At 50.5% G+C, this 70,525-nt stretch overlaps 2 protein-coding genes across 5 annotated transcripts; one reads left to right on the top strand and one right to left on the bottom strand.

Annotated features, from left to right (window-relative positions):
• Positions 1 to 35,657: 35,657 nt before the first annotated feature.
• Positions 35,658 to 37,645, bottom strand: C16H8orf33 (chromosome 16 C8orf33 homolog). The gene is made up of 5 exons (XM_032315789.1): positions 37,460 to 37,645; positions 37,048 to 37,371; positions 36,807 to 36,891; positions 36,540 to 36,686; positions 35,658 to 36,054 (listed from the first exon to the last, which is right to left on the bottom strand). The coding sequence occupies exons 1-5, from the start codon at positions 37,463 to 37,465 to the stop codon at positions 35,915 to 35,917; spliced, it is 702 nt and encodes a 233-aa protein (XP_032171680.1). The 5' UTR covers positions 37,466 to 37,645; the 3' UTR covers positions 35,658 to 35,914.
• Positions 37,646 to 50,951: 13,306 nt separating this feature from the next.
• LOC116574871 (zinc finger protein 252-like) lies at positions 50,952 to 60,880 on the top strand. Of its 4 annotated transcripts, none has more exons than XM_032315785.1 (5): positions 50,952 to 51,112; positions 52,873 to 52,947; positions 53,271 to 53,397; positions 54,391 to 54,504; positions 58,107 to 60,880. In XM_032315785.1, the coding sequence occupies exons 2-5, from the start codon at positions 52,912 to 52,914 to the stop codon at positions 60,467 to 60,469; spliced, it is 2,640 nt and encodes an 879-aa protein (XP_032171676.1). In that variant the 5' UTR covers positions 50,952 to 51,112; positions 52,873 to 52,911; the 3' UTR covers positions 60,470 to 60,880. The 4 variants fall into 4 exon arrangements, with proteins under 4 accessions (XP_032171676.1, XP_032171677.1, XP_032171678.1 ...); XM_032315786.1 differs by having other exon boundaries at positions 50,955 to 51,063; XM_032315787.1 differs by lacking the exon at positions 50,952 to 51,112 and adding an exon at positions 51,120 to 52,108.
• The last annotated feature ends 9,645 nt before the right edge of the window (positions 60,881 to 70,525 follow it).

Genomic DNA, 70,525 nt, shown 5'->3' with positions numbered 1-70,525 from the left:
ACCTAACCTTGATTCTAAGACTAACCCTAACCCCAAGCCTAACCCTAACCCTGACACTAACCCTGTCTAACCCAACCTAACCCCGACCCTAACACTAACCATAACCCTAATCCCAAACCCTAAGCCTGACCCTGAACCTAAACCTAACACTGACCCTGCCCCTAAACTGGAACCTAAAGTGAATACTGACTCTGGCCCTCAGCTTAACCCTGGCCGTGACCTGAACCCTGACCCTGACCCTGACCCAGTCCCTAAACCTAACCCTGACCATAACCCTAACCCTTACCCTGACCCTAAACTGGAACCTAAACTGAATACTGACCCTGCCCCTCAGCTTAACCATGGCCGTGACCTGAACCCTGACCCTGACCCTGACCCAGTCCCTAAACCTAACCCTGACCCTAACCCTAACCCTGGCCCTGACCCTAAACTGGAACCTAAACTGAATCTTGACCCGGGCCTTCAGCCTAACCCTGGACCTGACCCTAACCCTAACCCTAACGCAAACCCCTAACTCAAACCCTAACCTTCCCTGTCCTCCTTCCCACCCACCGACTCAAGCCAGGGCTCTATCCAAGGACAGGCTGGACCTCTGTCCCAGGGAACAACCAGGAAGACCCAGCAGAGGGAGAGAGAAGTGGAAGGGGCCCACTGATCTCCCTGCCCTGATTTGGCCTCCACTGACGTCTCCAAGTCCTCTGGCTCAAGCCCGCATTGAGCAGGACCCTGGGACGGATTCTGAATTCCAGGCCAGCTGGGTGGGGGGTACTCGATGACCTTTGCATCCCCAGATGTCCAACCCGCCTGGCCTTGCACCCTGAGCCTTGCTTCCCAGGATAGGCACGGTTCCGGTGCTCAGCAGACTTTGGGGCCACAGAGGACTTGGCAGTGGTGAGGGAACATGGGGGACCAGTCAGGGACAGTGCCATGGTGGGTCCGCATCCACCACAAGGCTGAGTCAGTTCCCTCACCACTGCCAAGGATTGGCAGTGGTGAGGGAACATGGGGGACCAGTCGGGGACAGTGCCATGGTGGGTCCGCATCCACAACAAGGCTGGGTCACGGTACAGGGGCTGTGTGCAGGTCTCCTGGACACACCTGGCCCTCTCGGAATGGAGGTCTGTGTGCCTGGTGCACCTTTCCTCCACCTCCACCTACCCCTGGAGCAACGGCCAGGTTCAAGCATTTCCATGTCCAACCCTCAGGGACAGTTGGGAACCTGGGCTCAAGAGAGGCAGCGACTGGCCCAGGACAAAAATCGGGTACAGAGTCCAAGGAGCAGAGCTTCCCTCCAGTCCTAGGCAATTCCTGACCCTCCCATGAGGTTTGCTTTGAGGGTGAGAGCTCCTCAGATGCTTGGGGAGAGCTACCCACCCCATACCATGGGGGGACATGACCACGGGCATCCCCAGACAGCTAGAGGCATATGTGTTTGAGCGTGCGTGTGTGTGTGTGTGTGTGCGCATGCACAGACACCCCACTCTGCCCAGCTAGGGGTCAGAGGGGGAGACACCCTGGGAAAATGGTGGGTAACAAGGGGGAAAGAAGAAAGACATTGGAGACAGCTGGGCCATGGGGTCGGGGGCATCAGGACTCCTGGCAAGGACCGATTTCCAAAGCATGGGGAGGGGAGACAGGACAGGCTGATGGTCAAGGGGTCCCCAAGGGGCCCAGGGGCTTTGCCAGGGCACTGGGTGGGGACAGGGTCTGGGGCCTGGTGTCCATCACCACCCTGGACTACTGGAAGTAGGAAGAGGTACCCCCCAGTGTGGACAGGGCTACAACACCGAGGGCCTCCCCTTCCTCTTCTATCAGTGGGGCCATAGAGACAGGGTGTCCCCAGTCTCCCACAGGCTTGTAGAAGAGCCTGTTGTCCTTGAATCTCTGTCCCTGACCCACTGTGCTCCCAGTCTTGGGAAAATGCTTTGGACTCCCTCGAGATCCTTCTGAGCAGAAGACAGCCTGGGGGCTCGGGGGGCTGACCCTGTGGGCTTGCAGAATGTGGCAGAGCACTGGACCCCTGGTCTGGGGACCCAGGGCAGGACCCTCCTTGTTGCAGCCTCAGGGTCCCCACTGGGAAGAGGTTCCAGAGTCAGAGCTCTGCTCAGGGTGAGAAGGCCTTACTTAGCAAGGAACCAAGCACCAGCCCAGGAGAGGGAAACAGGGAAAAGGGAGACTTCGGAGGTTTCTCCCCTCAGCCCTGGAGCCCACAGATCCTGCTCCTGGGAGAGACACATGAACAGAGACAGACGCAGGCACAGAGACAAAGGCAAAGACAGAGACAGACACTGAACCCAGGAAAGAGGGAACCAGGAGAAGTCCCAGACTTTCCTCCATCGGCTGGGAAATGGCAGCCAAACATTGTGTCCCCTTCTCAGTCCCATGGGCCATCCACCCTGGGAGGACGGATTCGGGAATGCCCGGGGTCCCCTGTGGGGGCTGGCCAGCACATGGGCGCAGACAAGGCCTTTGGACCTCCACCTAATGGGAGCCCCGGGAAGCCTGTGTCACCAAAGTCAGAAGCCATGCACTGCAACCTTGCATGGGGGATGGGACACAGGCAGGGGGATGGCGGATTTGCCTGGATCCCAGAGCAGATCCAGGCCCCTCTGGGCTGTGTTCCATGCCCCCGCCCAGCCCCTGGCTCACCCGTGCCCGGCCAAGTGTGTGCACCAGCCTCCTGAGAGAGCGGGGATGGAACGTATGCAGGGGTCCTACCCCTGATGGCATCCCTAGAAGGAGAAGCCAGGACACCCCCAGTGTGCAGACGGGGAGACTGGGGAGGCCCTGAGAGCCACAGGGTGTGTGCGGGCTCACAGTCCTGGGCGGGAGCAGGAGCCCCGTCTGAACCCAGCTCTGGGCCCTCCCAGCGGGGACAACTGCTGCACCCAGGCCTCCCAGGGGCTGTGGGGAGGCTGTGTGGGGGTCACTGGATGGACAGGGCACGGGGTGGAGGGGGAGCCTTGAGCAGCTGGGGGAGGGGCGCCCTCAGGGAGCTCTGGTGGGAGCAGGAAGTCCGGTAAGGAGCCCCCAGGCAGTGGTGACCTCACTTCCCTGACGACAGAGCCCAACGGACTTGGAACCCACGTATCCAGGCACCCACATTCCAGAGAAAACCCCCCTGCCCAGCTCATTTCTGGGCAGATCCTGAAGGAAGCGCCATGTTCTGCTGCTGCCTACCGAAGCCCAGAGGATGCAGGCAGAGGAGAGCTCGCCCGCCAAACACGTCCCCTCACTGGGCAGGTCGTGTCAGGCTTCCCCGACGACTCTGGCCCTTTGGCAAAAAGAATCAAAAGGTGATACCGGGAAGCTCAGAGTCAGACAGCCCCACACCTTCTGACCGACCCGTGTAGGCCTACGTCTCCTCCCCGTGTGTGGATGTGTGTGTGTGTGTGTGTGTGTGTGTGTGTGTGTGTGTAAAGAGAGCTCATGGGGGGTGGAGACACCCCAAGCAGGAGCAGGCTGATGAGGGGTCAGATGCCTGGTGGGCAGGTCATGTCCACAACCCAGGTTAAGGCTGGCTACGTGGGACGGAGTGTTGGGGCTGCACCCTTCTGCCCAGGGTTGATCCTGAGACCCTGCAGGGACGGGTCACTGACCCAGGTGCGGGGCTGTGCACGCACAGGTCTGCGTGGGATCTGGGAGAAGCAGGGGCACTGGGCAGGAGCACGGTGGGTACGGCCGGGCAGGGCTCTGGCGCCTCCTGCACACTCCCCGTCTCTGCCTTGGCAGGCCACGGATGAACTAGGAAGGAGGCGGGAAGACCCGCACTCCTCCCCGACCCCGGAGTCCCCGGTCCTGGGAAGGCCCTCGCTACCTCCCAGACCACTGCCCGCGGTACTCCACTGGATTGTGGTCCTGGACACGGAGCCCACGGAGGCCAAGTCCAAGGGTGAGAAGGCTGGGGTGGGGTGCCTGTGGCTGTGTGGGGAGGGGTCGGTGCTGGGCCCCACAGGGAGAAGCCCGCACAGGCCGGTGTGGGGCCAGGAGCCACTACTTGGCTCGGAGCACCCAGGGGGTAGACTGCAGTCGGGGAGACGTCCCCGGGAGGGTTCCTTCGTGGCTGCGGCTTCTCTGGGAGGCCCCGGGCTGGGCTCTGTCTCTGCAAAGCCACAGGGAGAGGCAGGCCCGCGGGTGACCTTCTCTCCTCTCCCAGCTTCTCCAGCCAAGGAGCTAGACCCTCTCCCAACTTCAGCAACTCCGGAGGGGCACATGGTGTCTGGAGTCCGGGAGCCCACAGGTGCCCAGGCGCCTGCCCACGGAGATGCTGATGCTGTCCAGGGAGAGCTGGCTCCTGCTCCTGCCCCCACCCCTGCTCCTGCCGCTCCCCCTGCCCCTGCCCCTGCCAGAGCGACTCCCACTTCCCCTGCTCCTGCCTGGGCTCCTGTTCTGGCCCTTGACCCAGATCCTCCCTTGGTCCCACCCCTTCCCCAACCCCTCCCTGGGCCCCTGTTCCTGCCCCAGACCCAGCTCCAGCCCTTGACCTCGCCCAGGCCATCACCCCTGCACTTGCCCCAGCTCCTGCCCCTGCCCCTTCCCCCGCCCCTATCCCTTCGCCTTTCCCTGCCAGGGCCACTGCCCAGGCACCTGCCCCTGCACCTGCCCCAGACCCAGGTCCTGCCCCTGCACCTGCCCCTACACCTGCCCCAGACCCAAGTCCTAACCCTGTTCTTGCCCCTGCCCCTGCCCCTGCCCCTGCTCCTGCCCCTGCCAGGAAGGCCTCCACTTTCCCTACCTGTGCCCCTGTTCCTGCCCCAGACCCAGGCCCTGTCCCTGCGTCTTCCCCTTCAACTGCCGCCATCCCTTCCCCTGGCCCTGCCAGGAACACTGCCCCTTCCCCTGGCCCTGCCTAGGCCCCTGCTCCCGCCCCAGACCCAGCCCCTGCCCTTGATCCTGAGCCAGTCATCACCAATGCACTTGCCCCAGTTCCTGCCCCTTCCCCTGCCCCTGCCCCTTCGTCTGCCCCTGCCTCTGCCCCTGTCCTTTCTCCTTACCCTGCCAGGGCCACTGCCCCTGCACCTGCCCCAGACCCAGGTCCTAACCCCGGTCTTGCCCCTGCCCCTGCTCCTGCCACTGCCCCTGCCCCTGCCCCTGCCCCTGCCCCTGCCAGGAAGGCCTAAACTTTCCCTGCCTGCGCCCCTGTTCCTGCCCCAGACCCAGCCCCTGCCCCTGCGTCTTCGCCTTCAACTGCCGCCATCCCTTCCCCTGGCCCTGCCAGGACCACTGCCCCTTCCCCTGGCCCTGCCTAGGCCCCTGTTCCCGCCCCAGACCCAGTCCCTCTCATTTGCTCCTGCTCCTTTCCCTGACCTTGCCTGTGCTCCTGTTCCTGCCTCTGACCCAGCTCCTGCTCTGGATCCTGCACTGGCCACTACTGCTGACCCTGTCCCCGCCCCTAGCCCAACCCCTGCCCCAACACCTTCTCCTGCGGGACTCCCAGACCCGCATCCAGAGCCCACAACTCTGCGGGGAGATCTCCCCAGAAAAATGCCGTCAGTTCCATCCCCTGACCCCGACATCCCCCCAGAATCTCTCATCCCCTCCCCTTGTGTCCTTCCTCTCCTGTACGGAGTCACCGTTGTCGTCGCCGTCCATCTCCTCTATGCTGTGTATTATTTATTTTAAATAAAAGTTCTTGTTTTCCCTTGAACACGTCATGAGCATGAAGTGCATTCCCAACGCTGCGCCAACACGCCACACAACATCGTTGCAGGCTATCTCCTTCCCCAAACAAGACCCTGAGCCCAAGCCCTCCTGCCCGTTGTTCCCCCAGCCTGGCCCCTCGCAAGCCCTAAGCTGTTCCTGCACGTGTTCTGGAGGTTTCTGGAAGTGGAATCCCTCAATAGGTGCCTTTGTGTCTGCACCTATTTTCAAAGGGCCCTTGTTTGGGGTTTGGTTTGGTTTGGTTAGGTATGGTTTTTGTTTCTTCTCTCTGTTTGACATAGAATTTCCCTTCTTGGTTGTTGAGACGCCCAATGGATTACAGAGGAGAGGTCATCCTAGGGACCCCTTTAGGAATTTTGGGCACAATCTCGGGGCCAAGGCCCCTGTTCCTGCTGGGACACCACAGTCGGTCCCCAGACAGGACACGGCTGTTTCCTCCTGTGGACCACACAGAAACCAGGGAAATGCAGAAAGCTGGAAGACACACCGCGGAGGGCAAAAGCATCGCTCACAACCCTAGGCCAGAGAAAGGTCTCCCATGGGTCTGCTCCAATCCATGCTCCAAGTCACTGGGTCCCACAGGGACAGAGACAGGGACAGAGACTAGACACGTGCAAGTTCAAGGGGGAGGAGAGGCATACAGGCACTATGTGTCAGGAGATGCAGGAGCTCCCAGGGAAGGACTCAGGCAAAGGAAACCCTGGGAGGCAGTGCTGGTCACCCTCAGACTGGCAGGTGTCTGGTCTGGGGACCAGCAGCCCTGGAGAGAACGTGAGGAAGCAGAGGTCCGATGCAGGGCCCCTGGAGAGAAGGCGGACAGGCACCCCTGTCTGAGACAACAGTGAGCGGCACCCATCCCAGGCCACAGGTGCACCTGTCACCTAGCAGGGCTCAGCCTGGGACTCACCCCCAGAAACTCTGGCTCGGTAGGCCACGGATGTGTTTTCAGTAGGATTGGGCACAGCAGTGGTGAGACAGCAGGGAATGGAACAGTGTTCATGCCCAAGGAGATGGAGGGCATCCTCATCCCCGTCCTCCTGACACAATGTCCTGGGGCTCCTTTCTCAGTGTTGTCTGGGGCACAGGATCACGGCAGGCCCTCCTGAACCCCACTCCTGCCACCCTACTCCTGGGGACATTCATAATAGTTTAAGGAGGACATAGAGAGGATCCAGGATGACAGAGGGCCAAGGACAAGGAAGGTCAGCACTGGGAGGACAGATGGACCAGCCCCGAGCCACCATTCAGGGCCTAATCTTAACCCGAACCAGAACCCTAATACTAAGCCGAATGTGAACCGGAACCCGAACCCTAACCCATAACCCTAACACCGAACCTCAACGCGAACCCAAACCCTAACCTCAAATCCTAAACCTGAACCCAAACCCGAACCCGAACCCTAACCCTAACCCTGACCCGGACCTGTCTAACCCTACCCTAACCCTGACCCTAACACTAAACCCAACCCTAACCTCAAACCCTAAGCCTGACCCTGACCCTAACCCTGTCTAACCCTGCCCTAACCCAGACCCTAACACTACCCTAACCCGAACACAAACCCTAAGCCTGACCCTGAACCTAAACCTAACACTGACCCTGCCCCTAAACTGGAACCTAAACTGAATACTGACTCTGGCCCTCAGCTTAACCCTGGCCGTGACCTGAACCCTGACCCTGACCCTGACCCAGTCCCTAAACCTAACCCTGACCATAACCCTAACCCTGGCCCGGACCCTAAACTGGAACCTAAACTGAATCCTGACCCTGGCCCTCAGCCTAACCCTGGACGTGACCCGAACCCTGACCCTGACCCTGACCCAGTCCCTTCACCTAACCTTGATTCTAAGACTAACCCTAACCCCAAGCCTAACCCTAACCCTGACACTAACCCTGTCTAACCCAACCTAACCCCGACCCTAACACTAACCATAACCCTAATCCCAAACCCTAAGCCTGACCCTGAACCTAAACCTAACACTGACCCTGCCCCTAAACTGGAACCTAAACTGAATACTGACTCTAGCCCTCAGCTTAACCCTGGCCGTGACCTGAACCCTGACCCTGACCCTGACCCTGACCCAGTCCCTAAACCTAACCCTGACCATAACCCTAACCCTTACCCTGACCCTAAACTGGAACCTAAACTGAATACTGACCCTGCCCCTCAGCTTAACCATGGCCGTGACCTGAACCCTGACCCTGACCCTGACCCAGTCCCTAAACCTAACCCTGACCCTAACCCTAACCCTGGCCCTGACCCTAAACTGGAACCTAAACTGAATCTTGACCCTGGCCTTCAGCCTAACCCTGGACCTGACCCTAACCCTAACCCTAACGCAAACCCCTAACTCAAACCCTAACCTTCCCTGTCCTCCTTCCCACCCACCGACTCAAGCCAGGGCTCTATCCAAGGACAGGCTGGACCTCTGTCCCAGGGAACAACCAGGAAGACCCAGCAGAGGGAGAGAGAAGTGGAAGGGGCCCACTGATCTCCCTGCCCTGATTTGGCCTCCACTGACGTCTCCAAGTCCTCTGGCTCAAGCCCGCATTGAGCAGGACCCTGGGACGGATTCTGAATTCCAGGCCAGCTGGGTGGGGGGTACTCGATGACCTTTGCATCCCCAGATGTCCAACCCGCCTGGCCTTGCACCCTGAGCCTTGCTTCCCAGGATAGGCACGGTTCCGGTGCTCAGCAGACTTTGGGGCCACAGAGGACTTGGCAGTGGTGAGGGAACATGGGGGACCAGTCGGGGACAGTGCCATGGTGGGTCCGCATCCACCACAAGGCTGGGTCAGGGGACAGGTGCGTGTGCAGGTCTCCGGGGCACACCTGGCCCTCTCGGAATGGAGGTCTGTGTGCCTGGTGCACCTTTCCTCCACCTCCACCTACCCCTGGAGCAACGGCCAGGTTCAAGCATTTCCATGTCCAACCCTCAGGGACAGTTGGGAACCTGGGCTCAAGAGAGGCAGCGACTGGCCCAGGACAAAAATCGGGTACAGAGTCCAAGGAGCAGAGCTTCCCTCCAGTCCTAGGCAATTCCTGACCCTCCCATGAGGTTTGCTTTGAGGGTGAGAGCTCCTCAGATGCTTGGGGAGAGCTACCCACCCCATACCATGGGGGGACATGACCTCGGGCATCCCCAGACAGCTAGAGGCATATGTGTTTGAGCGTGCGTGTGTGTGTGTGTGTGTGCGCATGCACAGACACCCCACTCTGCCCAGCTAGGGGTCAGAGGGGGAGACACCCTGGGAAAATGGTGGGTAACAAGGGGGAAAGAAGAAAGACATTGGAGACAGCTGGGCCATGGGGTCGGGGGCATCAGGACTCCTGGCAAGGACCGATTTCCAAAGCATGGGGAGGGGAGACAGGACAGGCTGATGGTCAAGGGGTCCCCAAGGGGCCCAGGGGCTTTGCCAGGGCACTGGGTGGGGACAGGGTCTGGGGCCTGGTGTCCATCACCACCCTGGACTACTGGAAGTAGGAAGAGGTACCCCCCAGTGTGGACAGGGCTACAACACCGAGGGCCTCCCCTTCCTCTTCTATCAGTGGGGCCATAGAGACAGGGTGTCCCCAGTCTCCCACAGGCTTGTAGAAGAGCCTGTTGTCCTTGAATCTCTGTCCCTGACCCACTGTGCTCCCAGTCTTGGGAAAATGCTTTGGACTCCCTCGAGATCCTTCTGAGCAGAAGACAGCCTGGGGGCTCGGGGGGCTGACCCTGTGGGCTTGCAGAATGTGGCAGAGCACTGGACCCCTGGTCTGGGGACCCAGGGCAGGACCCTCCTTGTTGCAGCCTCAGGGTCCCCACTGGGAAGAGGTTCCAGAGTCAGAGCTCTGCTCAGGGTGAGAAGGCCTTACTTAGCAAGGAACCAAGCACCAGCCCAGGAGAGGGAAACAGGGACAAGGGAGACTTCGGAGGTTTCTCCCCTCAGCCCTGGAGCCCACAGATCCTGCTCCTGGGAGAGACACATGAACAGAGACAGACGCAGGCACAGAGACAAAGGCAAAGACAGAGACAGACACTGAACCCAGGAAAGAGGGAACCAGGAGAAGTCCCAGACTTTCCTCCATCGGCTGGGAAATGGCAGCCAAACATTGTGTCCCCTTCTCAGTCCCATGGGCCATCCACCCTGGGAGGACGGATTCGGGAATGCCCGGGGTCCCCTGTGGGGGCTGGCCAGCACATGGGCGCAGACAAGGCCTTTGGACCTCCACCTAATGGGAGCCCCGGGAAGCCTGTGTCACCAAAGTCAGAAGCCATGCACTGCAACCTTGCATGGGGGATGGGACACAGGCAGGGGGATGGCGGCTTTGCCTGGATCCCAGAGCAGATCCAGGCCCCTCTGGGCTGTGTTCCATGCCCCCGCCCAGCCCCTGGCTCACCCGTGCCCGGCCAAGTGTGTGCACCAGCCTCCTGAGAGAGCGGGGATGGAACGTATGCAGGGGTCCTACCCCTGATGGCATCCCTAGAAGGAGAAGCCAGGACACCCCCAGTGTGCAGACGGGGAGACTGGGGAGGCCCTGAGAGCCACAGGGTGTGTGCGGGCTCACAGTCCTGGGCGGGAGCAGGAGCCCCGTCTGAACCCAGCTCTGGGCCCTCCCAGCGGGGACAACTGCTGCACCCAGGCCTCCCAGGGGCTGTGGGGAGGCTGTGTGGGGGTCACTGGATGGACAGGGCACGGGGTGGAGGGGGAGCCTTGAGCAGCTGGGGGAGGGGCGCCCTCAGGGAGCTCTGGTGGGAGCAGGAAGTCCGGTAAGGAGCCCCCAGGCAGTGGTGACCTCACTTCCCTGACGACAGAGCCCAACGGACTTGGAACCCACGTATCCAGGCACCCACATTCCAGAGAAAACCCCCCTGCCCAGCTCATTTCTGGGCAGATCCTGAAGGAAGCGCCATGTTCTGCTGCTGCCTACCGAAGCCCAGAGGATGCAGGCAGAGGAGAGCTCGCCCGCCAAACACGTCCCCTCACTGGGCAGGTCGTGTCAGGCTTCCCCGACGACTCTGGCCCTTTGGCAAAAAGAATCAAAAGGTGATACCGGGAAGCTCAAGTCAGACATCCCCACACCTTCTGACCGACCGTGTAGGCCTATGTCTCCTACCCGTGTGTGGATGTGTGTGTGTGTGTGTGTGTGTGTGTGTGTGTGTGTAAAGAGAGCTCATGGGGGGTGGAGACGCCCCAAGCAGGAGCAGGCTGATGAGGGGTCAGATGCCTGGTGGGCAGGTCATGTCCACAACCCAGGTTAAGGCTGGCTACGTGGGACGGAGTGTGGGGGCTGCACCCTTCTGCCCAGGGTTGATCCTGAGACCCTGCAGGGACGGGTCACTGACCCAGGTGCGGGGCTGTGCACGCACAGGTCTGTGTGGGATCTGGGAGAAGCAGGGGCCCTGGGCAGGAGCACGGTGGGTACGGCCGGGCAGGGCTCTGGCGCCTCCTGCACACTCCCCGTCTCTGCCTTGGCAGGCCACGGATGAACTAGGAAGGAGGCGGGAAGACACGCACTCCTCCCCGACCCCGGAGTCCCCGGTCCTGGGAAGGCCCCCGCTACCTCCCAGACCACTGCCCGCGGTACTCCACTGGATTGTGGTCCTGGACACGGAGCCCACGGAGGCCAAGTCCAAGGGTGAGAAGGCTGGGGTGGGGTGCCTGTGGCTGTGTGGGGAGGGGTCGGTGCTGGGCCCCACAGGGAGAAGCCCGCACAGGCCGGTGTGGGGCCAGGAGCCACGACTTGGCTCGGAGCACCCAGGGGGTGGACTGCAGTCGGGGAGACGTCCCGGGGAGGGTTCCTTCATGGCTGCGGCTTCTCCGGGAGGCCCCGGGCTGGGCTCTGTCTCTGCAAAGCCACACGAGAGGCAGCCCATGGGTGACCTTCTCTCCTCTCTCAGCTTCTCCAGTGGAGGAGCTAGACCCACTCCCAACTTCAGCAACTCCGGAGGGGCACCTGGTGTCTGGAGTCACTTCGGCGGGAGACCGGGAGCCCACAGGTGCCCAGGCGCCTGCCCACGGAGATGCTGATGCTGTCCGGGGAGAGCTGGCTCCTGCTCCTGCCGCTCCCCCTTCCCCTGCCCCTGCCAGAGCGACTCCCACTTCCCCTGCCCCTGCCTGGGCTCCTGTTCTGGCCCTTGACCCAGGTCATCCCTTGGTCCCACCCCTTCCCCGACCCCTCCCTGGGCCCCTGTTCCTGCCCCAGACCCAGCTCCAGCCCTTGACCTCGCCCAGGCCATCACCCCTGCCCTTGCCCCAGCTCCTGCCCCTTCCCCTGCCCCTATCCCTTCCCCTTTCCCTGCCAGGGCCACTGCCCCGGCACCTGCCCCTGCACCTGCTCCAGACCCAGGTCCTGCCCCTGCACCTGCCCCTATACCTGCCCCAGACCCAAGTCCTAACCCTGTTCTTGCCCCTGCCCCTGCCCCTGCCCCTGCCCCTGCCCCTGCCAGGAAGGCCTCCACTTTCCCTGCCTGTGCCCCAGTTCCTGCCCCAGACCCAGGCCCTGTCCCTGCGTCTTCCCCTTCAACTGCCGCCATCCCTTCCCCTGGCCCTGCCTAGGCCCCTGTTCCCGCCCCAGACCCAGCCCCTGACCTTGATCCTGAACCAGTCATCACCAATGCACTTGCCCCAGTTCCTGCCCCTTCCCCTGCTCCTGCCCCTGCGTCTGCCCCTGCCTCTGCCCCTGTCCTTTCTCCTTACCCTGCCAGGGCCACTGCCCCTGCACCTGCCCCAGACCCAGGTCCTAACCCTGGTCTTGCCCCTGCCCCTGCTCCTGCCACTGCCCCTGCCCCTGCCCCTGCCAGGAAGGCCTCCACTTTCCCTGCCTGCACCCCTGTTCCCGCCCCAGACCCAGTCCCTCTCATTTGCTCCTGCTCCTTTCCCTGCCCTTGCCTGGGCTCCTGTTCCTGCCTCTGACCCAGCTCCTGCTCTGGATCCTGCACTGGCCACTACTGCTGACCCTGTCCCAACCCCTAGACCCACCCCTGCCCCTACACCTTCTCCTGCGGGACTCCCAGACCCGCATCCAGAGCCCACAACTCTGCGGGGAGATCTCCCCAGAAAAATGCCATCAGGTCCATCCCCTGACCCCGACATCCCCCCAGAATCTCTCATCCCCTCCCCTTGTGTCCTTCCTCTCCTGTATGGAGTCACCGTTGTCGTCGCCGTCCATCTCCTGTATGCCGTGTATTATTTATTTTAAATAAAAGTTCTTGTTTTTCCTTGAACACGTCATGAGCATGAAGTGCATCCCCAACGCTGTGCCACCACGCCCCAGAACATCGTTGCAGCCTATCTCCTTCCCCAAAGGAGGAGACCCTGAGCCCAAGCCCTCCTGCCCATTGTTCCCCCCAGCCTGACCCCTCGCAAGCTCTAAGCTGTTCCTGCACGTGTTCTGGAGGTTTCTGGAAGTGGAATCCCTCAATAGGTGCCTTTGTGTCTGCACCTATTTTCAAAGGGCGGGCACTTGTTTGGGGTTGGGTTGGGTTGGGTTTTTGTTTCTTCTGTCTGTTTGACATAGTATTTCCCTTTTGGATGTTGAGATGCTCCGTGGATTACAGAGGAGATGTCATCCTAGGGACCCCTTTAGAAATTTTGGGCACAATCTCGGGGCCAAGGCCCCTGTTCCTGCTGGGACACCACAGTCGGTCCCCAGACAGGACACGGCTGTTTCCTCCTGTGGACCACACAGAAACCAGGGAAATGCAGAAAGCTGGAAGACACTCTGCAGAGGGCAAAAGCACCGCTCACAACCCTAGGCCAGAGAAAGGTCTCCCATGGGTCTGCTCCAATCCATGCTCCAAGTCACTGGGTCCCACAGGGACAGAGACAGGGACAGAGTCTAAACACAAGGGGGAGGAGAGGCACACAGGGAGTATGTGTCACGAGATGCAGGAGCTCCTGGGGAAGGACTCAGGCAAAGGAAACCCTGGGGAAGCAGTGCTGGTCACCCTCAGACTGGCAGGTGTCTGGTCTGGGGACCAGCAGCCCTGGGGAGAACATGAGGAAGCAGAGGTCCGATGCAGGGCCCCTGGAGAGAAGGCGGACAGGCACCCCTGTCTGGTACAACAGTGAGCAGCGCCCATCCCAGGCCACAGGTGCACCTGTCACCTAGCAGGGCTCAGCCTGGGACTCACCCCCGGAAACTCTGGCTCGGTTGGCCACGGATGTGTTTTCAGTAGGATTGCGCACAGCAGTGGTGAGACAGCAGGGAATGGAACAGTGTTCGTGCCCAAGGAGATGGAGGGGATCCTCATCCCAGTCCTCATGACACAGTGTCCTGGGGCTCCTTTCCCAGTGTTGTCTGGGGCACAGGATCAAGGCAGCCCCTCTTAGACCCCACTCCTGCCACCCTGCTCCTTGGGGTGGAGAGGAACCAGGATGACAGCGGGCCAAGGAGAAGGAAGGTCAGCACTGGGAGGACAGAAGGACCAGCCCTGAGCCACCATGCAGGGCCTGAGCTGTGATTACGTCAGGTCTCGCTCAAAATAATGGCTCCTGATGTGTGGACCGACTTCTGGGGTTTCCCTCCCTCCCTGCCTCTTTTCTTCACTCCATCACTCACTGCCCCTCTCTCCTTCCCCTCCCCCCCTCCCTTCCCTCCCTGCCTCCTTCCTCCCCCCTCCCTGCCTCTCCATGCCTCCCTCCGTCACCCCCATCCTCCCTCATGCCCCCCCTCATTCAGCGGAGGACCTGGGGTCCCTGCTCTGTACTGAGCACTGGGGCTTCATCAGTGCGCCCCCCTCACCCATGGGGTCACCTCCACTGTAGGAGAGGACTCGCTGTGGTGATGAGCACCAGGAATCTGCTCCTGAAAACAGGAGGCCCATTTCACAAAGAAAAGAATGGAAAGACACATGCTTAGCATTTCTTCAAGAAAAATCTAGTCCTGAAAAATGATGAAAAGTAAATATATCCTAGACTTCATGCAGTGTGAGTTCTACTGGCTCATACACACTGATTCCTAGAAGCAACAAAGAGTAACTCATTCATTATTGACTGGGCGTTTGTGACACAACTTCTCTGATCAAATAACAGCATTTCAGCCCACATCTCCAGGGCCTCTGAGTTTACCCAAAGGTCTGTGTGAGCATCTGACTCTCCATCTACTTCCTGGGGAAGCTCAGTCCTGTTGCCTTCCTTGTCTCCTGCCTCTTCTGGGACACTTCCATGGACCCCTACCCCGACCAGGGCCTCCCCACCAGGACTCCCCATGCCCTGTGGCCTGGTGCCCAGGTCCTGCGCTGGGTCCCTTGAGCCTGGTGCTTTGTGCAAGGCCTGTGTGCTCCCTCTGGGGTCACTTGGCACCTCCCATGTAGTGCCCTGCATCTTCCTGCACTGGGTCTCCTCTGACGAATCTATGAGGCCAGCCTATGCCCATGTCATGGGCATGGAAGTACGAGTCCAGAAGGTCCAGATGACCTGCTCCCAATCCCAGCGTGTGGAGCCTGGGCCGAGAATGGTCCCTGAGCAGGGGACAGCTTGGGCCTAAGGAGCCTAAGGGAGAATGTGTAGTACACTGAGCCCACGGGAGAGTGAGCACGGTGGGGGCCTGGCACTTAAGCCAGCTGGAAGACCACACCACACCCGCACTGGCTCTGTCCCCAGGAATGGAGGTCATTGGGGTATCTACCCTCCCATGCTGCAGGCTGGCAGTGACTGGCAAGGGAGGAGGCACCACTGGAGCAGGAGAGAGCCCTCTGCAGAGAGGAGGGGGCCGGGGTTCTCCCAGCAGCAGGTGCACTTGGGTGGGCTGAGGGGGCATCAGGAGACAACAGTGTCTGCAGCTGGGGTCTCCACACAGACCCCCTCCTCAGGCTCAGCACAAACTTGTCTGGATGGCCTTTGTGCCCCAAACACAAAGTCTGACTCAGGACCTGCCCTCAAGCTCCACTCCCAATCCTTTGTATTCAGCTCAAGTGACAAGAAAGGGCAATAGTTTAGGTGGTGTTGGGTGCAGAAACATCCTCTCCACCTCCTGGCCCACACTGTAACACTGCTAGCATTTTAAAGATCTCAGGGCTTTGATTCAAAAATGATAGGATTCCTGGGACCATGGAAAGCTTTCTGAAACGTGCCTCTGTGCCTGCAGCCCTCCCAGCCCACCAGCTCTGCTTAAATCCCTCCAGGCCACAGACCCACAGTCTTGGGTCCTCAGACAGCCCCGACAATGTGCCTTCAAAAAGGTGGGGCAGCAGGACACACTGCGGATTCCAGCAAATCCCCCGCCCGGAAAGTGCAGGTACCACTGGACGAACTGTCTGAGAACAGCCAGGTCAGGGTTCTGGGAAGACCCCAGAGGCACAGGAGTAACTGAGGAGCACCTGAAGGCAGCCACCTCACTACTGGGAGAGCTGGTGGCCAGCGAGAAGTCACAGAGGACTCCAAAGGTCTGGACTTGGTGTTTCCCTCTCCTGAGCTGGGGACACCTGTGGGAGGAGCAGGTCGCCAGCTGGTGGGTAGTGCAGGCGCCTGACATGGGCAGATGGGGTAAGTGAGGCCCGAGACCCCCGGGGGATGTTCCTGGCATCTGGACTGAAAAGCTCTTCAAAATTGCAGATCGGTTGGGATCATTTATCAGGCTGAGAAGGAAGATGAGGGGGACAGAGGGGACTGAGGAGGCTCGGCGTAGACAGGAAAGGGCTGAGCCACGCCTTTGGGGGAAAAGTGGGTTAGCTCCAGGCTCAAGGGGACAGGCCTTGAGGCCATTATGCTACGTGAAATAAGCCAGTCCCCAAAGGACCGATACTGAAGGGCCCCACTTGTGAGGGACGGAGAGCACCGGTTCATAGAGGTGGAAGGAGCTAGTGGGTGCCAGGGCGGGGGAGGGGAGATGGAGGGTTAGGGTGAGGGTGAGTTGAGTTCGGTTTGGAGTGAGGACAAAGTTGTGCCAGTGGATGGAGGTGGCAGGTCCAGAAGAGCGAATGTACTTACTGCCACTGAACTGACCCTGAAATGTGTTTAACAGAGTCGGTTATATGTCTGATACGCCACAATAGGAAAGAGTGAGTCGGGAGGTCAGGGCCATCATGAGTCCCAGGAGGACCCTGGAGCAGGGATCCTGTATCTTAGTTCTCACTCTCACGCTCTGACCCTTGTTGGTGACTGAGCTCACAGCAGGCACCCAGTGAATGCTTGCGAAGACACAGCGCAGGCAGATGGGGGCACAAGTGCAAACCCACCGGTGGGCACTGAGGAATCCCAACAGGACCTGCATCCAGACGGAGCCAGTGCCCACATTTTACAAAAACCAGCACAAAAATAGCCATTTAAAACCAAGGCAGGAACCACATATAACCCAGAAGGTTCCATTCTCCTGGAGGCAGAGCTAGCGGCCACAGCCAAGGCCTCTGGCAGTCAGGGGACTGGGAGTCTGGAAGGTGGCTGGGCACACCCTTGACCCTGAAGCCCCATGGGACAGGAGGGAAGACCCATCCAGGGCCCGTTCTGGCTCCATGGGGGCTGCAGGGCCACTCCCAGCGCCACCAAGATGTGTCTGTTTAGAACCAGGGAGGAAACCTTTTCTCTCGACTGTTCTTTTTAAAGATGATTGCTCAGCATTGATACAGAAAAACATCTGACATAAAACTGGAGTTGTTCACAGCTGCCAATGACCCAGAAGTTATCAAAATGCAGTGACCACAAAGAGAGGAACTTGTGTCCCCAGGCAGGCCTCCCATACGCAGGTGTGGCTGGGGGCCCTGGACATCTGGGCCGCACAGTCTCCCTCAAGGGGACAAAAGAAGGAACCTGCTCTGATGGCTCCACTGGCAGCATCCCCTGATGGAAATGGGGGCAGCCCCTCACATGTTCCTGGTGTCCTGGTGATTCTTGGGCACAGCCTCATATCTCAGCTTCTCCATGATAAGGGAGGGGGAGTGGGTAACCCAGCAGCTTCGGATCCCACAGATCCTCCAGGGACAGCCCAGCATCCATATGGCCTATGGGTCCTCCAGGAAAGCCCAACAACCGTGAGTACCACAGGTTCTCCAGGGGACAGTGCAGCAGCCACAGGTCCCACAGGTCCTCCAAGGGACAGCCCAGCAGCTGTGGGTACCACAGGTCCTCCAGGGCACAGCCCAGCCACTGCAGGTCCCATAGGTCTTCAGGGGATAGCATCTTGGTGAGCTTGTGGTCCAGCAGATACCTGCTCATGTGGCTCTTGTCATGCCACATGGCCTCCATCCCATTGGCCAGGTCACCCCCCATCGCATGGTGACAGGCCAAGATTAGTCAGTGAACCTCCACCACCAATACCCCCAAAAAAGCCCCCATGTAGTAAATGTTACCCTGATCCCTGGGGATGTGGACCTGGGACTACAGCTGGCATCTGTAGCTGAAGTCCTTGCAGGCTTCCCAGGAGGAACTGGGGTACAGGGTGCCAAAAAGGGGGGACAGGATGTCCACACCCATGTGGTCACAGAACTTCAGGTCTACGCCTATACACCAAGTCGTCCAACTCGAAGAGGAAGTGCTGCTTGCAGAAGCAGCTGACCTTCACCATGTGCTGCATGGACACATCCTGCCAGTGCGGGGCATCACAGACCTCGAGGACCACCACCTTCCAGCCCTCTGTGGTGGGGGAGGGGCACAAGGGCCCGGCAGCCAGCCAGTCAGTGAAGATGTAGCAAGTGACCCTGTGTCTCACCATGAAGGGCTTCTCCACTGTCTGCAAGAACAGGTCCAGGAAGCTATAGGGACAGGGGACAGGGCGTGAGAAGGTTCACTGCCAGAGGCTGGCAGCAGGACCCCAGAGCTGGGGGCCGTGAACATGTACACCTTCTTCAAGGGGGCAGGCTCTGGGCTGTTTTAAGCGACAGTCACTCTCCCAGCCTGTCCTGAGTGAGTCTGCCCCTGGGGCCTCCCTGCCTCCTGCTCCCAGAGATGGGGGCCATCAGCACCCCATCTTACAAAGGGGACCCTAAGGCTTAAAAGGCTGGAAACCTATGCAGCCCAACATTTAAGTGGGGGAAAAGCTCACATACACCCAGCAGGCATGAGCCATCATCGGGGGCAAATCGCGGCTCAGCCAATGGGGAAACAAGCCAGGAGGAGGGAACGGTGCTCCTGGCAGAGGCACAGCATAGGCAAAGGCTTGGGTTCCAGCCTGAGGCACCTGTGGGAAGCCACACTCCGGGGTGCCCACAGAAGGGAGGGTCCCCGTGGGAGAGGTGAGGCTGGGAGGGGGGCAGGAGGGAGCAAACCACAGAGAGGCCCGAAGATTATGTCCCAGCAAGATCACTCTGGTTACTGGAGGAGAACGGACTCTGTGCGGGCGAGGACAGGGAGACCCTAACCCTAAGGCCACCCTAACCCTAACCCCTAACCCTAACCCCCATCCTAACCACGAGTACCAACCCCAATGAAATCATCACAAAATCAGCGAAATGCAGTCCTATACGTTTCTTTAAGCAAAGGTGAGGATCCTGGTCAGGAATATTGCGAAACCGAGAGCTCGCGGACACGCCGGGCGCCGTAAGCCAGTGCCTGTTCCCAGGCGTCTCCGGCTGTTCACCAGAGTGAAACAATGTTGCGCAGCGCAATGAGTGCGGGAGTAAAACCACGCGGTCGTCTAAGTGACGCGGAAAAGGCTCTGACCCAAATCCACGTCTGCTGCGGAGACAACCTCTCACGAACGCAGGAAGAAGGGGTCATTTTCCCGTAAATCTCCGGCGAACACCGCGCGCACGTCTGAAGGCCGCCGGCTCCCCTCGGAGTCCGGAACGAGGGCGGACGCTGGTGCCCACGGAGGGACAGACCCCGGGACCGCACTCGGGGGCGGCGTCCGGGACTCACGGTCGGACGCGGCTGCGGGACCGAGGGAGGGGACCGGGGAGCTGGTGGGTCGCGCACACAGTCCCCTCGGGGACAGCGAGAACGTTCCGGAGAACGACGTGCGGCACGTGGCCTCGGCTGGGGCGGCGAACTGCCACCCGCCGTGTCTGAAGCGGGCCGTGTCGTCGTGTTTAGTCGCCGTGAGAACGCGAAGGATGACGCCTGTCACCACGCGCGTGGACCCCGGGAACGGCCCCAGGGACACAGCCCTGTGGAAATGCCCCTCAGACGGGACCCTCTGCGCTCCGTAAGCCCGTCCGGGTCGTGCACACGGGGGAGTCTCGGGAGCGGCTCCGGAGGGAGAAAACCGGTCGGGACCGGAGAAGACGGCGCCGACGGGGCGGCGGGCGGTGACCGGCGACGTGGGCCTGCGGTCCGGGGGCCACTGCGGGCGCCGTCAGGGTTTCCTCACCTGGGGTTCCGTGGGGGTTCCGCGGGACGGTGTCGCTGTTCGTGGTCAAACGCCCGACGCAGCCCGTGTCACACGACCGACGGTTCGGAAGCGACGGCGGGGGGTCTGCGTGCCGGAGGAGCGTCTCTGTGAGACCCGCAGATCCGAGGTCACCGCAGAGGACGCGGCGCTTCCCGACCCCCGCGGCAGGTCGCAGGAGCAGAGCCGACGTTGGGCTCCGGGAGGGAGGCCGAGCCCGCCGGGTCCAGAGGGTGTGGCCGAGGGAAGGACCCCGCAGGGCTGAGGCGGGGGGAGCACGAGGCCGGGGAAGGGGGCCGCGCCCTGACGGCAGACTGTCGGAGGAACCGAATCGGAGCCCGGAAAGGGGCGACCCGACAGCCCCACGCACCGCAGCACCGGGGACCCCACGTCAGCCCACACGAAGCCAGGGAAGCGGGTCTACACAGTGCACCCTCCCCCCGCGGGGCAGTGCCCCCTCCGCAGTCCCGGGTCCGGCAGCTGCCGCTCTCCGCCTCCTGCCACCGCCGGTCCTGAGGAGGCCGCACTCCCGTCAGCGTGCGCGGCCGCACGGCCTCCGGTCCTGAGGAGGTCAGGCTCCCCCGGGCGTGTAGGAGCCGGGCTCTGGCGCCCCCTGCGGGAGGTGGGGGCAGTGCAGGATGCGGTGCTCTGTTCAGTGGAGACACCTGTCCCCTCCGGGGGCCCAGCTGAATCCATTAAATTTTGGAAATTCACACTGATATCAAGCCCAGTATCCCCTGACACCTCCAGAAATAGGAACAATTATCTGGAAACTATATGGAATTAAATGAAATGCAGATATAAACTTAACAACTTGTACCAAAATCCATTCGAAATTGAAAATACATTTAAAATACAAAACTATCAAAATATCAAAAAAGAAAACATAAAGGAAAATCTACATGACCTTGGGTTTGGTGAGGAGTTTTAACGCACAATTCCGGAGGCTAATCCACAAAAGAAAAAAATTGATAACATGAATTTCTTAAAATTAAAACGTCTAACTCTGAAAAAGATCTTGCTCAGAAAACTACTGGGGGAAAATATTTGCAAAACACATATCTGATAAGGGATTTGTATTCAAAATATACCAAAAAGCTCTCAGAATTCAACACAAAGGAAATAACACAATTGATCATGGATGAGTATCTGAAAGATGCCTGGACAAAGAAGACATGTAGATAATAAATGAGCATATGAAACATGCTCCACAAACAGTGAGACAGCACTGCACACCTATTAGAAATGCTCACCTACAATAAACAAGGGTACCAATTGCTGGAATGTGAGAAATGACAGCAACTGTCCTTCACTCTGGGGGAATGCACCTACCACTGCTTCGGAAGACAGTTTGGCAGGTTTTTTTCCAAAGCTAAATCCTCACCTTTAGGATCCAACAATCGTGCTTCTGGTATTTAGACAACTGCACTGAAAAACTATTTCCAACCAAAAACTCGCATGCAGTTATACACAGCAACTCTATGTCTAGTGGTTAAAATCTGATAAAAATCAAGAGATACTTCAATAGATGAATCCATAAGCGAATCAGAGTGCATCCACGTGAAGGAAGCAGAACATGCCGCCCCAAATATGCCTCTTTGGCACAAGGATTATTTGGGGCTAATTAATTTTAAGAATCAGCAGACACAGGAGCATCTCTGAAAACTGAGCAGAGGTTGTCATTTGGTGAGTGAAATGTACACAGATAAAGGAAAGCTCCATTTATAAGGTATCTCCACCTCTGCACCAGGAACAGAAGAATGACCAAAACTCAACACACTTGTACCAAAGGAGAAGGCACAAACATAAATCTGCATAACGACCATAACTTTCTTTCCTGTGCTTGGCTTGGTACTGTCCTTTAACTGGCCTTTCCACCACCCAAAATCTTTGTGTCTTTAGCTGAAAATGGCATTTAGGATGATGGCTGGGCCATTTCAGGGAGATACTCTGCTTTCCTGGTTATCTCCCATGAATACAGAACGTATGCATGGTATTAAACTTCTGTTTATTTTTCTCCTGTTTATCTATTCAGCAAAAAAGGAATCAACCATCACCCCATACAAAGACATGGATGAATCTTACATGTATCACCCTAAGTGAAAGAATCAAGTCTGAAAAGGCTACACACTGCATGACCCCATTTATAGGACAGTCTGGAAAAGAAAAAACTGCAGGGTGACAAAAGGACCATGGTATGGGAAACTTGAAGTATGCCATATTTTAGTGCTGGATACCTGCCACTGTGCATTTGTCAAAACCCAAACATCTTCACATCCCAAAGAGTAAATCATAATCTACTCAAGTTAAGTTATTAGAATGTGGGAATATCATATGTAGGATGTGGGGCGTTTGGACCAAAGGCTGCCCCAAATGTGCCACTTCAGCATACCAATCACTTTAAATAAAAGTTACTTAAGAGACAGCCTTGTAAGGGGGACACTCAGACCCTCCTCTGTCCCCTTAGTAGCAGGATGTCAATCTCCGCATGCAGATTTCCCTGTACGAGGAGGTGAAAAGACCACCTAATCATCAGATGGCAAATTTACAGCCCAGAAGGCTGCATAAACAACCCTTGTTATTTTTGACTAATTTACCACCCCAGTTCAAATTGTTTAGAACTCCTTACAAATTGAAGCTCCGAAGATTTTCTTTCTTCTCTGAATTCCTCACAGGAATTTTCTCTTTGTCCACAAAGTATAAAACCTGCCTGCCTTAGTCATTTAATCATGTGTACATGATTAAACTTTGTGGGGTCAATGTAATTCCTAGTCCAACTGGTAGAACCTTGACATGAGCAAAATTTCTTCTGCCATTTTAGTGGGATACAGAATATGACAAGTGATCTAACTGTACTGGAAATGTCTGAAAAAAACACTCACTGCAGGTTCTATGGCAAAAGATGCTGACCCAAATTAACCCCAGAAATGAGTGGAGTCTGTAAATGTAATGGCCTATTTAGCCAGAGCGATTCACTCCATCTTGGATTAAACAGTCCATCTTGGATTAAACAGGATTTTGTTGTTTGTGCAGTAAAACTTAAACCGACCCTGTCCTCTCCCAGGGGACTCACTTAAAAGCAAGTCTGGGAAACCAGTCCCAGATAACAAAGCCCAAATACAAGGGCAAGTCAGGCAAGGTGGAGACATCCAATCAGTGGGGCACACATACTGTCTCCCTAGCTACCAAGGAGTGTGGGCCCCACCTTTTGGGTACCTTTTGGGCACCAGTTCTGACCAAGGCGATAGGCTAGTTCAAATATCTACTATAGGGTAAATTGTAATTCAATTGACCACCTGTGTGTGACCTAGCATGACTCCAACTTTCTCTGTGTGTTACAATCTCATTGGCCACCTGTGTGTGGCCAGGCTCAACCACATGGCCTTTGCCCTTTAAAAGTTAGTTGGCAAGGCAGGGAGGGGTTGCCCTCTCTGTAGGAGGCGACCCCGGCCAGTCAGTTTGATTCTCGATTTGGCGCGAAATAAAGCTTTGCTTCACCTTTGCTTTGTATCAGTCTCGCTCCTTTGATTACGGACCTAACATAGACTAATGGAAAAATGTGCTGTATGTACACAGTGGACTCTATTTCACAAAGTCTCCCATTACGGTGGTAGTGAACAGATCGAACAGATCTTAAAAAACCGTATCTGTAATCTGGAATGGAGCAATGAATTAAATACATGGCAGGTGGTGAAAGCCAGTTTGTCACTGGTGGAGTAGAAAGTTACAGACCAGCAAAGGGAGAAGATCACAATATGACAAGGTTGGAGACATCAGCATGAACTCATCTTTGGCTTAATATGGATACAGACAGTACCACACAGAAATCTTTAATTAGGTGTGTTTACATAGGCTCGAATACATGCATATATTGTCTTGCATTGTTCACTGAGCCCATTCAATTTCCACAGATAAAACTTTTTTTTAAGATTTTATTTATTTATTTGACAGAGATCACAAGTAGGCAGAGAGGCAGGAAGAGAGAGAGGAGGAAGCAGGCTCCCTGCAGAGCAGAAAGCCCGATGTGGGACTCGAACCCAGGACCCTGGGATCATGAGCTGAGCCGAAGGCAGAGGCTTTAACCCACTGAGCCGCCCAGGCACCCCCACTGATAAGACTTTAATATCACTCTCTAACAGAAGGAGCCAGAGCTCTTTGAAGAAATTGCTGACACTAGGACTGAGACAGTAAATGTAGAAGCAAGGTTACCCTTGAAGTATCAGAAACTAAGGAAGTACCAAAAAAAACCCCACAAAGATGAAATGATGTCAACAGAAAACAGGAGCCAATGGAAAGCACTGGAAAAATGAATGATATGTAAAAAAGAAATCACAGGCACAAAATGGAGTCACTTATGTTAAGAGACCCAGGTCAGCAAAGGACAACTTACTACCTAACCCAACTGCTGTTTCACATAACCCCATCTCCACGTAAACTTTAAGCAGTCAACCTGGAAAATGTACTGAATGGCCCCTTCTGTTCCCCTTAAGAGGCCAACCTGGCCTAAAACAATGCATTCTTTACTAATGATTTTCTTTTTTCAATTCCTTGTGTGCTTTTATTTTTTAAGAATTAGTCATTGTGTTTTATTTGACTTGTTAACTAGAAACATTATCAGAAATCCGCCCCCCAAGGCAAGATAAAGGGGAAAAGTATGCATTGTAGTATCTATTTTCAGCTTGTGAATAAAAATGATTTTTAAGGCCATGTCTTCAAGACAGAGAGATTTCCCATCCTGTTCTTTTAAACCTGAAATGATTTAGCGCTCACAATCCCCCAAAATACTCCGGCACAGTACCAATCCTTGACTTCCTCCATGTAATACAGAATTTCCCTATAACTTAGTCACACCTTTATAAGATGAAAAAGTAACAAAATATTTTATAGATTGTACATTTTAACTCCCTTGTTATGCATATGAAGAAACTGAGGACTAGCGAAATAAACATCTTGGAGAACCATTTATTTATCACGATGGTCCCCAAGTCCCTCTCAACTCAGGAAGCAACTATCCTTCTCCTACTCTCCTATTTGAATAGTCTCTATAATTCTTATAAATAAACCGAAGCAGTCTCCATCTATTCTTTCACACTGCTACTCTGGTACTTCACATTGTATTACCTATTGTGAAAAAATACAAGATTACAAATGTTTTAAAGAAAAGAGCATTCACCATTGCTGGAATGATTAAAGACAACTGTATGGAGAGGTAGTACATGTGCTAGGCCTAGAAGCACATTTATAATTTAGATAGGCTAGGGGTATAAAAGGAGAAGTATATAACACTGTCATACAATTCCGTCTGCTTTTTTTTTTAAGACTTATTTATTTTTTTGACAGACAGAAATCACAAGGAGGCAGAGAGGCAGAGTGAGAGGAGGAAGCAGGCTCCCCGCTGAGCAGAGAGCCGGATGAGGGGCTGGATCCCAGGACCCTGGGATCATGACCTGAGCTGAAGGCAGAGGGATTAACCCACTGAGCCCCCCAGGCACCCCCCCATCTGCTTTTAAAAGCATTTCCTTCCATGCAGCTCAAAGAAGGTCCTTTCTATTTGCTAGATGGGATGCTGCACAATTCAAGAACAGTTCAATAAAACCAAGGTGATCTTTTAAATTACTCAGTTGCATTCTTTATTAACAGATTAAATAGGTTTTTACAATTGGGATTGAATAGATGTGTCCTAACAGAATTCCAAATAATAGATATAGACACTTAGCCACCCATCAAAGAGGTGGCTTCTGAAGCGTGTGGGCTCCACAGTGTCTTCCTGCTCATGAAGACACACCATACCACACAGGAAAGGGTAACATCATGGTGGAGAAGACTGACCTACACTGCCTCAACCAGGTGACCAACGTTAACATGGACGGTGACAAGTGTCTCTTGTTGTACAGTGATTACAGAGCACTTTAACTCTGTGATCTGCTTCCTCGAAACCTACAACCCCAGTCTAACCATGAGAAAAATAACTAAATCCCAATGCACATCTATGTACAAAATCCCTGACCAGTCCTCCTCAACATGGTCAAGGTCATTGAAACAAGACAAGTCTGAGGGACTATCCCTGCCAAGGAGAGCCTAAAGAGATGTGATGACCACATGTCATGTGGTGTCCTGCCCAGAATGCTGAAGCCAGGAAAGGTGGAACAGAGGGAACCTGAAAAGGAAGGACTGTGGTAAATTATAGATCGTTTGTTCATTAATTATGACAATTCTGAAGAAAAATAGAGAGTAGAAATTCCAGTCTATTCCATCAGACTGGAAGCTTAGAGGAAATAAATGATTTCTCAGTAAAATAACATTAACAAAATGGACCCTAAAATAAGGAAAAAACAACAAGCAGACCAATTAGCCACCCAGGGACTCTTTCTCCTGCTGGCTCTCCCCTCACTGCTCTGGAGCTGCCCTGAGACTTGCCCACCCCCACCACTGTCTTCCCCTCCCCAGCCACGCACAACCCAGTGAGGACATCATGCACAGGAAGTCTCAGGGATTGTTGATCTTGATGTGTCACCTAGCACTTTTTGGATGGCAAGGGACTGGACATGCTTACTGAAGTAAAAGAAATCAATATTTTTAAATGGTAGAAATAAATTATTACTTGCAGGAGGCAAGTTAAGAGTGGGCTTGGACCTAGAAGTGCCAGGGGCTCACACTCTCACAGTGTGACCTGGATCCTCTCCAACCCACCATCCTGCTAAGTGTTCTGGACATTCGCAGGCACAGTCTCTCTCACTGCATCTGGGGCCTCTAGCAACTCTGGGCTGATACCCACTCATCATCTAGTCTACTGGGAAGCATTTCTTCTTCCCTTGAGTCCCAAGGAAAGTCGCAGCTTTAAGTCTTTGGTCTTGGGACACATTCTTATCCTTGAAGCCATCTGAGCACCTAGAAGATGGAGCATGGTGTTGGCTGGACTTGGATCATACACCCACCTTCAAGGTGGGGGAATGTGGGGTCTAAACTCTAGAACTCTTTGGATGGGAGGTAGATGATATTATTGCTCAGTGAATCAGTGGAAGGCTCAAGAATTATTCCACAGCCCAAAATCCACACTTGGCATGCTTTCTAAAGGTCACAGTCCTTGGATCATGCACATGGCTCTCCAAGAACATGCAGTCTCAGTGAGAAACTGCCTGCTGGGAACACAGTTGTTCCTGTATTCTTGATTCTTAATGAGTGTGTATGTCAAAGCTTACACTATAACTGGGAGGCCAAAGGCTTGCAGAGCCAGTCTGCTGTATGGCTGCTGTGGCCAGGGCCACATTCAATGTTTGGAGAGTAAGAGGCTGTGAGGGAGCAGGTGTTTGTCTCCACCAGAGGCTGAATGAGAATGAAGGGAGACATCCAAAGAGGCTGTCTATGTGGCCCATGAACCGTTCAAATGCCCAGTAATTGGCCACAAGGGTTGTCAAGACCCAGGCTGGCCTGAGCAGGACTACAGATGTCTGCCTGGATGGTTGAAGGCCAAGGGCTGTCCAATCTTAGACTTGACTATTTCTGACCACTCAGCAAGGACAAAGGATCCAGATGGTGCCAGGAGAGCACCACCAGCCCACGAGAAGTCTGCCCATGGTAGGCTTTCTGGTAGCTGGTAAGCCACTGCACCAGTCCTGTATAAAGTCACATGCATCTGGGGCACCTGGGTGGCTCAGTGGGTTGAGCAGCTGCCTTTGGCTCAGGTCATGATCCCAGGGTCCTGGGATGGAGCCCCGCATCGGGCTCTCTGCTCAGCGGGGAGGCTGTTTCCTCCTCTCTCTCTGCCTGCCTCTCTGCCTACTTGTGATCCCTCTGTGTCAAATAAATAAATTAATTAAATATTTAAAAAAAAAAAAAGAAAGAAAGAAAGAAAAGTCACACGAATCTACTGTATGCCCCCAAGGGTCAGGCCTTTGCTGGAAACTTAGGCTGCCCAGGCAGAACCCCTCCCAGATGGGAGGATGGAAGGACTGTGCACAATCTTGAGGCCTTCCAAAACCCTCAACTGGGGTTGAGTTGAATTTGAAACAGTGACCGGGCAGATATTTCACTCTTCTATTACAGTCCAACACTGAGGGGCAAAAACCTACAGCCCAGCTCAATCCCTAATGCGTATGTGATCATGGGTGTTTCCTGTCCATCCTAGGGGCCCAGAGAGTCAGAGATGAGACAGAGGATAGGCAATAGGGCTACTTACACTACAACCAAACCCTGACCCAGACCCTGACCCAGGCCCTGACAGTGACACGGACTCTGAGCCAGACCCTGAACCTGGTCCCAAGCCTGCCCCTGGACCCAACCCATGACCCTGACCCTAGACCTTGATCCCCAAAACCAACCATGGCCCTGACCCTTCCCCTGCCCCCGACCCTGACTTTACCTTAAACCCTAAACTGGACCCTGACCTGCCCTCTAGCATGTTTTATTTTCCAATCACATCGACATTATCTCTGGCTAAGTGGAAAGGAGAGGAAATTATATCTGGGTCTCTCATTTCTCCAAGCCACTACTGATGGAGCTGATAATTTGTATCAGTAAGTTCTCAAACACTTTGTAATTTTTACTGCATCCCGTATTAGAGAATAATCTAACACTAGGAGGTTGAGTCTGGGACCCATGATCACAGAGTGAGTACAAAATGTGAACTAAGATCCTCCTCAATTCTCATGATATGGAGAATGATCAAGTCTGGTCTTCAAGCTCAAGGGGTAAGTGGTATTGCCATTGCTTATGTGAACACAGGCATGACTGTTTTTAAATACATAGTTTATTTTTCCAACTGTTGCATATCATGAATGATCCTTAACAGAATTTTGTGTGCACAGTATAAATATTCCCGTCTTTTTAAAATTGAGGATTAGGGATTGAAGTGTTCTTGAATGTAGTTTGCATCAAAAATAGTTCACTATGGTTCTGACTGTAATTGTTTTATATTTTTCAATCAAACCTAACCTTCCTTACACCACCACACCTCTCTTCAGCACACCTGCACTTGAGGAACATCCGAATTAATAGTGCTGGGGAGGACGTTTTCTGGAATAATAACGGAAAATCCAGGGCATAATATGTCATTCTAAACTATGGGAACTTTCCTGTTGGGTTAGAATTTTCAGTGGAAGAGGAACACTTTGTCCTCCATCCCCAAAGAATCATGGAGCCGCCCAGGAGAAGACAGAGTGGGCCACTGGGTGACTGAGGTTAATTACAAATCTACTGTTGGATGTATTTTTGCACAAATCTCAGAACAGAGCTCTGACATAAAAATAATCATGCTCCCTCGCTTGAACATTCTGAAATACCAACATAATAAGTTATCTGTATAATTATAATTATTCATTAATAATTAAACACGATCTCAAAGAAGCTGTATTCAAATACATATATTACAGATCATGTCCTAATAGACTAGGACTTTTTATCAATTACTTAAACGTAAGTACTGAAACCTGAAATACTCTGTAGTGGTAGCATGAGCCTAGGGAATTTAGCAAGGTAATACCGAGTTCATGAACTTCGTATGACATTTCAAGTGTTAATTATGACATTTACCTATTGCTCGGCATTGAGTTTTGTTTTGTTTTGTTTTCATTTTATTTATTTATTTGACAGACAGAGATCACAGCAGGCAAGAGTCAGGCAGAGAGAGAAGGGGAAGCAGGCTCCCCGCTGAGTAGAGAGCCCGATGTGGGGCTCGATCCCAGGACCCTGAGATCATGACCTGAGCCAAAGGCAGAGACTTAACCCACTGAGCCACCCAGGAGCCCCTGCTTTTCTTTTTTTAAAGACTTTTTATTATTTGAGAGAGAGCGAGCGTGCACACCAGGGAGCAGGGGCAGACCCCCCACGGAGCATGGAGTCCGATCCAGGGCTTGATCCTAGGACCCCAACATCATGACCTGAACTGAAATCAGATGCTTAATCCAGTGAGCCACCCAGGGACCCCACGATTTTTCTTTTTCACTAATCTTCCCAAACACAGGATCTGATTTCATTAACTACTCTCTCAAAATATAAAGTGAGGGTGACTCTTGCAGGTACTCTAAAAAGCTACAAATCTTTAGTCGAAAAAACATTAAATCTGTTCACTATTAGATATTGTAACTACTGTGAATATCCCTCAAATCTACAGCAAAATATCTCTTATTATTGCTCGGACTCCCTACTCTGTATGCAGACAGAACTGGGTCTCAGGACTCAAGAAAATCTCTCTGAAGCCTGCCTTTAATGAAAGCTCTGCTAGTTCACAGGGGCAGGTGTCCAACCAGAGTCGGGCACCTGCAGCAGCATCTCTCTCCTATACCTTCTCCCTCCCAGGCTCCCAGGGGAGAGTCATGTACTACAGGTAGGGCTTCATTACTCAGCCATCATTTATTCATACATTTAGTTAATTCATTTATTAATTCCATTGCTGAAACTTAGTAATTCCACTATGTAATCAGTAAATTACCCATTTGCCTTGGAATCTCATCACCGGCCTTGCCTGGTCAATTCCTACTCATTCACTTCCCATCTTGAAAATGTTACTGCACTTGAACAAAATTTGCCTTGCTGATTTAACAAAGCCAATGAGGCTACCAAAACTGTTTTGCAGGGCGCTGAGGTCTCAGAAATGGGAAGACGCAACAGGCAGACGAGACCTAGGAGCTGTCTAGCTACTGAAAAATATGCCGAGACCTAAGAGAAGCTATGGATTCTTTAAATTACAGTTTTCAAACATGTCTGTTTTGTATATCAAGTGATTGGAAGCTCAGAGAACCATCAAGAGGGTTAGATAAATAGGTTTAAGGCTAAGTAAGCCTCCAGGACAATGTCCAAATCACACTTCAGAATTGGCCTCCAAATGTATGGGAAGTTGGTGCCACCCCAAAATCCCTATCAGTGGCACTGTTCAGAGACAACAATGGGACAAGGACAATACCACACTACTGTTGGGAATAAACTGAGGGGAAACTGCCATCTTATGGCAGAATTTACTAGCTAAATTTGACAAAACAGTTTTCTTATTAGGACTTACATTGTTTAAACTTACAGTAGAAATTCACTTGGGGAATGAGAAATTAATGAATACTGACCCAGTGAAAGTAAAGGTAAACATATTTTTAACTTAGGAGGATCTGCCACTGATTTGGCTTTTCTTCTTTTTTGACATAAATGGAAAATTTTCAAACATAGTGGAAAGAATGGTGTGGCAAATGCCACATACACATCAGATTTAGTAATCAGCCATATTTGCTTGACATTTTTGTATTGTAAAATATAATAAATTACAAACAACACTGCACACCTAAATATTTCAGTATGCACTTCTACAAATACCAGCACAATTTTCCACAGAACCACAATACCATTACTGAACCTAATAAAATCAACAATTCACACAGATCATCAGTGTTCAGTTACGAGGGATTTTCCAAAACCCAATTAATGTCAGAAGGCATACCGAAGACACAACCAGGAGAAATTATATTTGCAAGTCGTAAGAATCTACTATAATTTCCCCAGGAAAGACAAAATACCTCCCTTGTACACTGAAGAGGAATAAAGGAAATATTTTTTCCCATAAAATTATCAGGGAACGGGCAACATAAACCCAAAATTATGCAGGAAGGACCTTCCCTAAGCTGTGTGGAGAAATATGTCCATGTTCCAACGTGACTGTGTCTTGTTAGTGGGAATGTGTAAATTACCAAACCTGACACACTACACCTCTGCTTTCTCATCTGTGCAGACAGACCACTGCGTAAAGTGTGCAGACGATCACTATGCAAACAGGAAGAGAGACTGCCAACAACCCCCCTCAACAAAAGCTGTGATCTTTCTGGTTTTTGACTGGGGGGTGCGGGGGTTGTGAAGCTCTGAGTGGAGGTCAACAACCAACCCCTCAGCTCCATCCTCCTCCTCTCCCGCACCCAGTGCCTCCTCTGCTCCTTACTCTTCACTGGCGCCCAACACAGCCACCTGCATCCTCTGGCAATCCACATTTTGTGTGTGTTTACCACAGGTCTTTCCATTATTTTGACCAAAACCATCACTGTGGTCATGGCTTTCAGGTTCAACACACCTGGAAGCAAAGTGAGGTATGGATCAGTGTCACAAAGCCTCTAATCCTGGCATTCCCTGAGGCAAGTAGATCTCATCTGGCTAGGAAGGTCTCCGGGCTTCACCAACACAGATGTACACTCTTGAGTCAAGATATACAATCTTTTACAAAATTCTGCAAATCTCCCCTTACCAGATGTGCAGTGATCTCATTTTACAATCCATTTCGTGAACCACTACTGTCACCAGGCTTTATTTCACTTTCCTGTTTTCCTCAATTACAAGTCTTTCTCACCGGCCAGGATCTAACGGGTTTTTCTAGTTTTTTCCCAGCATTCCTAAAGGTTAGTTTACAGCTTTGTATCTTCTACTCCTCTGGGATTCATTATCCGGAACTGTAAGAAAATAGCATTCCTCTCTTTTTTATTTAATTACCAAACATATCATACATCATTAGTTTTGGATGTAATGTTCAGTGATTCGTCAGTTGCATACAACACCTAGTACTCATGACCACATGTGTCCTCCTTAATGTCCATCACCTGGTTACCCCATGCCCCCACCACCTCCCTTTCCATAATCCTCAGTTTGTTTCCCAGAGCCAAGGGTCTCTCATGGTTTGCCTCCCTTTCTAAGTAAAACAACAGGGAACTGGCTGAGTGTCACCTGTTTCTGAAGCTCCCCATGTGGGGTGCCCACTGACCAGAGGTGGGGGAAACAGCTGAGCCAAGGACTGGAAGGGCAGGACCAGAGTTTCAGGCCAGGGGGCCCAGCTTTTGGTGAGTCCCACAGAGGCACAGTAAGTAGGCAAACTGGGCTGGGAGCTTCCTGGGAGCCGATACCTGTGGCGTGTGCAGTTGCATGTGGGCATTAAAGGGGCTTCCAAAACCTTGGGGGATGTGGGTGTATCCTGTCCAAGCCCCCAGAAGGTAGGTGATACACCTCCATTCTTCAGGAGGCAGTGGGACTCGAATTAGGGGGGACCCCCAGCTGCTGAAAACACAGTCCTTAGAACACGCCACGGGGAACCAAGCAAGCGTTGATAAGTTTGTAGAACAGGAGCGCCTGGGTGGCTCCGTCAGTTGAGCATCTGTGTTTGGCTTGAGCATGATCCCAGGGTCCTGAGTCCCAGTTGAGTGGGACTCCCTGCTCAGCAGGATATCTGCTTCTCCCTCTCCCTCTGCCCCTCCCCTTGCTTGTGCCCTGTCAAATAAATAAAGCCTTTTTTAAAAAGTGCATAGGGGCACCTGGGTGGCTCAATCATTAAGCCTCTGCCTTTGGCTCAGGTCATGATCCCAGCGTCCTGGGATGGAGCCCCACGTCAAGCTCCCTGCTCAGCAGGGAGCCTGCTTCTCCCTCTCCCACTCACCAGGCTTGTGTTCCCTCTCCCTCTGTGTCTCTGTCAAATAAAGAAATAAAATCTTTAGGGATAAGAAAAAAAATGTGTAGAACAAATGCTCATCACCCAGACATACGACTGTAGCCACAGGAAGGCCACTAGGAAGAACTAAACATGAGCTGCAGAGCCAGGGAGCTGGTGTTGAGACCCCACACAGCAGGCCTGCGACACAGACCAGAACACCGAGGCCTGAGAGGGTGCAGGTAGGTCAGGGCCTCCAGTTAACCTCACCTAGCACCACCTACACCCACCCTATTTATACATGGGTGTGAAAGATCCCCTTCCTCCTTGGTAAAGGCTTGTTTTAGCAACCTATTGTCCCCATAGCCTGATGGCAAAACATTGTCTGTGGTCACCTGGTCTGTCAAAAGGAAAGACAAATGAGAAATGAAATGTACCGGGACTTTCCAGAGTGCTGCCCCAAGGAACCGCCAGAACGCCCTGACCCCAACACCCAATCATGCCTGAATCAAATTGATCAATTAGACTCCTGTAACCATGCATATCTGTTTCTATAGGACCGCTTCTGTAAACTCGCTTCCCGCCACCCCAACCTTGCCCTATATAATCTGCTCCCCAACTTAGCCCGGCGCGCTCAGCCCACAAATGCTGATGCGTCCGCAGGCGCCTGTGTAACCAATAAACCTCTTGCAGTTTGCATCCAGTGGAGGCGTGCTGTTTGATTCTTGGGTGCGGCTCCAGGGTCTTTCAGGTGAACTGTGGCCACAGTCAGGGGTCTGACTTAGCTGTGGTCGCCTAACATGCAAGCCATGGATGAACCACCACCAGGAACACAGCTGGGTACAAGCTGAAGGAGCATCCTTAGTAGAAAAATGACCTAAGAGGGAAAGCAGAGTTGATGGCCCAGAGGCTAAATAATGCCCTCCCCTCTTCAGATGATGCGGTTTCCCAGTCTCCATGCACCATGTTCCCCAGAGTCCCAGACCTGCTACAAGTGGACTTTTAGTGAACATCATATCAGGACTGAAGCCTTGAGGCAGAATGGAGTTGGTTATCTCAGGAGCAGGCAAGAAGCCAGCACAGTGGGAACAAGAAAGGGGAACCACTTCAGAGGGGTGGTCAGGAGGCTAAAATGTGCAGAGGCCCTAGTGGCACCTTGTCCACCAGCCTTCACATTGTATCATGGGTACAATAAAGTCACTAGGTCAGAAAAACAGGACCCCATATACATGGAGGAGCACTGGCTGCACCGAACACACAAGAGGCAAGAGCCACGTACTGACACAAACACCCGGAGGCTCACACGGCAGTCAGGGCAAGAGCCAGGGCCAGGATTAGAATGCCAAACAATGAAGAGAAAGCACAAAAGATTAGAGATTTAGTTTGAAGACAGAACTCACCTTCCAGTTAAAGTATTGGACACTTGTGTAGAAGAAGGAAAGCAAGAAAGGATGACACAGGTTTTTGGCTTCATCAACTAGGTGGGCAGCAGGACCATTCACTCAAAAGCAGAAGACGAAGGGAGATCAAATGTTTAGACTTGTCAAGTCGGAAGTACCCGTGAAACATCAAAGTAGAAATGATGGGTAGGCAGCTGGGCTCCAGACATCTTATCTAGTCGGGGATGCAAGCTTGGGAGACACCAGCAAAGGTGGCATCACAACCACTGAGGAGGACTAAGCCACCCAATTCAATGCAACAGAGGTCCTGGGACAATGACTTGGAGCAGCCACGGTCTGGAGAGGTCATGTACTGATGCTCAACCCTGGTCTTCAGCCAGGATTGAGGACAAGAAGCTCTCTGCTCCTGAGAACAAAGCCTTCTGGGAGCCACACTGGCTCCCTGAGCATGAACCTGCTCAGGAATGATACAAAGGACAAGCACTACGGTGAGCCCGGAACCCAGCCACGCCAGACACCTCGTCTGTACTCATGTAACACAGGTAGTTAGCCCATGAATTCACTAATCCACTTTTACAAAAAATAGTTTTATTGGTGCAAAGTGACACTATGACATAAAGCACTACACCCTTTGAAGTAAGCACCACGATAGTTACATAGCTTCTCCCACACTCCTCACTACAAACAGCTGCTTAATCTCAACCTACACACTGAGAAAAACATTCTACAACGTGCTGAACACTCACTTCAGGTTACTGTAGAAGCTTTTCTTTTTTTTTTTTAAAAGATTTATTTATTTATTTATTTATTTGACAGAGAGACATCATAAGTAGGCAGAGAGAGAGAGAGGAGGAGGAAGCAGGCTCCCTGCCGAGCAGAGAGCCCGATGCGGGACTCGATCCCAGGACCCTGGGATCATGACTTGAACCAAAGGCAGCGGCTCAACCCACTGAGCCACCCAGGCGCCCCTGTAGAAGCTTTTCTAAACGGACCTCCTTCCTCTGGCAGGAAGGACATTTCCTCTGAAAACCTACAAATGGCTGTTGTGCTTACCGGACAGTACCCCACAGGCTGGCCTCACCTCTGTCCCACAGCCAGGGCACCAGATCCCACTGACCAGCCATGGACAGACCAACCCCACGACCGACAGAGCATTCCTGGAAAGGCTCTGTACTCCAGACAAGCCCCACACTACGTGGGCAGGGGAACTGTTCTGGGATGGAAGACCGGCTAAAAAAAATTGAACCTAAACTCTTCATCAGGCGTGTCCAGGGTGGCCTTGGCTACCCCTGCCTGGCGAGGCCTGCAGACCCTTCCGTTCTTCTTTCTGGCGGCCTCACCAACAGGCTGCACCTGCGCTGCACGGGCTGCTGTGGGGGAGCAGACAGACAGTCTCAGAACGGTCCTAACAGCTAACCTCACCTGTGTCCCTTCGACTCTAACCCCCTGCGATAGAAAACTATTCATTCCTCAAACCCGTAGGGACGGTGTTCTCTCAAACTCCACTTAGACACAGGGGCACCGGGTGGCTCAGTCAGTCGGCTGAGCTGATGCCAGCTCCGGTCACGATCTGAGGGTCAGGAGATCCAGCCTCCCATCAGCTCAGGGCTCAGCGCCGGGAGCCCGCGGAGACGCTCTCCCCCTGCCCTCCGCACCGAGCGCCCTAACCCTAACCCCCGCCTTCCCTGTGCCCGCTCTCCCAGGCCTCCGGGAGCCCGTGTCCTCCCCCTGCCCACCCGCGCCAGCCCTGTTCCTCTGGGTCTCCTCGGTCCCTCCCTGGGCTCGCCCTCCCTACCCCCTGCACGTTTCTTAAAGGCGTCATTGATCCGACGGTGCGCACGTGCCCGCTCCTCACCGGTTCTGAGAACCCGAAGGGCCTCTCGCCGCTCGGCTTCCATCTGAGCCCTGTAGTCCCCAAACAAGGAGCGCATCAGCTGCCTCTTCCGGGGCAGGGGGGTTCTTTCGCTGCGCAGGGTCCGGAGGGCCCCAGCGGCCTGCTCCTCTGAGGATCAAAACCACAAATGACCAGGAACCTCCACCCTCACCTCCCGCGGTCCCGCGGCGGCGCCCGCAGCGGCACGACCACGGCTCCCGCCCCCAGCTCTACGGAAAGGCCCCTCACTCTGCCTCGGGCTCGGTCTCTGCATCTTGAGGCCCAACTCCAGCTGGTCCACGCACCACGCCAGCTCCCGGGCCAGCTGCTCCGCCTGCGGTAAGTGGGGGACGCGCCCATGACGCGGCAGCAGGACCCCGCGGCCGCCAGCCCCACCCCCGCCGCCCTGCGGTCCCCGTCCCGGTCCCCACGCAGCCTCAGCGCCGCGACTCCGAGCGCGCGCCGGACGCACGGGGCTCGCCGCCCTTGCCTGAGCCTCGGCGCTGACGGGCGCCTCCTCGGAGACCGGCTCCTCAGAGACCTGCCCGCCTCCGTTCGCCACCGACGCCCCATTCCGACTCTTCTTCTTCGTCTGCTTCTGGGAGGCTGCGGCGCCTCCACGGCGTTCGGGGTGCGCCCCGGGGGCGGCGTCGCTGCGGGCGGAGCGCCCTAGGCGGAGGCCGGCCGGCTGGGACCTGACGGCGGAAGGACGCGGGGCGTCGGGGAGCGACCCAGGCGGCCGGGGGCTGCGGGGCGCGCAGGCGGTGCGTGGGCTTTCGGCCGCTGACTCCTCCCGAGCCGGCTGTCCTAGGGCCTGGACAAAGGGGGACAGCACAAGGGTCGTGGGGGGCCGCCGAAGGCCCAGGACCCTGGCGTCCCCGCGGTCTCTCCGCACATCTCACCGCCATGCGCCGCCGTCGCCGCCGGAGATTACGTAGGGCCGGAGGTCCGACACCGAATGCCCTCCTCCGGAAACGCGTCTGCGGCGCCCAATTCCGCGGGGCCCGGGCGCGCGGTGGGCGGGGGCGGAGGGACCAGGCTTCAGTGGGCGGGGCCGATGCTGCGGTGGGCGGGCCGATGCTGCAGTGGGCGGGGCCGATGCTGCGGTGGGCGGGGCCGATGCTGCGGTGGGCGGGCCGATGCTGCGGTGGGCGGGGCCGATGCTGCGGTGGGCGGGCCGATGCTGCGGTGGGCGGCGGCCGATGCTGCGGTGGGCGGGGCCGAGGCCCTGGCCGCTGAGACCCGTTGGGGAGGTCTGTCGTTACCGGGTCGCAGGCACCGCTCTGGACGGGAGGACGACCCCCTAAACAAGGGAACGCTCTGGAAGCTCCCTTAGTGGGGAGAGAAAAGCCGTCACAGAAGCGCCGAGAATAGCAGCCGAACCCGGCCGGCGAGTGGTCAGCAAAGATCTCTGGTGCCAGGCCGGCGGAACGGGTCGGGCGGCGGGAAGGCCGCGGGGAGGGGGCTGGGGCAGGGCCCGCGGTGCAAGGCGAGGTCGGAGACTTGGGCGAGATGCGGTCCTGCGGGCGCCGTGGGGTAGCCCGCTGTCCGCTGTGATGGTGACTGCCAGGGAAGAGACCTTAGTCCAAAGAGTGATGTGCGCAAGGGCCTGCTTAGCCATAGGGAGCCGTTTTGTTCTTTATGCAGGAAACTGAGACTGACCCTGCCCCTCCCAGGGGAACTGACTTAAAAGCAAGTCCAGGAAACCAGCCCCAGGTAGCAAAGCCCAGATACAAGGGCGGGTCAGGCCAGGTGGAGATATCAGTGGGGGCGCATACTGTCTCCCTAGCTACCAAGGAGAGTGGACCCTGCCTTTTGGGCACCACTTCTGACCAAGGTGATAGGCTAGGTCAAATATCTACTATAGGGTAAGTTGTAATTCTATTGGCTACCCGCGTGTGACCTAGCATGACTGTGCAGCTTTCTCTGTGTGTTAGAATCTCATTGGCCGCCTGTGTGTGGCCCAGCTCAACCACATGGCCTTTGCTCTATAAAAGTTAGTCTGTGAGGCTGGGAGGGGTCGCCTCTTTGTAAGAGACACCACCCCCCCAAGCCCCGCCGACTGGTGGGTTTGATTCTTTTTTTTTTTTTTAAAGATGTTATTTATTAATTTGACAGAGAGAAATCACAAGTAGATGGAGAGGCAGCCAGAGAGAGAGAGAGAGGGAAGCAGGCTCTCTGCTGAGCAGAGAGCCCGATGTGGGACTCGATCCCAGGACTCTGAGATCATGACCTGAGCCGAAGGCAGCGGCTTAACCCACTGAGCCACCCAGGCGCCCCTGATTCTTGATGCTTGGTGTGAAATAAAGCTTTGCTTGACCTTTGCTTTGTATCAATCTCAATCCTTTGATCACGGACCCATTATTGGGGGACCTATCACTGTGGTCCCACTCAGATGTTTTTGAAAGATCCCTCTGCTGTCTTGGGTTTAGGGTTAAGGCTAGACGGCTGGGGGCAGGTGAGGCTGGGAATATTGGGGGAGGGGGTCAGAAGCAGAGGGGAAGAGCCTGCACACTTGCTGGTGGCTTGATGTGAGCACCGCAGGGGAGAGGACAGAGGGAGCCCCATCCCACAATCTGCCCAGGACAGTCCTCCTGCCATATTGCACTACAGACCAGAGTGCCTCCTCCCTGCCCCGGGTCACAGGCATCAGCAGACCTCCGCAAGAATGAGGGACTCCAGGAGGACGGGAGTCTGAGCGCTGTCTGATGATTCAGAAACCGGGATAGAAAGTGTTGTTTCCTGAGACCATGGATGGGAGTCCCTGCCTGTGCTGGGAGGTCTCAAAGGGGAGAAGGTTGGTCATCACAGATAGCTGGTGTGCTGTTTATTGCAGCGTAGCAAGTTGTCACAAAACTTAGCAGATCGACAACAGTAAACATCTGGTACAGTTTCTGAGGATCAGGAATCTAGCAACAGGACAGCTGTTTGTTTCTAAGTTAGGGTCTCTGGTGACCCCTCTTGAAGGGAGGAATATCAAAACCTTTTAGATGTATTTTTAAACTACCACAGTTAGGATGTGTTTCAGTCCCGGCAGATGGAGGTTTTGGTGGTGAGTGGGTTCCAGATCCAAAAGGACTTTTTCCTGCCTTGTTTGGCTGGAATCAACCTGTGAGACTTGGCCCAGAACTGCTTCTACAAGAAAGCCTTCTTAGCCCAGACATCCATGTCTGAGCACAAGCCTCACACCAGACTGCCGTCTTCCACAGCCCTATGCGCAATCAGCCATGCAGTCCTATCCGTTTATCTCCTAACTGGTCTCTGCCCCTTGCCATGCACACCATCTCTGCCCTGAGCAACCTTAATGCAGGCCTTGCTGATTTCTGCACTTCCTCTCCCTGTCCATCCTGTGGTGGGAGTGAGCTTTGTAAAACAAAAACTGTGTTACTCTCTTGCCTAGGAATCTTCTGTTTCCTCCATCATGAAGACCAGACTTCTTAGCTGACATGGACAGCTGTTTGCCTGATCTTCCAGCCAGCACAAGCCTGACAAATCACACAGAGGCAACAATTTCCAGACCTCACTCTGCTCTGGTCCCACTGAGCTCCCAGCCTTCTGAGTTTCTCCTTATAGGCCCCTGCAACCCCACTACCCTCTGCCCTACAGACACCTTATTTTCCTTCCCTGGCAGTACTAGCACCTATTCAAACCCCCAGACCCAGACAGCAGGTCCCTGAAGAACTTGAGAGAGGAAGGCATAGAGGACCCAGCCTTCCATTTCAGTAAATCTTCACATCTCTCCACTGCCTCCCACCCTGGCATGTAAAAAGGACTCATAAAAGGAAGTACAAGTCCTCAGCTTCCCCTCCCTGGCTTCTCACCTCCACAACCACCCCAGAAACCATTTCTAACGTGGCACTCTCCATCACCATGGCTACTCCCTATTCTTAAATAGATAATTCTCCACTAGTCTCCACTAAAACCATCTTTCCTCTGCCTACTCCCCTAGCATCTCTAGAAAATATGTTACAAATTTCATACCTGTAAATATCAATATTCGTATGCAGTCACTTCTTATCATTCCAGATAGTTCTATATAAAGTAACTGAGAACAGTGAATTTGTGAATACTGAACCATTGCTCCTAGGGGAAGTACAGTTGGGTTCTTGGGAGCCTCCAGTCACAATATTTTCATCAACCACTTGATACATCACCTTGCTGTGTTTCTCTATTTAATATATATTGACATGCACATCTAATATACATTGTTGATTTATTAACATTGACATCATGGCCAACAACATGATGACTAGTACCTGACTGAAGCTTATGTAGCACATGTATTTTCTCCGTAAGGCACAGCACACCTTAGGAACACTAGACAGCACTCCAGCACTATGCTTGAGAGCCATTTTAAACAGCAAAACCACCACAAAAAGCAAAAGAATGCAAAAAAAAGTGTAACATTGAATGCACTATAAAAAGGACACTGATTTCGAGTATGAGAGCAGTGTTGCCGGTTCAGCCTTAGCTGGGAACATGGCAGTGAAATCACCCAGAATTTTCATTACTCTGCACATCTTCATGAATGACTATGAAAGTTTAAGAGGAGGTTTTGAGGGTTACAAGTAAATTTTAGCAACCAGGTGAATTTGCAAATATGGAATCCACAGTAATGAAGATTAACTGTATAAATAAACATATTTGAAGGTAAAAATCAAAAATGGATGTCATTAGGACCTAGTTGAAGAAACAGAACATTACCAATGTAATTCAGGACTTCCGTGTGTGTACATTAACATAAATGTGGGGATACCTGGGTGGCTCAGTCAGTTAAGCCGCTGCCTTTGGCTCAGGTCATGATCCCAGGGTTGTGGGATTGAGTCCCTCATCAGGCTTCTTGCTCAGTGGGGAACCCACCTCTCCCTCTGCCTACCACTCACCCTGCTTGTGCTCTCTCTGACAAATAAATAAGTAAAACCTTTCTAAAAAATAACATAAATATGTATCTCTAAACAATACTGTTTAGTTTTGCATGTTTTGAACTTTACATACATTAAATCACCCTATATGTGTTCTTTTTTTTTTTTTAAAGATTTTATTTATTTATTTGAGAGAGAGACAGTGGGAGAGAACATGAGTGAGGAGAAGGTCAGAGAGAGAAGCAGACTCCCCGTGGAGCTGGAAGCCCGATGCGGGACTCGATCTCGGGCCTCCGGGATCATGACCTGAGCCGAAGGCAGTCATCCAACCAACTGAGCCACCCAGGCGTCCCACCCTATATGTGTTCTTAAGCTTCTTTTTCTCAGTAAGTTAGTGAGGGTTACACATGTTACTGTGTGTCATTGTAGTTCACAGTCTTCACTGGTGATAATATTCTACCGTATAAGGAAACCTAACAATAAAAATTTTTTTCTTCCACTTTATTTTTGCTATTATAAACAATGCACTGGGCATATTCTTGTATGTCACCTATGTTAAGGTATTTCTCTAAGATATATATCTAGGGATGAAAAAGCTGAGTTATATGGTTTTTTCACTTTCATTATAGTATACTTTGATGAAAAGAAATTCTTATTTTGAACATTGCTAAATGTATCAATCTTTTTATTTTCCCTTTTTGTGTCTTAAGAACCTTTTGTTAACCCAAGATCATTCAAATGTTTTGCTGGAAGTGATTTTTCTGTCTTTTATAAAGTAAGAGTCAGTTTTGTTTTTTAAAATAAGGATAATCAATTTTCCTAACCCCATTTGTGAAAATCAAGTCTGCCATGCACCTTTGTTTGAAGTTCATTTCTACATGTGCATGGATGAACTTCAGAACTCTACAGTGTGTTCCATTAGGCATTTTGAATATCCCCACACTAAGTCCACTCTGCTTAAATGACAGTCTTTACAGTAAGTCTGATATACAGGGACTGCCACTATCACCACTGTTCAACAGAGTATTGGAAGTCCCAGCCTCAGCAGTCAGACAACAAAAAGAAACAAAAGGCATGCAAATCAACAGAGAAGTCAAACTCCCACTCTTCACAGATGACATGATTCTCTGTGTAGAAAACCCAAAAGACTCTACCAAAAAATTAATAGGACTTATACAGGAATTCAGCAAAGATGCAAGATATAAAATCAATGCACAGAAGTCAGTCATATTTCTATACATTAATAACGAGGCGGAAGAAAGAGAAATCCAACAACCAATCCCATTTACAATTGTACCAAAACCCACAAGGTCCTAGGAATAAAACTAACCAACGAGGTGAAGGATCTTTACTCTGAAAACTATAGAACATTTATGAAAGAAATTGAGGTAGACACAAAGAAATGGGAAAACATTCCAAGCTCATGGATTGGGATAACAAATATTGCTAAAATGTCTATGCTACCGAGAGCAATACACATTTATCCTTATCAAAATGCCATCAACATTTTTCATGGAGCTGGAACAAACAACACTAAAATTTGTATGGAACCAGAAAATATACTGAATAGCCAAAGGAACATTGAAAAAGAAAAACCGAAGTGGGAGGCATCACAATTCTGGACTTCAAACTGTATCGCAAAACTGTAATCATCAAAACAGAATAGTACTGGCAAAAACAAACAAACAAACAAACAAACACAGACACATAGATCGATGGAACGGAATAGAGAACCCAGGAAGGGACCCTCAACTCTATGGTCAACTAATCTTCAACAAAGCAGAAAAGACTGTCCAATGGAAAAAAGACAGTCTCTTCAACAAATGGTGCTGGGAAAATTGGACAGCCACATGCAGAATAATGAAACTGGGCCACTTACTTACTCCATACCCCAAAATAAATTCAAAATGGATGAAAACCTAAATGTGAAGCAGGAACCCATCAAAATCCTAGAGGAGAACACAAGTAGAATCTCTTTGACCTCAGCTGAAGCAACTTCTTGCTAGACATGTCTTCAAAGGCAAGGAAAAGAAAGGCAAAAATGAACTACTGGGACTTCATCAGGATAAAAACTTTTGCACAAGAAAGGAAACAGTCAACAAAACTGAAAGACAACCTATGGAATGGGAGAAGATATTTACAAGTGTCTTATCAGATAAAGGGTTAGTATCCAAAATCTATTTAAAAAAAAAAAAAACTGGGACACCTGGGTGGCTCAGTTGGTTAAGCAGCTGCCTTCGGCTCAGGTCATGATCCTGGCGTCCTGGGATCGAGTCCCACATCGGGCTCCTTGCTTGGCGGGGAGCCTGCTTCTCCCTCTGCCTCTGCCTGCCACTCTGTCTGCCTGTGCTTGCTCTCGCTTCTCTCTCTATGACAAATGAATAAATAAAATCTTTAAAAAAAAAAAAACTTATCAAACTCAACAACCAAAAACCAAATAATCCAGTCAAGAAAAGGGCAAAAGACATTTCTCCAAAAAAAAGACATACAAATGACCAACAGACACATGGAAAAATGCTCAGTATCACTAGGCATCGGGGAACTACAAATCAAAACCACAATTATATACCACCTCACATGGGTCAGAATGGCTAAAATTAACAACTCAGGAAACAACAGATGTTGGCAAGGATGTGAAGAAAGGGGAACCCTCTTAGCACTGATGGGAATACAAACTGGTGCAGCCACTCAAGAAGACTGTATGGAGGTTCCTCAAAAAGTTTAAAATAGAGCTACCCTACAACCAGCAATTGAACTATTAGGTATTTATCCAAAGGATACAAACATGGGGCACCTGGGTGGCTCAGTCCTTTAAGAATCCACCTTCAGGGCGCCTGGGTGGCTCAGTGGGTTAAGCTGCTGCCTTCGGCTCAGGTCATGATCTCAGGGTCCTGGGATCGAGTCCCGCATCGGGCTCTCTGCTCAGCAGGGAGCCTGCTTCCTCCTCTCTCTCTCTCTGCCTGCGTCTCTGCCTACTTGTGATCTCTCTCTGTCAAATAAATAAATAAAATCTTTAAAAAAAAAAAAAAAAAAAAAAAAAAAAAAAAAAAAAAAAAAAAAAAAAAGAATCCACCTTCAGCTCTGGTCATGATCCCAGGGTCCTGCGATTGAGTCCCGCATTGAGCTCTCTGCTCAGCAGTGATCCTGCTTCCCCCCTCTCCCTCTGCCTGCCACTCTCCCTACTTATGCTCTCTCTTACTATCTCTGTCACTATCTGTCCCTATCAAATAAATAAAATATTTTTTTATAAAGGATACAAACAGTGATTCATAGGGCACATGCACCCGTGTTTATAACAATCATGTCCACAAGAGCCAAACTATGGAAAGAACCCAGATGTCCATTGACAGATAAATGGATAAAGAAGACGTGGTATATACACACAATGGGATACTATTCAGCCATCAAAAAGAATGAAATCTTGACATTTGCAACAACATGTATGGAACTAGAGGGTATGATGCTAAGTAAAATAAGACAGAGAAAGACAAATATATGATTTCATGTGTATGTGGAATTTAAGAAACAAAACAGATGAACACAGGGGAAGGGAAAGGAAAATAAGACAAAAACAGAGGGAGACAAACCATAAGAGACTCTTAACTATCGGAAACAAACAAGGTTACGGGAGGGAAGGTGGGTGGGGGGATGGAGTAACTGGGTGGTGGGCATTAAGAAAGGCATGTGATGGGGGGCGCCTGTGTGGCTCAGTGGGTTAAGGCCTCTGCCTTCGGCTCAGATCATGATCCCAGGCTTCTGGGATCAAGCCCCACATCGGGCTCTCTGCTCGGCAGTGGGCCTGCTTCCTCCTCTCTCTCTGCCTGCCTCTCTGCCTGCTTGTGATCTCTGTCTTTCAAATGTATAATAAAAATAAAATCTTTAAAAAAAAAAAAAAAAGAAGGGCATGTGATGGAAAGAGCACCGGTTGTTGTATGCAAATGATAAATCACGAAATTCTACCTCTGAAACTAATAATACACTCTATGTTAATTAAGTTAAATTTAAATTTTAAAATTAAAAAATAAATATAAAAAAATAAGTATACAATAAGTCTAATACAGATAGAGTACATCCCCTCACCCTGTTCTTTACTTCAAGGGTACCTCAACTATTCTTGGACCTTTGTTTTTCCATATACATTTTCAAATTGGCTTATCAGTTTCCATTAAAAACTCCTTTGGATTTTGTTAGAATTAATTCTATAGAGGATTTTGGTTAGAATTGACTCGCCATAATAATCATGACTCTAACATCAACCTGATATACCTCTCATTTATTTAGGTATTCTCTATATTTCTCAATAAGGTTTCAAACCTTTGTCTCTAAATACCTTTCAGAATTTTTGTAATTAATTTTGCATATGTTATTGCTTAATTGCTATTAGGATTCAAAGTGGAACACAATCATCTAAAAAATATGATATAGTAAGAAACGTATTAGATTTTTGTTCCTGGTTCATGGCACAGAGCTCCTAAAACCCTTGAAATGTCCTCAGTGATAAGAATAATAGGAGCATCGTGGCTCCCTGCATAGCTTCAAGATGAAGGCTGGTCAGCAGAAACACTACGCCTTCACCAGAGCTTCTATCTTGCAGCCCCATCTCCCAACCTCCAGGAAGGGGAGAGGGGCTAGAGATTGAGCTAATCATCAATGAACACAACCATGCCTACATAGTGAAACCTCCATGAAAACCCCTAAAGGAGGGGGTTTGTGGAGCTTTCGGGTTAGTGAATATACCCATGTGCCGGTAGGTGGGGCACCCCAACTCCAGAGAGACAGAGGCTTCTAGGCTTGGGACCCTATCAGACTTACCCTACTTACCTCCTCATCTGGCTGCTGATTGGTATCTTTTACAATAAATTGCAACCCTTAATTAGTATTACCCTGGGTTCTGTAAAGTCCTTCTAGCAAGTTGTTGAATTTGGGACAGGGGTTGTGGGAACCCCTGACTGGATATCTCAGCTGCACAGAATTGTGAGTATTCTCTGGCACTTGAAGCTCGTGACTGGCATTCAAAGTGTTGGCCATCTTGTGGGTGAGCTCTTAGCCTGTGTGTCAACTCTACCTCTGGTAGGTAGCGTCAAAATTTAGGTGAATTATAGGACTCTAGCTGGTGTTGGAGAAGACATTTCTCATCTTTGAATTGATTAGGATTTCTTTCTTTCAATGTCCCCCTCTCTACAAGCTTGTAAACTACACTATTTTTATTCTTTTATGGTTAATCTTGAAATCTTGACATTTTAACACGCTTTCTAAATGTATAAAAGTCTGAGGTATATCAATATTCCTCCTGAATGACACAAAGACCTTTGAATACTCCAGTTCTATTCACCCATTCCTGACTCATCTGCTATTTTTTAAAATATTTTATTTATTTGAGAGAAAGACAGTGAGAGAGAGCATGAACAAGGGGAAGGTCAGAGGGAGAAGCAGACTCCCCGTGGAGCTGGGAGCCTGATGTGGGACTCGATCCCAGGACCTCAGGATCATGACCCGAGCCAAAGGCAGTCTCTTAACCAACTGAGCCACCCAGGTGTCCCTCACCTGCTATTCTTATCCCAACTTTATTTCTATTTGTTTTTAAACCTCCCAAATCAGACATGATTTTTATTTACAGTCCATGTTTTTGTTAGTAAGCTGAGATGACCAGGTCAGAACATGGGATTCCTGCTCATGGGAAAGTAAATGATGTATCTTGAACACACAAAACACCCTGCACGAGTACCAGTCTCTAGGTTTACAAAGGCATGTTGTTAGAGACAGAGACTTCTAGAGAAACCATGATTTTAACAGTTTAGGGGACAAGCTCACACTGAGTGTTAAGAGTAATATTTAGTTACAAAGAAATAACCAACTTGTGTCTCTTCTCCTCAGTGGGAAAGCAGGAAAGGAGTGCGGTGCAGTGGTCAAGAGCACTACTGTGAAGGCAGGAATGTCTGCATTCAAATTTCAGCTCCAATATTTACTGTGTAATTTTAAAGAGGGTAATTAACCTCTCCTATCTTCAAGTTCTTTATCTGTAAAATGGGGGGAATAGTTGCACCTGCCTTCATGGGTTTGTTTCAAGAATTGAGGGAGATTATGTGAAGAACTTGGCACAGTGCTTGGATAAAGGTGCCTCTTATGGTTGGCATTTACTGGGTTTTTTGGCTCTCCGACACCTGCCCCCTTCTTAGGAGCATCCAGTTTCTTTTGGGGTTAGGGCCTCTGCCCCACTGTGTGTATTTTTGGAGGGACATTAATACAAGGTTTCCTTTTGGGAAGCTGCTTGTCTCCCTGCCACAGTCCAGTCAGGGAGAACATATGTGACCTATGTATGTGAATCAGAGAAAGACAGAGTGAACACTGGTAGAAATTTCACTTGGCAGAGCAGACAATTCTGGCTATGTGGGGCCTACTTCCCCATTCCTCCAAAGCATCCTTGTTTCCTACACTATCTCCCTTGATTCTGCAAGTCTCCCAACTTCAGTATTTCCACTCAACCAAGAATCCCAGATAAAACAGTGGTGATGCTACAAAGCAGCTGACATTGGGTATGGATTTCATGCTGGACCTTTGAAGGAGTACTGGAATTGGAGTGTTTAGGCTGGTTATCAAAGAAGCTCAAAGAGGAAGAAAGTATAAAATCAGGGATCCCAAAAGAAGACAGCCCATGTCAAACTCTGAAGAGGAAACTGAACTTTATTTCACTACAATGGAATTTTTACTACAAACTTAATATACTTGTCTCATTTAACTTAAACAATTCTGTAAGAAAGGAATTATTCTCTTAATAGAAACCAAGCCTCAGGGGCGCCTGAGTGGCTCAGTCAGTTAAGCGTCTGCCTTCAGCTTAGGTCATGATCCCAGGGTCTGGAGATTGAGCCCCACATTGGGCTCTCTGCTCAGCGGGGAGCCTGCTTCCCCCCCACCTTCTCTCTGTGTGCCTCTCTGCCTACTTGTCATCTCTGTCAAATAAATAAAATCTTTTTAAAATTATAAAAATAATAAATAAATAAATGAAAATATTTGACTAGTGTGGGAATTTGATAATAGAGGAGGCTGTTCATGTGTAGGAGCAGGGGATGCATGGGAAATCTCCCTACCTTTTGCTTAATTTTGTTGTAAACTTAAAATGAAACAGCAGGGAGGGGTTTGTTTTATTTATTTGAGGGCAGCGAGAGAGAGAGGGAGAGAAAACAAGCAGGGAGAGGAAGAGAGAGGGAGAAACAGAACACCACTGAGCAGGGAGTCTTATGCAGGGCTCAATCCCAGGACCCTGGGATCATGACCTAAACTGAAGGCAGTCACTTAACCAACAAAGCCACCCAGGCACCCCTAAAAAGTCTACTACAAAAAAAAGTGATGGAGGGGACACCTGGGTGGTTCAGTTGGTTAAGCATCTGACTTTTTTTTTTTTTTTTTGGACAGAGATCAGGAGTAGGCAGAGAGGCAGGCAGAGAAGAGAGGAAGAAGCAGGCTTCCTGCTGAGCAGAGAGCCCGATGTGGAGCTCGATCCCAGGACCCTAGGATCATGACCTGAGCCGAAGGCAGAGGCTTTAACCCACTGAGCCACCCAGGTGCCCCAGCATGAGACTCTTGATCTCAGCTCAGGTCTTGATCTCAGGGTCATGAGCTCAAGCTCGTATTTAAAAAAAAAAAAAAAAGTGATGGTGCAATAAATGTATTCTCAGGCACAGTAAGCCTTTTCTGAAATCACTGATTCTTTTGTAGGAGGAAGTACTATAGTAAGACAAGACAGAAATCCAGAAAACAGAATGGGATCCATAGAAAGTGAGAGTCCACTGCACAAAGATCCTGGAATTGAACAATTAAATAAATGGGTGACAGAAGAGAAGAGCCAGATTTCTTACTGTTGACCTGGGAGATCACGGACAAGCGAGGGACAAAGACTAGAATGATCCACGCAGCAATGGCTTAGATTTGGAAATGTCAGGTTTAGCTTAATATACAGACAGGCAGACGTGTCCAGAAATACGGACACGTGAGTCCACAGTGGATCAGTGCACACGCGCAGCCCCCTGCCGTGTCAGGACATGACCTAGAAGCAGCGACGTTCCACCGGGGCCAGATCTAACACGGCCCTGCAGCAAGTCACCCGAGCTCCACGACAGGCGGCCCTCGCTACGGCAGAACAGGGAACCTCCAGGAGCCGCCTGGGGACGAGCGCCGGCTCCGACTACGTGGCGACCGTTTCTCGGCCGGCCCCTCTGACGTTTATTTCCGGTCACTCGAACTCAAACTTTGCGTCTTCCCAGGTGCACCGAACACAACCCGCACACCGGCTCTAAGGTCCGCTCCGCGCGGGTTTCGGCTGGAGCTACCACCTGTGTCTGAACGTGTCCTTCGTCGTGGGCGTCCCATCGCTCCGGCGCGTGGAAAAGGCCTTTTCTCCTTGAACAGCCTCTTCGCCGGCGCCACAGACCGGCGGGCCGCAGCTCAGGCGCCGCTTCGGGCTCTGCCCTCGGTTCCGCTCACCTACGTCTCCTCGTCTCGACTCGCGCAGCTTCACCGCAGCTTCACGCGCAGCTTCACCGCAGCTTCACCGCAGCTTCACCGCAGCGGTCACTTGGTGGACCCCGCGCCGACTGGACTCGCGGCTCTGCAGGCCCGCCCGGCTGCTCTGCGTCCGCCGCCGTCCCTTACCCACTCTCAGGTCTGTGGACACCCGCCAATTCGGGAAAACCGGCTTTTAACCTGTACTTTAGAAGTTCTCGACGTGTCCTTAGACGTTCTCCCGACCACGGGCCTCGGCCACAGAGCCCGGGGCCCCGGCTACGTCTCCCCACCGGGCGCGCCTCCCTTCCCCGCGGCTCCGTCGTTTTCCACCTGCGCAGCCGCGTCCCAGGCTCCGCGCGGGCTGAGGAGAGCGCCGACCGGCAGCCGCCGCCTCGCCACGGTTCTTTAGTCGCTGCGTCTGCGTCTCCAACAAGAAGGCTTTCGGCGGGCGCCCGGCCGGCTCCGGAGTCGGCGCGCTGCGTTCCAGCCCCGCGGCGAACGAACTCGAACCAACGAACGGGCGCGGAGGGAAGACCGTCCCCGCCTCCGCCTTCTCCGGTTCCACAGAGCGTTCGGTTTGCCTCCGGCGCTCGCTATCTCGCGTCTTCCTCACACTCTGAAAACCCCCTCGTGCCGCGACGCGCACCGCCGACCTGAGCCCGCGGCCCAGCGGCGCCGCCCCGCCTCACCGGCGCCACAGGGGCCTGCGACCGAGTCCCGCCGGCTCCGGCGCCCGCGCCTCACCGCGCCGCCGCCGCCCGCGTTACCCGCGCGCGCGCTCCAGTGACCCGACGCACTCCTGCTGCTCTTACTCTGTCAAACACGGATCTTTTCGTTACGACAAAAGGCTTTGTCTCGCCTCCATTCACCGCTCCCTTCTTTGGCGTCTCCGACTGAGCGCCGGTGCCGCCTCCCTGAGGAACTCCGGCCGTTCCTCACAGCGGTCGGGACCACGACCCGGAACTGGCCGGGAGCATAGACTCTTCCGGGCGGCTAGAGCGGCCGCCGGAAGCGGGCATCCGATTGGTGGCGAGCTGCAGGGCGCGGCGGAAGTGCAGTGCGGGCGCTTCCCGTCCGGCCGCTCGGGCTCCGGCGGTCGGCAGTCTGCGAGCCGCACCTCCGCCCCAGCCGCGGAACCGCCCGGCGTGAGTCGGCGCCGGTGCGGGGGGACGCGGAGGCGGCGTGGAGTGTGCGGTGAGAGGCGGGCGGGGGAGCGGCGGAGGCCCCCGCGCAGAGCTCGCGGCCGGGGGTCCGGGCTCCCCAGGCCGCCGAGGCGGGGCGGCGGCGCGGACGGGGAGGGTCTCAGCGAGGGGCGAGGCTGGTTGTGCTCGGGGGCCGCGTCGGAGTCAGGCCAGTGCGGTGCACGCGGCAGAGGCGAGGGGGGCCGAGGCTGCGGTTGTGAGCGCGGTGGGGAAGGGGCCGAGGCGGCTGGGGACCGGCGGGAGGGGCCGCGCGGCGGGTGCTCGGGAAGCAGTGGCGCAGGGGTGGTCCCTGCGGGTCCTCACGGTTCGCCGACACCGCGCGGAGCGCCCTGTACGTTTTCTTCATTAAGTTCTCGAAAAGCCCCTCGGGATGAGTCTCACTTTAAGTCCGTGCGGAGACGCAGGTCACGTCCCCGAGTTTGCACCCGCGGGTGGTGTGCCCGGGATGGGGGGAGCCCGCGCCTGCAGCCGCGGTGCTACCGGCCTCGCGGTCCGCGCTTGCTCGGCCGGGCGGGGGGCCTCGGAGGTGGGAGTCGGCTCTGTGGCCGAGGCTCTTCCAGGCGGCGCGCGCCGCCAGCTCGCAGTGCACCCGGCCCGCGTCAGCCTTTCTCTTGAGCTTTGGACCTGTAACTCCCAAAGCTCTGATTCTTCCCTTGTAAGTCTGAAATTCAACATGTACCAAAACGGCTTTTAGGTTTTACCCTTACATGGAGGTGTGATCCCTCAGAGTGGATGCCGTGTCATCATCGCAGTAGTGGGGCCCACCCTGGTTTCTCATCCCAGATCTAATGCATCAGCAGATGCTGTTGACGACGCGTCTGAAGTGCACCTAGGATCTGATCCCTTGCCGCCGGCGCCCACCACTCTGGTCCAGGAGACTGCCGGCTCTAGTGGGTTGCTGCTGGCGCCTTGCGGCTGGTGTTCTGTTGACATCCCAGCTCCGCCGCAGTCTCTTCTCAGAGCAGCAGCCGGAGAGGCCGCCCGGCAGGTCATAGCACTGCCCAGATCTTCGGGATGCTTCCCAGCTCGTTCAGAGTAAAAGCCCATGTCCTGTAGCCTATGAGGCACCCCTCCCTCCTCTCTCTTGCCCTCCCCTCATCCACTTCAGCCCCTCTGGTCTCCTTGCCCTTCCTTGAACACATCAAGTGGGCCATCGCCTCACACCCGTTGCCCTTGTGCATTCCCCTTCCTGGAATTGATCTGCCCTAAGGTCCACACGGTGCCTGCCCTCACTCCATCCAGACCTCTGCTTTGGTGTTGCTTTACCAAAGTTGCCTTCCCTGGCCATCTCCTACCACCAGCTGCTGCCCTCATGCCGTTCATTCGTTCTATCCCTTGTCGTCACCTGACACAGGCTTTTGTTTGTCAGCGGCCCTATTTGCTTGCACACCGCCTTAGGTAGGTGCCTGGTCTGCTTGTTCTCAGCTGTTTGCCCACTTTCCAGGACCCTCAAGGTGGTCCTGAGATGCAGCCTATTGTCTGCCCTGGCCAGGTGCATTGCTGGGGCCATCATATAGTGGCCTGAGGATGCTGTTGTCCCAGGGGCTGCTGGGGAAGCCTTGTGCTGGAGAAGGGAATATCGTCTCAGAGACCACTGGGTGTTTAGTTCCTCTGCCCTTCCCAGGGCTTTCTGGCAGCCGCAGACTTGGTCTCTGCTGCCATAGACCTCTTGAGATCTAGGCACGGAAGTCTCCGTGCTGCGGTGAAAAGCAGACTGGTCACACTCCATTACAGCCTTCCCTCTCCCTGCAGTTTTGCCCACCTCCTTGGGACAAGCTAAGAGATGCAGCGATGGCCGTCAAAGATCTCCTTCCTCCTGGGCCTCAGGTGAGTGGTCCTCTTGAGATACCTGAGCCCTTTCTTGGCTAAAGTCTCTCCATGGTTCTCTCAGGGAGGAGCTGTCTTCACCAGTGTTCTCAGCCCCTGAGTTCCAGGCCCTTAAATGTGCTGCACACTATCTTCCCAGTCCCTGCACTAGGCATACTAGAGGGCAGGGGTTGGGCAGACAGAGATAAGTCAAAATGGTGCTGGTCTCAAAGAGCCCAGTCTTGTGAGGACAGCAGTCTGGTTCGTGCATTCAAAGGGGTTTTGCCTATCATGAGCCACCCTGGGCCTGACCCTGGAGTTGCAACAAGATATTATCGTTCCAGGTTTTGGTTTCATTTGAGGAAGTGGCTGTGTTCCTTTCCCGGGAGGAGTGGGGCTGTCTGGGCCCTGCTCAGAGGGGCCTCTACAGTGATGTGATGCTGGAGACCTACAGAAACTTGATCTCACTGGGTAAGGCTCCTTCTGAAGTTCAGCTCTGGGTTCCGTGCTCGTGGACAGCACTAGGGTTAGACTCAAGGCTCAGAGACATCTTTCCTCCAGGCCCAAACACAAGGCATTTCTGATCGTGGTTTCAGGTAAGCCTGGTCTGCACAGAGTCTGTACCACAGACTCCCCCAGTTTCCTTGTAGGAAATATGGAAGGAGAATATCATTCATTAAACCCTAAGTATTTTCACATCCAGAGTCAATCATAATGCATCTTCATGGTTGGTGTTGGGTTAAATGGTTTCTAGTGGACTCTGAGGCTAACATATCATAACTTTTTTTTTAAAGAGATTTATTTATGATCTCAGGGTCCTGGGATCAAGCCCCACATCAGGTTCTCTGCTCAGCAGGGAGCCTACTTCCCCACCTCTCTGTCTGCCTATTTGCCTACTTGTGATCTCTCTCTCTCTCTCTGTCAGATAAATAAATAAAATCTTTTAAAAGGAAATTTTTTTTAAAAAAAGAGGGTTTATTTAAAAAAAAAAAAAAGAGGGTTTATTTGTGTATTTGAGAGAGAGACGGTAAGCACAGAGGGAGAAACAGACTCTACACTGAGCAGAGAGCCCAATGCAGGGCTTGCAGCCCACTGAGCCACCCAGGTGCCTCATATCATAACTTTAAGTTCACACAGGTAGTCAGGGGCAGATCTAGGATTTGAATCCATTTGGTTTTCAAGCCCTCCCTTACACCAGACGTGCTGCTTCCCTTTAGTCCTCATGGAAGTCAACACCAAGACTCTATTATTAGAGTCTTCTAGCATGATGTGTTCAGGCCCCTTATCCTTGGCCCCCAGAAGAGCTGCGTTTACTTTTCTTCAGCAGGGGAAGAGGGCTGCATCTCTTTCCTTTTACAGACAAGTGGCAAGGGAGGTCATGAACAGGACACAGGTGCTGCCCATGGGGCCACCTTACCCTGGACTTGGGTGAATTGTCAGCCTTGCTTCCTTTCTCTGGAGCAGGACTTCAAGGTTCCAAACCTGATGTCATCTCCAGGCTGGAGAAGGGGGAAGAGCCATGGGCCCCATACTCACCGAGAATTGAGGAACACTGGATCTGGAGTCATGGGAGTGAAAGTGAGTCTCCAGGAATGCCGCCGTGCTCTCCTGCCCCTGCTGGCAGGGGCTGTCACTTCGCCAGGCCCTTCTCTGTGAGCTCTGGACCACATCTTTTGTCACGCCAGAGCTTTGCTCTCCCTCTGCTCCGTTCCCACCTCTCTTTTCTTTCTGATCTATACCCATAACTGAGTTCGTGTTTCCCTAACCCTACAAAATGTTCTTTCAATCCCAGAAAAGAGCTCAGGTGTGTCTCTGGCAGCTGGCTGCCTCAATTGCTTCTCTGTCACCCAGTCGTTCTCAGGCCTTGCTGGCCAGCTCTGCCTTGGCTGCTTAGGAAGGCCATCCAGAGACATGCCCTCTGCCCAGACTTACTCCTGCTATTGCTCAGAGTTCCCAGGCTGATTCGGGGCCTTGGAGAAAAACATGAGCTAGGGTTTCTTCCTGTGCAGCAAAGGGTATGGGCATGTAAATAGTAAGCGGAGCACCATCTTCAGCTACCACAGCCACTAACGATGCCAGCAGTCTGTGCTCAGGGCATGCCTAGTGCTTTGCTGACACAACGAACTTAGCAGTCCTCCAGTATCCTCACAAAGGTGGTACCCAAGAAACTGAGGCACAGAGAGATGTGGTTGCTGGCCAGAGATCACACAACTGGTCAGGAACAGAGCTCGGTTAGACTCTGGCATACCGGCTCCACACCCCATGTGTTCTTTTTCCCCTCTTAGAAACAGTTTTATTAAGGTATATTAAGTGTATAATATGCTATGCATATCTTAAGATGTGCAGTTTGGTAACATTTCCATGCTCTGTACTGTATGTGTGAAACATTCACTATAGTCAAGATAGCAAACATGCCCATTACCCCCCAACGTTTTCTGCTGTCTCGGCAATTCCTCCCTCTTACCCCTTCCCATCCCTGTCATGAAGCAGTTACTAGTCTGCTTGCTGCTAATATGAATTACATTTCCTAGAGTTTTATGTAATTGGAATCATAGAACATGTACCCTTTTTTTGGTCTGGCATCTTTTGACTCCACGTAATTCTTTTGATATTCATCTGTGTTTGTATCAATAACTCATTTATTTATTTTGGTTATTATTTTCTTTGTATGGCTATGCCACAATTTATTAAGTCCGTTAACAGGCATTTGGGTTGTTTCTAATTTGGGCTTAGTACAGATAAAGCAGCTGTGAACATTTGCATACATATCCTTGTAGGACCATACGTTCCTTTTCTCTTGGATAAATACCTAGTAATAGCATGGCCAGATTACGTGCTGGTGTATACTTAACTTTTAGGAAACTGCCAGAATGTTTTCCAAACTGGTTGTACCATTTGACATTTCCCCAGCAATGGATTTGAGTTCCATTTCCCCTGCATGCTGATCACTTGGTGTGCTCAGTCTCTTTTTAAATGATGAATGTGTACTGGTGTCACATTGTGGTTTCACTTTTGATTTCTCTGATAGTTAAAGATTCAGAGTGTCTTGTTTTCATTCTGTGTATTTTCAGTGGCAAAGTGTCTGTTCATATCTTTGCTTATTTTTTAACTCAGTTTTTGTTCTTGTCTGAAGTTTTACAGAGTTGCTTTCTGGATATAGAGCTCTTCCAGACACAAGCCCTTTATCAGACAGATGCTGTGCATAGGTTTTCTCTGGGGGCTTCATCTCTACTCTCTTCCCGTGTCTTGGAAGACGAGACATTTCACTAAATTCTGATGAAGAGCATCTTGTCATTTCGCTCTTTTGTGGGTTGTGCTTTCAGTGTCACATCTGAGAAAATGGCTTAATTCAAGAGGTTTTCTTCTTATAGAAGAAAATTTTATAACTTAGAAATTTTAGGTATTTGGGTCTGTGATTCATATTGAGTTGGTTTTTGTGTCTGGTATGAGTTATGGAATCCAGTTAAATTTTTAAAAGTGATGTCCAGTTCCAGCAACATTTGTTGCAAAAAACCATCCCTTCACCACTAGTATTGCTTATGTGCCTTTATCAAAAATAGTAAAAAATAATAAACTAAATCCCTTGGAAGTACTGTGAGTTGGTCACTGAAGTCTGTTAAAATGACATAGCCCAATTTTACACCCATCTATTCAACGTTTTCAGCTCCGTTTCCTTGTCGGCTGAACGGTCTGAGAGTCACAGCCTGTTACAGCTCTAATCATAAGCAGTTGACAGAAGAGAGGCTCCACGGTGCTCCCGTGGCATCTCACAGCAGGGCTCCCCTCACTGTTCTGACCTGCTTGTCCTTTCAACAGTCCTTGTGTTCACATGATTCAGTGGTTTTGTTTGGGTTTTTTTGTTTTGTTTTTAGTAAATTTCCTTTAATTGGATTTCAGAATTCATCTGTATCACAGTTTTTGTAAATATTCAGGTAATTTACTCACTGGGAATGTGTGCTGTGGGTTATTGCCACGTTTAGCTGCTCTGCCCGTGCTGCACCTGCTGTTTGGATGAGTAGCTTACCTCTTCGTATCTGTTTTCTCTGTTTACCCTGATTTGCTTCTGTGAAGCCAAATTGTCCATAACTTTTTTCTCAATATTCGTTAATCTGTATACCTTTTATTCATTATAAGCCATTTATCATTCTTTTTTTTAAGATTTTATTTATTTATTTGTCAGAGAGAGAGAGAGCGAGCACAGGCAGAGAGGCAGGAAGAGACAGAGGGGGAAGCAGGCTCCCTGCCGAGCAAGGAGCCCGATGTGGGACTCGATCCCAGGTCGCTGGGATTATGACCCGAGCTGAAGGCCGCCACCCAACCAGCTGAGCCACCCAGGTGTCCCTCATTCATTTATTTTTTTAAAGATACTCATTTAGGGGCATCTGGGGGGCTCAGTCATTAAGCCTCTGCCTTCAGCTCAGGTCATGATCCCGGGGTCCTGGGACTGAGCCCTGCATTGGGCTCTCTGCTCAGCAGGAAGTCTGCTTCTTCCTCTCCCACACCCCCTGCTTGTGTTTCCTCTGTCTGTGCATCTCTCTCTGTCATATTAATAAATAAAAAATCTTTAAAAAGAAAAAAAAGGATGTATTCATTTATTTCAGGGGGAGGGGCAGAGGGAAAGAGGCAGACTCTGTGCTGAGCCTAGAGCCCAACACAGGGCTTGATCTCATGACCCCAAGATCATGACATGAGTCAAAATCAAGAATCAAACACTTCACCAACTGAGCCACCCAGGCACCCCTCGTTCATTTGTTTTTAAACAGATATTTGAATAGGTATTATAAGTAGGCTAGAAGAAGACACCTTGTTTGCAAAGTAGGAACAGTGACATGAACAGTCGTCTTCTTAACACTCTAGTCACCTTTCTAAAAGCTCTTTTCCTCAGGTCATCCCTCACTGTTCCTGCTCTATCTGTCCCTAGTTAGCCCAGATGTAAGCCTTTGACCTTGGACTTCTCTCTTTCCTTCCTTCCGTCCCACACCAGCCTTCCTTGCTTTGATAACATACTTCTCTTCCCCTCTTTCCTCTTCTCAATCCCAGTGAGATGGCTTTTTGGTTCTGCATTCAGGAAATGCAGTATGCTCCTAGGAGATAGTTGTTTTGTGTTACTATTTCTATTTATTCCCTAATTCTTTCACCCACGGTAAAATATGAGCAACTCATTTGTCCTGTTCTTTCAGGTTTTGAGTCTTGGACAGGAAAGAGGGGATTGACTCCAAGACAGAAAATTTCCAAAGCAGTGGGGTCCCAGAGAGCAAAATCAGAAGAATCTGTAAAGAATATTTCCAAGGAGCCTGATTTTGAAGAGATGAGTAAAACTGAGGGAAAATTAAAGAACTGCTGGAGAAAATCTGCAGAGGAAGGGTTTAAGAAATCCTTCTCCGAGAAGAACAGTTCTGGGCCAGTGACATTGACACATATGAAAACCCCAATTAGAAGGGAAGGCCAGAAATCCAGTTCTGTGGAGGTAAACTGCACTGCAGACCCAAACCCGTTTGGATTTCATAGAGCATCTAGAGGGAAGAATCTCCACCAGAATGTGCCGTGTATGGATGACTATCAGCAAAGCCAGGACCTCACTAATCGCCAGTGTTTCTCCCCAGAAGAAAGAGCCTGTCAGACAGATGTGTGTGTGAAAATGCCCAGGCAGAGTTCAGTTCTTAGTGAGAATCAGAGGGTTAACAATCCAGAAGAATCCTTTGAGTATAATGAGTATGGGAAACCTTTCAGCCTGAGTAGAACTCTTTCTCAGCATCAGAGAAGTCATGCTGGAGAGAAGCCCTGTGAGTGTGATGGGTGTGGAAAAATTTCTCAGCACTGCTCTGTCCTAAGCCAACATCAGAGAGTTCACTGTGGAGAGAAGCGCCATACCTGTGCTGAGTGTGGCAAATCTTCCAGGGATCATTCCTATTTCATTCAGCACCATAACACTCACATTGGAGAAAGACCTTATGAGTGCAGTGAATGTGGGAAAGCTTTCAGTGTACGTTCATCTTACAGTCAACATCTTAAAATTCATACTGGGCAGAAACCTCATGAGTGTCATCAATGTGGAAAAGCCTTTAGTCATAGCTCTAACCTGATTCATCATCAGAGAATTCATAGTGGAGAGAAACCGTACAAGTGTAAGGAATGTGGGAAGGCTTTCAGTAGACACTCTCACTTCCTTCAGCATGAGCGAACTCATTCTGGAGAGAAACCTTATAACTGTACTGAATGTGGCAAAGCCTTCAGTGCACGATTATCTCTCATTCAGCATCAGAGAACTCACACAGGAGAAAAACCCTATGAATGCATTGAATGTGGGAAGTCCTTTAGCTTGAACCGAACCCTTACTGTTCATCAGAGAATTCACACTGGAGAGAAACCCTATAAGTGTAACGAATGTGGAAAATCCTTCAGTCAGCGGTCCCAAGTCATTCAGCACAAGAGAATTCATACTGGAGAGAAGCCTTATGTCTGCAATGAGTGTGGAAAATCATTCAGTGCTCGCCTGTCCCTCATCCAGCATCAGAGAATTCACACTGGAGAAAAACCTTATGGATGCAGTGAGTGTGGGAAAACCTTCAGTCAGAAGGGACATCTTATTCAGCATCAGCGAATTCACACTGGAGAGAAACCCTATGAGTGTAATGAGTGTGGAAAAGCTTTCAGTCAGAGTTTTAATCTTATTCATCATCAAAGGACACACAATGGTGAGAAGCCCTATGAATGTAATGAGTGTGATAAAGCCTTCAGTGTGCTCTCTTCCCTTGTTCAACATCAGAGAGTCCATAATGGTGAGAAGCCCTATGAGTGTCACAAGTGTGGGAAAGCCTTTAGCCAGGGCTCACACCTCATTCAGCACGCGAGGAGCCACACCGGGGAGAAACCCTACGAATGTAACAAGTGTGGGAAAACCTTTGGGCAGATATCCACCCTAATTAAGCATGAGAGAACACACAATGGAGAGAAACCCTATGAGTGTGATGACTGTGGGAAAGCCTTCAGCCAGAGTGCACACCTTGTCCGCCATCGAAGGATTCACACTGGAGAGAATCCCTACAAGTGCAGTGACTGTGGGAAGGCCTTCAACGTCCGCTCCTCTCTCGTGCAGCATCACAGAATTCATACTGGGGAGAAGCCTTATGAATGTGAGAAGTGTGGCAAGGCCTTCAGTCAGCAGTCACAGTTTATTCAGCATCAGAGGATTCACACTGGAGAGAAGCCCTACATGTGCAATGAATGTGAGAAAGCCTTCAGTGCACGCTTATCCCTTATCCAGCACAAGAGAATTCACACAGGAGAGAAACCTTACAAATGCACTGAATGTGGAAAGTCCTTCCGACAAAGCTCTCACCTTATTCGACATCAGAGAGTTCACAGTGGAGAGCACTCTTACGTGTGTAATGAATGTGGGAAAACTTTTAGTCAGAGAGTAACTCTTACTAGTCATGAGAAAATTCACACTGGAGAGCAGGCCTATGAGTGTATTAAAAGTGTGGATCTCTTTAGTGCACAGGCAGCTTTCATTCAGCACCACAAAGTTCACAGTGGAGAATAACTGCTTTATTCAATAAAGTCTTCACTGTTGTACGTCAGGAGTGGTATACTGATGCGAAAGCTTCTGTTTTAGAGATTCATCTCTTGAGTGATTTAACAATGTCCCAGTGCAGTGCTAACTGAAGACAGGCTGCCAGATTATGTGGTAGAAATTCCAAGGTCACATGCCTTTCCTCCCACAGAGGGTGCCCTGTGCCTGAGTACTTGAAATGAGCCCCGTCTGAGTACACTTACTTAAGATTGTGTTTTCATAGCTCCAGACCTTAGGGTGCAGTGAGGTATTTTATGTGGTCACTTGCTTTTCCTTCCTCCTCTTCATCTATTTCAAGTTCAAGGAAAGTAACTGGAACCATTACACTTTGTTTTTTTTTTAATATTTTATTTATTTGACAGAGATCACAAGTAGGCAGAGAGGCAGGCAGAGAGAGAGGAGGAAGCAGGTTCCCTGCTGAGCAGAGAGCCCGATACGGGGCTCAGTCCCAGGACCCTGGGGTCATGACCTGAGCCGAAGGCAGAGGCTTTAACCCACTGAGCCACCCAGGCACCCCACCATTACACTTTAAATCTGGGAAGAACCAGGTTGGGATTTCCTTGTTGGTTTGGACCTCTTCAAAAAGTTTTTGTGTTATTGTGAGGGATGTCCCTTTAACTTCAAAAGTGTTACCCCTTTTTAGCATCAGGTAATCCAAACAGGAAGAAACTAGGAGCATGAACAAAATTTGTTAAGGAGGTGAGGCATGTGTGTAGATTCAGACTTTGAGATCCTGCTAGGAAGTCAAATGACACATGGAAAATGGGTTTTCCTACAAGGTAATTTGGAAAGTCAAACTGCTGTGAATTGGGAGGAAAATAAGCATAAAGTAGACACACCAGGGCATGGGATATGACTTACAGGTTTTGTTCTCAAAACCAAGTTTGGAATATTCCATATCAGTTTTTTGAGGAGAGAAGGGGAGTGGTCACAGCTATTCCCTTTCACTGGGCAGCCTGGCGCTGAACAGACCCTGGTGAGGAGTGGCAGGTCCTTCTGCTGCCAGAGGGCAGGACTCTAGGTAAAGCAGAGCCACCGAGCAGCTTTTAGTAGATAGATAATTGTGTAGGTTGTCTGCGAGGTACCTTTTGTCCCCTGGAATGATGTTGGTCACCAGTGTCTCAGTGTCCTTTAGTTCTTGATGTTCAAGATGAAGTATATCCTGGGAGTACTGTCTTCCTAAACCCAGTTTTCAGAGTTGCCATCCTTGCCTGTGGTTCTTCTGCCCCGATTCACCCCGATGGGTGGCTCACTTCAGGATCCTCAGAACCACATTCTCCAGAAACGTCTTTAGCACTTTCTCCTACATTTTGATGGAAGAAGAACTAGCATCAAAATGAGCTGAAATAGGTTGTACATACGAGAAATTCGGCAACAGCAGTCTGTGAGAGACAGTTCTAGAAGCTAAAAATCTGGCAGCTGAAAGTAGCTTAAGTCTGATGAACAAGCTGAATGCCACATGTACAAACATCTCAAAGGGATTGGCTGATTAATATTCGGGATAAGCTATAATGGAGTGATGCTTTGTATATAAGAATCAGGGTGGGGCGCCTGGGTGGCTCAGTGGGTTAAGCCGCTGCCTTCAGCTCAGGTCATGATCTCAGGGTCCTGGGATCGAGGCCCGCATCGGGCTCTCTGCTCAGCGGGGAGCCTGCTTCCCTCTCTCTCTCTCTGCCTGCCTCTCCGTCTACTTGTGATTTCTGTCTGTCAAATAGGTAAATAAAATCTTTTAAAAAAAAATAAATAAATAAAATAAAAAATAAAATTAAATAAAAAGAATCAGGGTAAGAAAGAAGAAAAGGTAAGAGCAATGAATTACTTAATAATTGGCCATTTTATTCCTTTATAGTGTCCTTTTCTCTAATAAAGTTATTCCAGTTTTCCTGTTTATCAAAGGTACTTTCTTAGAATTTGACTGATCTTTTCTCCTTATGTTGACATGACCTCTATTTCAGGCCTTACTTTCCAGGTTGTCCATATAGTAGTAGTGGTCTGGGCTTAGAATGTTGAAAAGCTGATTAGGAAATCTGCATCTTGGTGATAACCCTCCTAAGCACATTTCACCACAGATAGCTTTGACTTAAATAATATAAAAACTGGAGTGAATTTAATAATAAGGGTTATTGGCCAAACAGAAATCTGACTTTTTTTTTTCTTCTTTTTGAACCTTACCACGTACCAGGTATTGTGATTGAGGCTTTGCATGGGTTTTCTCATTTAAGCTTCACGGAATTTCAGTGAAGTAGGTACTTTTACTTACCCTGTTTCACAGTGGGGCTGGGACACAGAGAAGCTGCTCGGTGACAGTGCTGGCTCTGTGCGGCTCTACCACCCAGGTTCTCTACCTCCTGAGTCCTACTGCATGCAAGACTGAAGGCAGTGCTAGGAGGGAGCTTGCAACCCAAGGCTGGCCCAGCTGACTGATTCCAAATGGGAAATAGTACACTTTACTTAAACATGGTTTGGCATGTGGGGTTTTTTGGGTGTTTTATCAGGGAAGGAAAATCAGAAAACAGTCCAAAGGTAGGAGCCTCTGCCTTATGACTTCACCAATCATCACTCAACAGCATGTCCCACATGAAAGGGAATGTCCATCTTTTCCTGAGGTGACCAAAACTTTAGTTTTAGTTTTGTCAGAAGCTCCTCCTTTCCTGGTTCTTCAGGCCTCTCAGGGACGTTACAACTTCTAGAAAAGGGACCTTTTTAAAAAAAAAAAAAAAAAGGTTTTTATTATTTTATTTATTTGACAGAGATCACAAGTAGCAGAGAGGCAGGCAGAGAGAGAGGAGGAAGCAGACTCCCCGCTGAGCAGAGAGCCTGATGTGGGGCTTGATCCCAGGACCCTGGGAACACGACCTGAGCTGAAGGCAGAGGCCTTAACCCACTGAGCGCCCCAGGCGCCCCTAGAAAAGGGACCTTTAAGACACAAGAAAAGAAAATTAAACTGTGTTTGCTCCAAGGATCTCTGGTATCCTTTTAAGAGACAGAAGGACTAGGAAACTGTGGCAGTGTCCTCCTCAGGACTGCATGTGATCTTAGAATGCCAAATCAGGAAAAATATTTGGGTTTCTTTTTTTAAGATATATTTATTTATTTGAGAGAGTGAGAGCATGAGAGGGGAGAAGGTCAGAGGGAGAAGCAGACTCCCTGTGGATCTGGGTGCCCAATGCAGGACTCAATCCCAGGACTCTGGGATCATGACCTGAGCCAAACGAAAGCAGTCACTTAACCAACTGAGTCACCCAGGTGTCCTGGGTTTTTTTCTTTTTAATTTCATCTTTACATACAGTGGAGGTGTTTACTTAACTAAGAATCCCAACATTTATCCTAATCCTCTATTTCAGCTTGTATGGCTAAAACATCATTCTAATTCCTGTGATGAGTTTTTCACTGTTTTAGTTTTCAATTAAGTGCTTCATCCAAATTGTATTCCATTTTATTTACATAGTTCTTAATGTTCTCGATTCCAGTCATAAGTTTCTCTGTTACCCAATTTCTTCTTTAGCTTGGGGATGACATTAATACTGGGTGGGAGCCACACTGTCCCCTGATGGTGCAGACCCTCTCTTTGCTACACTTGTGGGTTAGCACAGAGCAGTCGTCCACTTGGGACCCCCAGCTTTTATACCAAGTAAATTAGCTACAATTGAGAAGAGAAGGACATTTCGGTTTCTTCAGTAGGTGGAAAAAAGCTTTATGCAAGAGAGATTCATTCTGTAGTGACTGGCAGTGCTGACTGATGCCCTGTTCATCTACCCCAGGCTACTTTCCCTCACCCCAAGAGGGTCACCCAAGCTTGAGAAATGCATTGGCAAGGGTGCACCAACCTCCCTGGGAGATACTGCAGGGCTACTTCCTATAGACTAGGAATGGAGTGGGAGGGCTATCATGTAAATGGGTTCCACAACTCACTGGGGTTGGATGGATACCAGACAGTAGCTCATGACCCTTACAAAGACATGGAAGTGTGTCACCTTAGCAGGCCCAGGGCCAGAGCAGTAATCACAGCACTTAACTGAATAATGGTGTCTCTGAGACTGAAATAGCCTACTAAAGTCTGTATGTAAAACACACACACACACACACACACACACACACACACACCACAAATTCGGTGAAAAGACCCGAGCCTCATGAAAGGAGAAAAGGCTAGATTCCCTTGAGGAAAGAAAGACCCTGATGCTCTCCCCCAATTTTATACTAGATCTTGTTTCCTTCCCCAAAGGGAATATGGCCAATTATGGGGTAACCACATTGAAAGACAGGAAATACCCACACTTACAGAGAAGAGAAAGTGAAATTAGATTAGACTGGCACAGGGAAAAAATCTATTAAACTATTCACTGGGCTGGAATCACGGATAAAACCAGCTTCAAAGGTTAGAGGAGAAAATACCTTCCAAAAGATGTATTCTGTTTTCTTACTGAGAAACTTCGCTCCCCAACATCACAGACTAACAGAAATGTGTTATAAATTATCAAAAATGAAATAGGCGCTCTTTCCTGGCAGATATAAGTCACCTTGATACAGAGATGCAACATCGATTTACAACTAGAACCAGATAAGGTGTTTTGAACACTGTGTTCCACACCTAAATTTTGTGGTTTTCAAGGAAATAGGAACCCAGGTCGACTTCACGGTCCAGACCTAAGGCTGACCCACCACTCACAGCCCAGCTTTGCTGCCCACCCATCCAAGCACTGCTCCACATGGATTTCACCCCAAATCCACCCTTCCCTGAAGTCCTATAACAACTCCATTTTCCGTTGTTTATTGGGACACCCCACAGATCTCATGTTTGCCACTCTCTTGGTTGGTAATGGGTCTGTGACCCTGACTTGGTTGGAGTATAGGCTTGTCCCGGTAGTCTGAGGCTGATTAGCCTAGGGTAGGGGTTACTGGGTTCTGACTCTGAATTGACATTGGTTCAAGATATTGCTGTTGTTTACCAGAGTAGGAGCTTATGGAGTCAAGTGGCAAATGTATTTTTAACTCAGTACCATCACAGTTAGATCACTGGGACCGAGAATCCACCCCATCAAGAATTCTTCTGTCAAGAATTCTTGACAGAATCCCCATATGAGTTCTCAGGGTGCTATGATAGGAATCCTTGGACTAAAGAGGCCCAGAGATGACCCCACCTCCCTACCTGTAGGTACATTACTCTGGGCAGACTAACTTCTCTAAGTGAGTTTGCATATATTCAAACTGGGAAAAGAAATACCAATCCATGTGGGGCTACTTGGGGATTAGTTAGAACCAAGTATGCAGAATGACCAGTGTGCTACTCAGGACGCAGTGGGCACACTGCAGACCCATTCTGGTTAGGATAACAAGAACAGAAAGAGCACATTGCCTTTGGAGAGGGATGGATTGAGTTACAATCTGGGTTTCTTCTCACTGGTCTGGTTTTCAATGTAAAAGAGGGCATAATAGAACTCCTACTGCAGAGAGATTTATGTGGAATGTAAGGGCCTACTTAGCCAGAGTGACTCCATCTCAGCTAAACAGCCATTTTGTTGTTTGTGCAGTAAAGTTAAATCAACCCTCCCCCTAGAAAAACTTACTTAGAAGCAAGTCCAGGAAACCAGTAAAATATAGTCAGCCAGTTCCTGATAACAGAACCCAGAATACAAGGACAAGTCAGGCCAGATGAAGACATCCAATCAGTAAAAAGCACACATATTATCTCGCTAACCACCAAAGAATGTAAACCCTGCCTTTTGGGGGCCAAACTTAGGCGCCAATTATTACCAGAGTGATAGGCTAGTTCAAACCCTACTATAGGGTAAACTGTAATTCAATTAGTCACCTGCGTGTGGCCTAACATGACTATGCAACTTTCTGTGTATGTTACAATCTCACTGGCCACCTGCATGTGGCCAGGCTTAACCATATGGCCTTTGCTCTATAAAAGTTAGTCTGTGAGGCTGGGAGGGGTCGCTCTCTTTAGAGGCGACCCTGACTGGTCAGTCAATTCTTAAGCCTGTAAAATTGGGAGTCATTGCTCTCTTCAGAGGCGGCCCTGGCAGGTCAGCCTGAATTCTGATGCTTGGCATGGAATAAAGCTTTGCATAACTTTCACTTTGTCTCAGTCTCATTCCTTTGATAATGGGCCTCAACATTTTGGGGGCTTGTCCGGGATCAAACGATGAGAACTGAGCCAGCATCAGAATTTCTGGGGAAAGCCTCAGGAGGTAAGATCTCGAGATCACATTCTAAGAGATCCTGTTCTGTCTGTATGTTTGCGGAGCTCCAGGGATTTGGCCCACCAGGGAGAAACTGGGCACAGTATTGCTCCCCAGGGCTAGTAGATGTGGGGATGCCCCACCCCTCCACTGGCAAATCGCCAGGGGGTTCAAGTCCCCCTAGGTGGTCAGGAGACTGAGAAAATCCCCACCAGTGGCAGATTGTGGTTTTGAGTTGGGATAATATCTTGCACACCCTTAGACTTGATATCTGGTCAAGGAAGGGCTTCTGGGTCTGTGGTTGTCTTTGTCATGTCTTTTGTTGTCTGTTGTTTGTTGTGTTTGAAGAAATGGGACAAGCAGGGAGTAAAGGACCTGTGACACCCCTAAGTCTTGTTCTCCAGCATTTCAAGGATTTTCAAGGTAAAACCACCCAGTCAGGTGACAAGGTTTACCCAGGAAAACTCTCTAAAACTGGGAACCCTTTCTCTGCCTTCTGGCAGCACTTTGTTCTTCTGTCTCCCCCTTTTGTTTCTGCACCAACTTGGGTGCAGCCTGCATAACTGGCCTCTAGACCATGCTCGGTGCTTCCTGCACCACGGCTCCTTCTCTCTTCACTGTAAAGGAACAAGAAGAGCACCCCCTGGACCTAACACCCTCCCACACTCCAGATCTTCCCATCTGTATCTCAGGTAAACATTCAAAATGGAGTGGGTCCAGATAGAACGTAACTCAGTATTTGATCTAAGCTATGTTTGTTAGTTTAATCAGATAGACATGTCTTTTAAGTTATAGCATTAAACATGAAACTTCAATCAAAGTTTACTGAAGGTCAAATAAACTCATGTTATTTGTTAAAATCTGTTAGCAAAGAGATGACTGAACTGATAGTTAATTGTCTGTCTCAAAGTTTAATGGGTAATTGTTAAAGTAGCTTTCAAAGTCTTTGGTAACCTGAAAGTTTAAAGTTTTGGTTGGATGACAAATGAAATTAAATTTTTTGAACATCGAGGTCATAACCAAATTGGATAAAATGCTAAAGCACTGAGTACTTGATGTAGGTTTGTGCCTTTGATTTCCTACTGCAAAGAAACTAAAAATATTTAACTCTGTTGGTAAACATGTTTTGTGCTTAACTGATTCATAAATTTGCCATCTAAAAAATTGTTGTAACAGTTCACAATTGGTTTATATTTAGCCATCACTAAAGACTGAGATGTTTCTAAGAGTACAAAATTCTGCTAACTGTAACTAAGGCTGATGGAAGTAAGAAAAACAACCCTGTATGTAGGAAAGTAGGAGATATATAAAAAAAGATTTAAAGAATGAAAATGTATTTTATTGAAGGTAAAAGATAAAAGGTAATTTTTTCCTAAAGAAGGTTGTTGTTTGGAAGAAAATGGCTTGGGACAAAACCTGAATGCAAAAGAAAGTTATAAAAGGTTTGTGAAGGGAAATCTTCAGAAAAGAAATTTTAGGTATGGTCAGGACAGATTAAGATTAACTGTACTCACAAAAAAAAGAGGGCCTAAGAGAGTGAGTAGTTTTGTCTTAAAGTAAAAATGTCTGGTTGCACCAAAACATAAAAGGAGATAGTAAAAGCTAAACTTGAGGGTATGTAGTAAGTCGTAAAAGGCTTGGGGGAAGTGACTTTTATTTGCCTTGGTTTATAGGTTTAAAAGAAAACAATAAAATATGTTAAAAATTTGACCATATTAGATCAGTTTTGGTGGATTTATTCACAAGAGGGGAAAAAGACTAATAAATCTTTTCCTGTAAAATGTTTCTGTTCAAATGAGGCATAGAATTTAAGGAAAAAAGACTAAAGCCCTATGTCATGGCAAATCTATATTGGTGATCCACTTAAGTAAATGTTAACTATTAGGTAAACTAAAAAGACACTGGTATAAAAAGCCTCCTTTCTCTCAGTTGAAATAAGGGCAGAGTTTTCTTAAATTAATTGATCTGCTGTTTTTAAAAAATGTAAATGGTTTTCTCTTTGCCTGCCCAGAAAAAACAGTTTCTATGTTTTGTTTTATGTGATCTTAAACATCCGTAATTATATTTAGGCATGAACTTTAAAACTTTCTAAGATTTTGGCAATTGTCGACAAGATTTAAATTGTAAATGAGATCTCTCTGACTCATAAGGCTTTTCCTTGGTATGCTAAGTTACTCAGAAAGTACTGCTAAATCAATTATAAACCTTGGGTTACAATTGGGTAAATGCTGTTGTCGGGGTCCGATATCAAAGGAATGAGACTGAGACAAAGTCAAAGTTATGTGAAGCTTTATTCTATGCCAAGCATTAGAAGTCAGACTGACCGGCCAGGGCTGCCTCCAAAGAGAGCAACCCCCTCCCAAACTCACAGGCTGGTTTTATAGGGCATAACCGCAGACCCAAGGTACGTGGCTTCTATTGGGAAGGCGTTTACTCCTGGAATTGATACCCAGAACCATACCAGGAACCATGAGGGCGTTTATTCCTGGAATGAAGTCCGTGGATGTAAACACCACTATGGCTACCTAGGCAATATGGAGTCACTCTGGCTAAGCAGGCCCTAATAGTTAAACAGGCTTTAACATTAAATTGGCCCTAACGGCTGTAACTACTCTAGAGGTTCTATACACTTCCTAAAGTTTTAATGTTTTGATAGGATCATCACTTGATATTTAATTAATTCTCTTTTAAAATGAATTTTATCTTAAAGAAAATGAATTTTATCTTAAAGAAAATTCATATAGAAAACTTTCAGGACAAATACAGGTACTTGATATGTTAAAAATCCTAAAACTGAAATGGGTAAGAATTTCCAGAAATAAAAACAGCATTCAAACTAAACCAGAATTAGGAACTAAGGTTGACTTTATAAAACCTAGAGCCATAAAGCCCGTTGAAACTGTTGGCCTGATACCTTGTTTACAGAGCTCCAAACAGCCTCACCAGGTAAGTAAAGAATGTCACTTCCTGGCAGGTGCTGGTACCTCAGGATATATGGGGGACCTCAGGAAGAGAAATTCGCCCAAATCAACAGGTATTGCAGGCACGTCTGATGGCAAGTATGTGCCTTGGCTTCTGGCCTGGAGAGGCTACTAAAAAGTTCAACCTAGAGAATCTTTATAAAAAGTTCCAGCAAAGCAGATTCTAAAAGATCTGTATAATCACTCACTGTTCTTGCTGAGCTTATGTAAATAATTAGTTCAAGTTTGTTAAAACTGGACTTGTTTTTCAAATAAATTAGTCCTGATTTGACTATCTCTGAAAATGATGGTTATTTTTTTTTAAATTATGTTTCAGTAACACACCTTTGTGGATATTAAGTTTTAGATTTTGTTGTCTTTAAATGTTTGTTTACCTAAGCTAGACAACTTGAGGTAAACTTCAGAAAAGTTACACAATAGCTCATTTAAATGATCTTGCCTAATATTCTGTAGAAATAATAACAGAACCCATTAGACACAAGTATATGTTAATTTTTGTGGATACCTTTTCAGGCTTGGTAAAGGCTTTTTCCATCAAACATGAAATGGTAGCCAAAAAACTGCTAAAAGAAATAATTCCTAGGTTTGGATTGCCTCTCATGATCAGGTCAGACAACGACCCTGCATTTGTTGAGTTCAGTCTCACAGACATTGGCCAAGGCCATGGGCACTAATTAAAATAAATAAAAAATTAAAAATACAATAGGGGCGCCTGGGTGGCTCAGTGGGTTAAGCCGCTGCCTTCGGCTCAGGTCATGATCTCGGGGTCCTGAGATCGAGTCCCGCATCAGGCTCTCTGCTCGGCAGGGAGCCTGCTTCCCTCTCTCTCTCTCTCTGCCTGCCTCTCCATCTACTTG

Source organism: Mustela erminea, chromosome 16, assembly GCF_009829155.1.
Source record: "Mustela erminea isolate mMusErm1 chromosome 16, mMusErm1.Pri, whole genome shotgun sequence".
NCBI classification, from domain to species: Eukaryota; Metazoa; Chordata; class Mammalia; order Carnivora; family Mustelidae; genus Mustela; species Mustela erminea.
Note: the sequence above shows the minus strand (reverse complement) of the source record. Positions and strands in the feature narration are given on the sequence as shown.

What these genes read in the sequence shown, in the direction of transcription:
- LOC116574871 (XM_032315785.1), top strand. Translation starts at nt 52,912, where the DNA reads ATGGCCGTCAAAGATCTCCTTCCTCCTGGGCCTCAG. An exon ending in TCCTTCCTCCTGGGCCTCAG is followed by an intron (nt 52,948 to 53,270) that starts GTGAGTGGTCCT and finishes TTATCGTTCCAG; the next exon opens with GTTTTGGTTTCATTTGAGGA. An exon ending in CTGGAGTCATGGGAGTGAAA is followed by an intron (nt 54,505 to 58,106) that starts GTGAGTCTCCAG and finishes CTGTTCTTTCAG; the next exon opens with GTTTTGAGTCTTGGACAGGA.
- C16H8orf33 (XM_032315789.1), bottom strand. An exon ending in CCGTCAGCGCCGAGGCTCAG is followed by an intron (nt 36,892 to 37,047) that starts GCAAGGGCGGCG and finishes CACTTACCGCAG; the next exon opens with GCGGAGCAGCTGGCCCGGGA. An exon ending in CCTTCGGGTTCTCAGAACCG is followed by an intron (nt 36,055 to 36,539) that starts GTGAGGAGCGGG and finishes GCTCCCCCACAG; the next exon opens with CAGCCCGTGCAGCGCAGGTG.